This window comes from Bos indicus, chromosome 7 (genome assembly GCF_029378745.1).
Source record: "Bos indicus isolate NIAB-ARS_2022 breed Sahiwal x Tharparkar chromosome 7, NIAB-ARS_B.indTharparkar_mat_pri_1.0, whole genome shotgun sequence".
Taxonomy (NCBI): domain Eukaryota; kingdom Metazoa; phylum Chordata; class Mammalia; order Artiodactyla; family Bovidae; genus Bos; species Bos indicus.
Genome location: NC_091766.1, coordinates 13,322,377 through 13,394,465, shown reverse-complemented (window position 1 = coordinate 13,394,465; position 72,089 = coordinate 13,322,377). Strand labels below are relative to the sequence as shown.

General features: G+C 42.2%; 3 protein-coding genes and 1 pseudogene across 5 annotated transcripts; 2 read left to right on the top strand and 2 right to left on the bottom strand.

Moving 5' to 3' along the window:
• The first annotated feature begins 8,468 nt into the window (after positions 1 to 8,468).
• On the top strand, positions 8,469 to 9,407 carry LOC109561187 (olfactory receptor 7D2). The gene has a single exon (XM_019963583.2). It carries the CDS (start codon positions 8,469 to 8,471, stop codon positions 9,405 to 9,407), a length of 939 nt encoding a protein of 312 aa, XP_019819142.2.
• A 12,544-nt stretch (positions 9,408 to 21,951) lies between these two features.
• LOC109561558 (olfactory receptor 7D4-like) lies at positions 21,952 to 22,890 on the top strand. The gene has a single exon (XM_019964096.2). The coding sequence runs from the start codon at positions 21,952 to 21,954 to the stop codon at positions 22,888 to 22,890; it is 939 nt and encodes a 312-aa protein (XP_019819655.2).
• Positions 22,891 to 34,206: 11,316 nt separating this feature from the next.
• Positions 34,207 to 48,312, bottom strand: ZNF317 (zinc finger protein 317). 3 transcript variants are annotated; one of them, XM_070792761.1, is made up of 8 exons: positions 48,130 to 48,312; positions 42,046 to 42,283; positions 40,392 to 40,511; positions 39,630 to 39,772; positions 39,074 to 39,200; positions 38,527 to 38,622; positions 37,959 to 38,041; positions 34,207 to 37,452 (listed from the first exon to the last, which is right to left on the bottom strand). In XM_070792761.1, exons 2-8 carry the CDS (start codon positions 42,071 to 42,073, stop codon positions 36,133 to 36,135), a joined length of 1,917 nt encoding a protein of 638 aa, XP_070648862.1. In that variant the 5' UTR covers positions 42,074 to 42,283; positions 48,130 to 48,312; the 3' UTR covers positions 34,207 to 36,132. The 3 variants fall into 3 exon arrangements, with proteins under 3 accessions (XP_070648862.1, XP_019819652.2, XP_019819653.2); XM_019964093.2 differs by lacking the exon at positions 42,046 to 42,283; XM_019964094.2 differs by lacking the exons at positions 40,392 to 40,511; positions 42,046 to 42,283.
• Positions 48,313 to 59,733: 11,421 nt separating this feature from the next.
• LOC109560916 (olfactory receptor 7A10-like) lies at positions 59,734 to 60,676 on the bottom strand (annotated as a pseudogene).
• Positions 60,677 to 72,089: the final 11,413 nt, after the last annotated feature.

Genomic DNA, 72,089 nt, shown 5'->3' with positions numbered 1-72,089 from the left:
CATAATGTTTCATTTGAAGTGATTTTGTCCTTAGGGATACAACATTAGCTAGAAGAAAGGAAGTCCTGGCCTTTGGAAACAATAACCCTTTTAGGTTATTCAAAACTACCAATGCATTTGATTAAAAGCATTACTTGTCACACTTCTTGGGAGCACCTACCACCACCTGACAGGTGTTTTCTGGCTGGTTATTTCACTCACTAGTAGTGAAGGCCTACACACTCCATGAATGATCTTTTCATGCAATAATGTAACATTATAATGTCTTTACATGAATATAAAGTACAAGTTACAGTGATACCATGTACACTGCAGTTGGTAATTACACTGAAATTATTATTTTAATTATAGTACAATTATTTTTCTAGTTTAGAAAATAAGTATGGGACTTCCCTGGTGGCCCAGTGGTTAAGAATTTGCCTGCTTAAAAAAATAAAAAATAAAATAAAATAATTTTTTAAAGTAAAAAAAAAATTTGCCTGATAATGTGGGTGGTACTAGTTCAATCTCCAGTCCAGGAAGGTCCCACATGCCTTGGGGCAACAAAGCCTGTATGCCACAACCACTGAAGCCCACGTGCCCTAGAGTCCATGTTCTGCAACAAGAGAAGCCACCTCATTGAGAAGCCTGAGCACGACTGAAACTAGAGAGTGGCCTGCTCACCAAAGTAACAAAGACCCAGCAGAACCAAAAACAAAATAAATAAATTTTAAAACAAAACAAAAAAATACAGAGTGATGGCAAAGATATTTTTGAATCTTGCCATAATGGAATTGCTGCTGTCTAAGACTATTTACTGAAAGGAATGAAGAGATTCCCTACACAATATTGACATCTTGCATTTCTAGTTCCAGTGGCTCTTGGGTTATACCATTGAGTTTACATATCTTTGTCAAGTGATATATATTGGGTTGGCCAATACGTTCATTCATGTTCTTCCATTAAAATCTTACAAAATAAAGATCCTAAAACCCAATACATAGTAGAAAACTGATAATTTTATGATGTTATTCTTGGTGATGGGAGGTTACTTTAACCCATGAAACTTGTGATAACACCACATCCTTGATTTCACTGTTCTAGTTCTGTTATCAACTAATTAAAGATGACTGATTACTTAAAACTAAGAATAATTTATAAAATAAATGATTCATTCATTTAGAAATATATCAGATATCATTTTCATTAAATGACACAGTACCAATTTAATTTGCTACAGCCTAGTGAAGCATTTCTTTTGCCATCTAAATATTTTCTCATGTCTGAAATGGAAAAAAAAAAAAAAAAAAACACCATAGAAACAATTGTCTCTTTCTTTCCCTTCACCAACAAAATTCTTGGCAGAATGTTTTAAACTCACAGGGTCAAATTCCTCATTGCCACATCACTCCCAAGCTCTGCAAATAGACCCCTCCCCAGCACTCTACCAAAATTGCTCTTTCCACTGTTTCCATGTCACTAAATCTACAGGCTATCATTCAGCCTTTGTTCCTCGACCTCATAGCATCATTTAACACAGTTGATGACCCTCTCTTGAAACAAGACTCTTGTCTACATAACAAATATCCAGTGTCATGAGGAATTCACTGAGACAGATGTGTCTCTTTTCTTCTGTATTACTTTGTGACCCTAAGTGGTGTATCTGCAGGGAGATGAGTCTTTACATCAGAGACACATTCCTGAGGGGTAACTTCTTTACCTCGAAGCCAAATCAAAAATGATGAAAGCTTTTCCAGGAAGGAAGAGGGTGGTAATGGGAGAGAGATCCATCTAGCCCCAAAGCTGCCTTCCTAGAGCACACACCATTCTGTTCTGCCATTTCCTCTCCACCCAAAGGGAGCTGAATAACTTGAAGAGCAGAGCACCAAAGGAACAATTTATTTAATGATGAGTGGTGAGAATTCTTCCCCCTGGGGCTGGAGAAACTGTAAATACCTCCCTACCAGCCTCACCCTAGTTCAGTGATGCCCGACCAGGAGGAGACCACACGGGTAACTCCCACAGTCATGGCTTTGTGATAGGTTCCATCTCCCTGGGAGAATCTGTCTTCAGCATCCAAGAGACAGAGGTGAAGAGGCTGCACAAGCATTTTGTTGAGCAATCCCAGCCAAGAAGATCTTGCTGTATGAGTGAGTGCTGTGTATAAAAAGGAGAATCAAAACAGTGATGGTTCCCAGAAGGAGGTAACATAATAGATAATAACCCAAGATGGTTTCCTGTTAAATTTCTAGAATTTATTTTCCTAGCTATTTATGTCTTATTTTATTCCATTACAATTGTTTTCTGTCTGCCTCAGCCCCTCTAAAAACTAGTGACTTTCTCAGTATCAAGAATTGCCACTCTCTCAGATGTAATAAGTGTTTTCAATCCACCTGCTAATACCTTTCTTATTCTTCTCTAGTACAGTACCTCTCAGGCTTCCCTGATAGCTCAGTTGGTAAAGAATCTGCCTGCAATGCAGAAGACCCCGGTTTGACCCCTGGGTCGGGAAGATCTGCTGGAGAAGGGATAGGCTACCTATTCCAGTATTCTTGGGCTTCCCTTGTGGCTTAAAGTGAAGTTGCTCAGTCGTGTCTGACTCTTTGCAACCCCATGGACTGTAGCCCACGGCTCCTCCATCCATGGAATTTTCCAGGCAAGAGTACTGGAGTGGGTTGTCATTTCCTTCTCCAGGGCATCTTCCTGACCCCGGGATCAAAGCCAGGTCTCCTGCATTGCAGGCAGACACTTTACCATCTGAGCCACCAGGGAAGCCCTTGTGGCTTAGCTGGTAAAAAATCCACCTACAATGCAGGAGACCTAGGTTCAATCCCTGGGTTCTATCCCTGGGTTACAAAGATCCCCTGGAGAAGGGAAAGGCTACCCACTCCAGAATTCTGGCCTGGAGAATTCCATGACCGTATAGTCCATGGGGTTGTGACTTTCACTCACAGTAGTTCTGAAAGTGGGGCTCCTAGAGGAGCAGAATATCCCCAGGAATATGACAGAAATGCACTCTCAGATCCTGCTCAATCATAACGACAGGAACTCATGGGAAGGGACCCAACAGTCCATTTTAACAAGGCCTCCAGGTGATTCTGATGTAGGCTCTCATTGAAGAATCTCTGCTTCAGCAAATATCTGCTTCTCTACCTCACCCCCATGGTCACTTGCTTTCTACTAGGTTGTGTACACTCTTTAGGGCTTCCCAGGTAGCTCAGTGGTAAAGAATCCCAATGCAGGAGACACAGGAGACCTACATTCACTCTCTGGGTTGGGAAGATCCCCTGGAGAAGGGAATGGTAACCCACTCCAGTATTCTTGCCTGGGAAATTCCATGGGCAGAGGAGCCTGGTGGGTTACTGTCCAAGGGGTCACAAAGAGTCGGACACGACTGAGCGACTAAACAGCAGCAGCAGCATACACTCTTTGGTTCAACAAATATGCATCAAACCCCCTTTCTGTGCCAGGTGTGCCTATATGTCACTGCAATTATGAACAGTCCCTCTTTTTCTCTTATCTTTTGTAATGATTATTTGAAAATCCAAGAAAGCTGATGACACTGATTAGTTCAAATTCTATTTAAATTGACCTTCTTTGGTGTCTCATATCATATCAGCAACTGATAGTGACCAATTTTGTTTTCATTTCCTAATATTAAACCTTGTTTACTTTTTTATGGTGTTTCTTTTGAATTAATAGAAACAATGTTAAATAGTTATAACAGCTGGCACAGTTTCCCCTTTCTGCATTTTATTGGTTGGTTTTGGTTTTTTTAAGTTTTAATGATGACTCTCAGACTTCCATGGTGGCCCAAACAGTAAAGAATCTGCCTGCAATACAAGAGACCCAGTTTCGATCCCTGGGTCAGGAAGATCCTCTGGAGAAGGGATGGCAACTCACTCCAGTATTCCTGCCTGGAGAATTCCAAGGACAGAGGAGCTTGGCTGGCTATGATCCATGGGGTCGCAAAGAGTCAGACGTGACTGAGCGACTAACACTTTCACTTTCTTTCACACTCGGTTAACATAGCTGTACTTTATCATCTGTGGGCAGTACTCTTCTGTTCTTAGGTGACTGAAGTTTTGCTCTGTTCCCTTCCCATCAACGACTTAAATTTTGTTAAATGAAACTTGGTTTGAAACTTATCATTATTTTGTGCATTGATCTATTGACATAAATATGTTGTTATCTGACTTACTAATATTAAATATTTTTTGCACTTGTCAGATTGATATTAATTCATAATGGGCTATGTTGGATTTTTTCAGATTAATTTTTAATGTATTTATTTTAATTGGAGGATAATTACAATATTGTTGTGGTTTTATCAGATAACTTCATACTACTCCTTTTTTTAATTTAAATTTATTTACTTTAACTGGAGACCAATCACTTTACAATATTGTATTTGTTTTGCCATACATCAACATGAATCTGCCACAGGTGTACACATGCTCCCCATCCTGAACCCCCCTCGGACCTCCCTCCCCATACCATCCCTCTGGGCCGTCCCAGTGCACCAGCCCCAAGCAACCAGTATCCTGCATCGAACCTGGACTGGCGATTCATTTCTTATATGATATTATACATGTTTCAATGCCATTCTCCCAAATCATCCCACCCTCTCCCTCTCTCACAGAGTCCAAAAGACTGTTCTATACATCAGTGTCTCTTTTGCTGTCTCCCATACAGGGTTATTGTTACCATCTTTCTAAATTCCATATATATGTGTTAGCATACTGTATTGGTGTTTTTCCTTCTGGCTTACTTCACTCTGTATAATAGGCTCCAGTTTCATCCACCTCATTAGAACTGATTCAAATGTATTCTTTTTAATGGCTGAGTAATACTCCATTGTGTATATGTACCACAGCTTTCTTATCCATTCGTCTGCTGATGGACATCAAGATTGCTTCCATGTCCTGGCTATTATAAACAGTGCTGCGATGAACATTGGGGTACACGTGTCTCTTTCAATTCTGGTTTCTTCAGTGTATGCCCAGAAGTGGGATTGCTGGGTCATATGGCAGTTCTTGGAGAAGGCAATGGCACCCCACTCCAGTACTCTTGCCTGGAAAATCCATGGACAGAGGAGCCTGGTAGACTGCAGTCCATGGGGTCGCTAAGAGTCGGACACGACTGAGCGACTTCACTTTCACTTTTCTCTTTCATATATTGGAGAAGGAAATGGCAACCCATTCCAGTATTCTTGCCTGGAGAATCCCAGGGATGGCAGAGCCTGGTGGGCTGCCGTCTATGGGGTCACACAGAGTCAGACACGACTGAAGTGACTTAGCATTAGCATGGAAGTTCTATTTCCAGTTTTTTAAGGAATCTCCACACTGTTCTCCATAGTGGCTGTACTAGTTTGCATTCCCACCAACAGTGTAAGAGGGTTCCCTTTTCTCCACACCCTCTCCAGCATTTATTGCTTGTAGGCTTTTGGATCACAGCCATTCTGACTGGCATGAAATGGTACCTCATTGTGGTTTTGATTTGCATTTCTCTGATAATGAGTGATGTTGAGCATCTTTTCATGTGTTTGTTAGCCATCTGTATGTCTTCTTTGGAGAAATGTCTAGTTCTTTGGCCCATTTTTTGATTGGGTCATTTATTTTTCTGGAATTGAGCTGTAGGATTTGCTTATATATTTTTGAGATTAGTTGTTTGTCAGTTGCTTCATTTGCTATTATTTTCTCCCATTCTGAAGGCCGTCTTTTCACCTTGCTTATAGTTTCCTTTGTTGTGCAGAAGCTTTTAAGTTTAATTAGGTCCCATTTGTTTATTTTTGCTTTTATTTCCAATATTCTGGGAGGTGGGTCATAGAGGATCCTGCTGTGATGTATGTCGGAGAGTGTTTTGCCTATGTTCTCCTCTAGGAGTTTTATAGTTTCTGGTCTTACGTTGAGATCTTTAATCCATTTTGAGTTTATTTTTGTGTATGGTGTTAGAAAGTGTTCTAGTTTCATTCTTTTATAAGTGGTTGACCAGTTTTCCCAGCACCACTTGTTAAAGAGACTGTCTTTTCTCCATTGCATATTCTTGCCTCCTTTGTCAAAGGTAAGGTGTCCACTACTCCTTTCTTACCTTGGTGCAGCTACAGTCAGTGTGAGGTTAACTTGTAGATTTCCCATTTCTGTTACATTTAATGATATCTGTTTTCAACCTTCATTCAGCTTTCCATATTCTTTGATAACACAGCCCTGGGGATACAGAGGTGAGTAATGTGTTATCTGAACTTGCGTGATTTATGATTCAGTAAGAGGGACAGCTCAATTAATTCCATAAGTAAATGCAAAAACATAACTATGATTTGTTTAGTGGAGAAAAGTAGAAAGGGTTCTAAAGGCATGGATTAGTGAACTGCAGTTGGTGGGCAGGGAGGGTTCATCTTAGAGATGAGGACAGGAGTCACCACAAGATGACCAAAGCAGGGAGGAGGATCTCATCAGAGAGGGCAGCACTTCCACAGGCATGGTTGGGGGAAGAATCCTAGCGTTTTTAGGACTCCTAAAGGCAAACATGTTGGGGGCTTTGAGAGTGAAAGGCTGGTATGATGCTAAATAAGACTGGGAGGTTGGGAGGAGCAACGTGTACAGGAAAACCTGGAAAGAGTGTTAAAAGAAAGAAAAACTGCAGACCTTCTCCCTTCTGGATACTGCAAAACTGTCTCCCTTCTGGACATTGAGGAGAAGATCCTGGGATGAAAGCACCTTCCAGAGATGTGTTTGCTTCTGCTTGGGACCTAGGGTACTGTTCATCGGAGACCATTTTAGACTAAGTTCCTCAGGCTGAGGTTTCTAGGACAGTGTGACTGTGGGCTCCAAAATCTGTGAGTGGTGACCCCAGCTGCAGTGTTCTTTGAAAAGTGAAAGTGTTAGTTGCTCAGTTGTGTCTGACTGTTTTCAACCCCTTGGACTATAGCCTGACAGGCTCCTCTGTCCATGGAATTCTCCAGGCAAGAATACTGGAGTGGGTTGCCATTCCATTCCCTTCTCTAGGGGATCTTCCCCACCCAGAGATTGAAGCCTAGTCTCCTGCATTGCAGGCAGATTCTTTACCATCTGAGCTACCAGGGAATCTAACTCTTTTCTGACAGCATCTCACAAAGGGTTTTCTTCTTGTTTTTCTGCCCTGTACTACTGGGCATAATGTGAAGGGGATACTTTTTAACTTTTGATTTTAACCTCATTTCAGATTTACAGAAAGGTTAAAAGAACAAATAGTTCTTATGTATATCTTCTATTAGATCTCCCCAATTTTAACACTTTAACATCTTTACTTTTTTTAATCCACTTTTCCTTCTTCCTTTTGTAAGTGTGTGTGTGTGTGCCTGTGTCTCTTGGTGAAAATTTTCAGAACCACTTAAGAGAAAATAGAACTGTACATATGGGATCTCTTTATCTCTAAGTCTTCAAAATTCACTAGAAACAAGGGCATTGCCTCACACAGCCATAGTCCAATTATCAAAATAATAAAATTAAAATTTATATACTATTATTAAATTTACAGAACTCATGTCTATGTTGACAGTTATCCTGATAATTCCATCTGCAGCAAAAGAACATCTATGATTACATTCAGCTGACATGTCTTTTTAATCTCCTTTAATCCAGAACAATTGCTAGAATTTATTTGAATTTGTTGGCATTTACATTTTTGAAAGGGGCAGGTCAGGCATGGTGTAAAATGTCCTTCGACTTGAGTTTGTCTGATGTTCCCTAGTCTTTATATTTTTATTTCTGGTTGTGCTGGGTCTTTGCTGTTATGTGCAGGCTTTTCTGTTATGGTGAGCTGGGGCTACTCTCTAGTTGCAGTGCATGGGCTTCTCCTTGCAGTGGCTTCTCTTGTTGCAGAGCATGGGCTCTAGGATACCCAGGTCTCAGTAGTTGCAGCTCCTGGGCTCTAGAGCACAGGCTCAGTAGTTGCGGTGCTGGAGCTTAGTTGCTCTGTGGTATGTGGGATCTTCCCAGACCAGGAATCAAACCCATGTCTCCTGTGTTGGCAGGTGGATTCTTTACCACTGAGCCACAGGGCAGCCCTGATGCTCCCTAGTCTTTAGACTGAAGTCCTGCACTTTTGGCAGGATCCCAAATGTGCAGGATTTCAATCCCACAGAAGCAACATTATTTCCATCATGTTGATTTGTCCCCATTGTGAAGATCCATAACCATCTGACAGGGTTGTTATAAAACAGATCCTTCAGATAAGTGGTCAGGAACGCCAGATTCCATTTTATAGGATTCTATTTTCATTTTGTTGTCATAAAATGGATACTTAATACAAGAAATTAGGATAAGCTATAAGATAAAAACAGGTTTTCACTTTTGAGTGAACAAAGCTCCAATGCTTAGACAAAATGGCAAACTTCATAAACATTAAAACTTGAGTGAAAGGCATGATCAATATTTCTAATATGTGGAGGACGCCGGTTTGCTGCTAATTCCTGCTGCTCTTGTCTCTTCCTTCATAGATATATCAGCTACATGGAAGCAGGAAACAGAACAGGAGTTTCAGAGTTTATTCTCCTTGGGTTCTCTGAGGACCCAGAACTGCAGCCCCTCATATTTGGGCTGTTCCTGTCCATGTACTTGGTCACTGTGCTTGGCAACCTGCTCATCATCTTGGCCATCATTTTTGACTCCCACCTCCACACCCCCATGTACTTCTTCCTCTCAAACCTGTCCTTGGTTGACATCTGTTTCAGCACCAGCATAGTCCCCAAGATGCTACTGAGCATCCATACAGATAACAAAGCCATCTCCTACATGGACTGCCTCACTCAGGTGTATTTTTCCATGCTTTTTCCTATCCTGGACACTCTGCTCCTGACTTCCATGGCCTATGACCGATTTGTGGCCATCTGTCACCCCCTGCAGTACACGGTCATCATGAACCCACACCTCTGTGGTTGGCTGGTTTTTATTACCTGGCTCATTGGTGTCCTGACATCCCTCCTTCACATTTGTCTGATGAAGCACCTGACCTTCTGTAGAGATCCTGAAATTCCACATTTCTTCTGTGAACTGACACATATTCTTGAATTGGCCTGCTCTGATACCTTCCTGAACTGGACTTTGATATATTTTATGACTGGTGTTCTGGGTGTTTTCCCCCTCATTGGGATTCTTTTCTCCTACTCACGAATTGCTGCATCCATAAGGAAGATGTCCTCATCTGGGGGAAAGCAAAAAGCATTTTCCACCTGTGGGTCTCACCTCTCAGTCGTTTCTTTATTTTATGGGACAGGTGTGGGGGTCCATTTCACTTCTGCAGTGACTCACTCCCCCCAGAAAGTCTCAGTGGCCTCCGTGATGTACAGCGTGGTGACCCCCATGTTGAACCCCTTCATCTACAGCCTGAGGAACAAGGATGTGAAGGGAGCCCTCAGAAGGCTCCTCAACAGAACAACCTCTTGTTTGTGATAATTCCAATGGCTTCAGGACTAAGAGGTTCTCTGTGGGTTGTTGTTGTTCAGTCATCAAGTCCTATCTGACTCTGCGACCTCATGAACTGCAGCACACCAGGCTTCCCTGTCCTCCACTATCTCCCAGAGTTTGCTCAAACTCATGTCCATTGAGTCGGTGATGACATTCTCACTCTTGGAACTTCCCTGGTGGACCGGTGGTTAAGAATCCACCTTGCAATGCAGGGGACATGGGTTTAATTTCTGGCCCAGGAACTAAGATCCCACAAGCCATGGGGCAACTCAGCCCATGCATCATTACTACTTTCAAGCCCAGATGCCCTAGAGCCTGTGCTCCAAAACAAAAGAAGCCTGAGCACTGCAACTAGAGAGTAGCCTGCACTTGCTGCAACTAGAGAAAAGCTCACGTGCAGCAAAAAAGACCCAGCACAGCCAACAAAAAAGGAAAGAATTACTCTTGCATGTCTCAAATCATCTTGTTTTTTTCACCCAATCTTGTAAGATCTGTGATTTTTTTTTTTCCTCTCCTAGTTTTTTGTTTTGTTTTGTTTGCTTGTTTGTTTTTTTGCTGTGTCTCATGGCTTGCAGGATCTTAGTTCCCTGACCAGGGATTGAACCTGAGCCATGGCAGTGAAAATGATGAGTCCCAACCACTGGACCACCAGGGAATTCCCTCTTCCAGGTTTTAACCCACATTCAAACAATCTCCCAGTAATTTCTGCCCCATCTGCTATCCAAAAAATTATGTCTTTGGTCTTCTTACTTCCACACTGGTGAGTTCAAAACTTCAATTTGAAATTTACTATAGCTTTGTTATCTCCAATGTTGGCATAGCATGTTTAAACTCCTGATTGTTCACTTTATTTCTATGTGTTTCACTGTGGATTTGTATTGTGTATATGTTTGTACCACCATCAGTGTTTTTTAAATTGGATAAAGTATGATTGAATACATATGAAAATATAATTGATGTTTGAGTGCTTATTTTATGGTAAGCCTATGCTAACTGCTCTCTGTTATCTCATGTAATCTTTCCAATAGGAATGAATCTATTCCCATTTTAAAGGTGAGACAGTTTAGATTCTAACAGCCAACAAAACACACACACACACACACACACACACATAAAACGGGATATACACAAACACCAAACAGTTGTACCAACTAGATGACATGCAAGACACAGACACTACAATACAACCGTTACAATACTATGAAAGTGAAATGGAATCTCAACAAGAAAATAGTTGTGTGTGTGGGTGTGTGTGTGTGTCTTGTTGTTGTTCAGTTACCCAGTCATGTCTGACTTCTTGTGACCCCATGGATTGCAGCATGCCAGGCTTCCCTGTCCTTCACTGTCTCCCAGAATTTGCTCATTGACTCCATTGAGTCAATGATACCATCCAACTATCTCATTCTCTGTCAACCCTTTCTCTTCCTGCCTTCAATCTTTCCCAGAATCAGGGTCTTTTCCAATGAATTGGCTCTTTGCATCTGGTGGCCAAAGTATTGAAGCTTCAGTCCTTCCAATGAATATCCATGGTATGTACATTACACATTTTCTTTGTCCATTCATATGTTTATGGACAGTTGGGTTCTTTCCATCTTTTGGCTACTCTGAATAATGCTGCTATGAACATGGGTTTACCACCTACAGAAGTTTTAAACCTTTTTTAAAACAGATCTACATTTATAACTTTAGTCAGCTATAAAATGACCAGGATTCTTGCACACAAAATAAACAAAAACATCTTCCCATCCATGATAAACTCAATTTTTGTCAACTGAACAACTCTTCCCATGTTCTCTGCCTGTGATCACAGCAATTCCTCTTTAGTTGATGCATCAGGTGCCATCCACTGCTCCCCACTGTGGTCTCCCAGGAACCCCCAAAGGGAAAGCAGAGTGAGCAGGCAATCTCTTCCTGGAGTGTCCAGGAAGTGAAATGTCTAGTTGACAGAGGGAGAATACCATTCAGTTGCCCTGTGTTTGGAGTCAGACGGCCTGATTTAAACTTGGCTTCACACCTTTCTACTTCATGACTTGTACAAATTACATAAAAATTCATAGCTCCTTCTCTTTTCTATAAAATAATAATAAAGCAGAAAAATAGGATCATAATATCACTTATACATGGAATCTTTAAAAAATGAAGTTATTTTCAGAGCAGAGATAAAGTCACAGAACAAACTTATGGATATCAAGGGGAGAAAGGATAAGATGAATTGGGAGACTGGTATTGCTACATATACACTACTGATACTCTGTTTAAAATAGAGAACCTACTGCAAAGCACAGGGAACTCTACTCAGTGCTCTGTGGACCCAAATGAGAAAAAAATCTAAAAGAGTGGATATATGTATATGTATAGTTGAATCACTTTGCTGCACAGCAGAAATCAACACAACATTGTAAATAACTATACTCCAAGAAAAAGTTTAACAATAACAATAACAGAGCATGCACCTAGATTTTGAGGGTGATTATGCAGATGAAATGAAACAAGCTATATAAGCTCTGACTTGGGACATAGGATGCCCTCCACAAAGGTTCATAACACAGTTGCTGTCCTCCTTGTCTTCATTCTAATTATCACATTCACCATCTTTTTGGAACACTTAGAGGACACTTGAGAGGCACCCACTTGCTGCTCATAGCTGAGACACCTATGGGAGCTCAAATAGGTGTGAGAGAAAAGCAGAACTCTGAGGGAGACTCCTTGGACCCCTGTCAAAACAAAGAACACAACTGCAGTTCTCAGAGCAGAAATCTTGCATATTGTTACCATAGCATCTGTCTGTCCCAGCTGTCCTGTTTGTCTTCATGAGGAGGAAATACTGCTCCCAGCTGTCCTTCCCATTCACCCCATGGACCTCCAGACTCACACAAATCCAATGGACCTCTTTAAAGATGCATTGTGGACTTCCCTCATGGTCCAATGGTTAAGAATCCATCTGCCAATGCAGGGGACACGGGTTCAATACTTGTCTGGGAAGATTCCACGTGCCAAGGGCCAACTAAGGCCATGCACCACACTACTCAGCTCACGTGCTGCAGCTACTGAAGCCTGTGTGTCATAGAGCCTGTGATCTACAATAAGAGGATCCCCTGAAATGAGAAGCCCGCACACTGCGACTAGACAGTAGCCTCTGCTCACTGCAACTAGAGACATCCGCACACAGCAACAAAGACACAGTACAGCCAAAAACAAAATAATAATTAAAAAGGTGCATTGTTTCCCACCATGAAAACCTGATATCAGACCTAGAAGGAAGAGAAAGGTTACTATGGGGTGACAGGTTGGTCAGCTGGCACTTCCATCTTTTTCTGTAGGTGGTTGGCATTTTCCTGTGACCTAGGCATTTCATACTGTTCAAGGGGTTCTCTAGGCAAGAACACTGGAGTGGGTTGCCATTTCCTCCTCTGTTACTGAAGGTGAAGCTCCAATACTTTGGCCAGATGATGTGAGGAGTCGACTCATGGGAACAGACCCTGATGCAAAAAATTAAAGGCAAAAGGAGAAGAAGGCAGCAGAGCATGAGATGGTTGGACAGTGTCACTGACTCAATGGACATGAATTTGAGCAAATTCTGATAATGGAGGACAGTGGAGCCTGGCGTGCTACAGTCCCTGGAGTCACAAAAGAATTGGGCCTGACTGAGCAATTAAACAACAACAAGGCATTTCATAATCTTGGAAAATTTTTTGTGCTCCCTTTGAGATGATCAGGTGAGAATTAAACTAACTGAAAATATATAAGACAGATAGACTGATCAGAATAAAAACCTCCTAAAGAGTAATGGTAATTGTTGCCATCGCTCCCCCAGATGGTCTCCATGTCTCTTCATTGGTCTCCCTAATTCCAGTCTGGCCCACCTACAGCCCAATCTCTACACAGCAGCCAGAGAAAATTTAGAAATCAAAAAAGAACATCACATCACATCATTTTTGCTACAAAGCATTGCAGTGTCTTCCTATCTCTCTAAGATTAAAACCCTAACTTCTGAAATGGGTCTATAAAGCTCTGAATGACCACAGCCCTAACATTTGGCCACACCCATCTCATATATTTTCCATGTTGGCTTCTGAAACACTGGCCTGTGACAAAAATATCAAGCCAGTTGCTGTCTCAGGGTTTTTGCACATGTGCTTTCCTCTCCCGAGAGTGCCAAGTATGCTTTTTCCTCCTTGCCTTTTGCCTGGCTCCAGGTCTTTTATGAATATTTCCATCTTAGCTCCAAATGTCACCTCCTCTGAGAAGCCTCAGGCTCACTCTAGCCCATAGCCCTACTTCATTAATATTTTAAATCATATACATCATTATCTATTTATGTAATTACATCATTATCTATATATATTATTTTCTATTTACCTGTTTATTTATCCTTTGTCTCCTTGGATAACCTCAATGGATTGTACAAGCACAAGGAAATCCCATGAGGCTTACTCTGACTTGTTTATCACATTATCAAAAATGGAAGGTGCTCCAGGGAACCCCTCTCAGTGCCATGTGGCAGCCTGCCTAGGAGGGCAGTTTGGAGGAGGATGGATACGTGTTTATCTATGGCTGAATCCCTTCACTGTCCACTTGAAAGTATCACCACATTGTTAATCGGGTATACTCCAATATAAAATAAAAAGTTTTTTAAAAAGGAAGGGGCTTTAAAAGGGTTTATAAGTTGAATGAACAGGGGACATCTGCTAGGCCGACTACAAAGCAGACCACAGGGCTCTGTGAAGGTCCTGACATCCCATCACTCAGTGACCCCTGACTTCTGACTTCACTCTCCAGACACACAGTATCAAGTTGCCTCATGCCTGTTTGGGCCTGGGAATGGTCAAGGTCATTGTCCTGTTACTACAGTGACCCTTGAAAGCTTGTCCTCCTGTCCACTGCTTTTTTTTTTTTACTTTTTGGCTGCACCCAAATAGTTGTGAAAAGAAGAGAAGCGAAAAGCAAAGGAGAAAAGGAAAGATATTCCCATTTGAATGCAGAGTTCCAAAGAATAACAAGGAGAGATAAGAAAGCCTTCCTCGAGGAAAACAACAGAATGGGAAAAACTAGAGATCTCTTCAAGAAAATTAGAGATACCAAGGGAATATTTCACGCAAAGATGGGCTCGATAAAGGACAGAAATGGTATGGACCTAACAGAAGCAGAAGATATTAAGAAGAGGTGGCAAGAATACACAGAAGAACTGTATAAAAAAGATCTTCATGACCCAGATAATCACGAAGGTGTGATCACTGACCTAGAGCCAGACATCCTGGAATGTGAAGTCAAGTGGGCCTTAGAAAGCATCACTATGAACAAAGCTAGTGGAGGTGATGGAATTCCAGTTGAGCTATTCCAAATCCTGAAAGATGATGCTGTGAAAGTGCTGCACTCAATATGCCAGCAAATTTGGAAAACTCAGCAGTGGCCACAGGACTGGAAAAGGGCAGTTTTCATTCCAATCCCAAAGAAAGGCAGTGCCAAAGAATGCTCAAACTACTGCACAATTGCACTCATCTCACATGCTAGTAAGGTAATGCTCAAAATTCTCCAAGCCAGGCTTCAGCAATATGTGAACCATGAGCTTCCAGATATTGAAGCTGGATTTAGAAAAGGCAGAGGAACCGGAGATCAAATTGCCAACATCTGCTGGATCATGGAAAAAGCAAGAGAGTTCCAGAAAAGCATCTATTTCTGCTTTATTGACTATGCCAAAGCCTTTGACTGTGTGCATCACAGTAAACTGTGGAAAATTCTGAAAGAGATGGGAATACCAGGCCACCTGACCTGCCTCTTGAGAAACCTATATACAGGTCAGGAAGCAACAGTTAGAAGTGGACATGGAACAACAGACTGGTTCCAAATAGGAAAAGGAGTACATCAAGGCTGTATATTGTCACCCTGCTTATTTAACTTCTATGCAGAGTACATCATGAGAAACGCTGGGCTGGAGGAAGCACAAGCTGGAATCAAGACTGCTGGGATAAACATCAATAACCTCAGATATGCAGATTACACCACCCTTATGGCAGAAACTGAAGAACTAAAAAGCCTCTTGATGAAAGTGAAAGAGGAGAGTGAAAAAGTTGGCTTAAAGCTCAACTTTCAGAAAAGTAAGATCATGGCATCTGGTCCCATCACTTCATGGGAAATAGATGGGGAAACTGTTGAAACAATGTCAGACTTTATTTTTCTGGGCTCCAAAATCACTGCAGATGGTGATTGCAGCAATGAAATTAAAAGACGCTTACTCCTTGGAAGGGAAATTATGACCAACCTAGACAGCATATTAGAAAGCAGAGATGTGACTTTGCCAACAAATGTCTGAAAGGTCTGTGGTTGAATCACGCGAAGACACCGGGATTCTTGGCCCCCAGAGGAGAAGAATTCAATCCGGGGCCAGAGACGAGGCTTGATTGCTCAGAGCTTTTGTGTAATAGAGTTTTATTTAAGTATAAAGGAGATAGAGAAAGCTTCTGACATAGGCATCAGAAGGGGGTAGAAAGAGTACCCGCTTGCTAGTGTTAACAATGAAGTTATATAATCCAAAGAATATCTGGAGGTTGTAAAGACCTCATCAGACCTACTCCCATAATTTACATTTTAAGATAACACTGTCTTCAGGCAAGATACATCCTTGTAAAGACCAGGTCTATTCCCATAATTAACATTTTAAGATAACGGAAGGTTGAATCCAAAGACTGTCCTTAGGCAGGATACATTATTGTTATATAATCCTAAGGAATGTAGAGAAAGAAAAAAAGTTTGTCCTTTCTTCCTCCTTGAGAATTCCAGACCCCTCTCTCCTTGGGGACCCCTAGACTCCCTATCAACCTGCCTAGGAAATGACTCTCTCAGGTCCATCTAGTCAAGGCTATGGTTTTTCCAGTGGTCATGTATGGATGTGAAAGTTGGACTGTGAAGAAAGCTGAGCACTGAAGAATTGATGCTTTTGAACTGTGGTGTTGGAGAAGACTCTTGAGAGTCCCTTGGACTGCAAGGAGATCCAACTAGTCCATTCTAAAGGAGATCAGTCCTGGGTGTTCTTTGGAAGGACTGATGCTAAAGCTGAAACTCCAGTACTTTGGCCACCTCATAGGAAGAGTTATATCATTAGAAAAGACTCTGATGCTGGGAGGGATTGGGGGCAGGAGGAGAAGGGGATGACAGAGGATGAAATGGCTGGATGGCATCACGGACTCAATGGACATGAGTTTGGGTGAACTCCGGGAGTTGGTGATCAACAGGGAAGCCTGGCATGCTGCAATTCATGGGGTCATAAAGAGTAGGACACGACTGAGCGACTGAACTGAAATGAACTGAACTAAATCTTAGTTGCAGCACATGGGATCTTTGATCTTTGTTGAAGCATGAGGAATCTGTAGCTGCAACATGCAAACTCTCAGTTGCAGCTCATGAGATCTTTTAGTTGGTCATGTGAACTCAGTTTGCAGCATGTGGGCTCTAGCTCCCTGACCAGAGATTGAATCCAGGCACCCCGCATTGGGAGCATGGAGTCTTAGCCATTGGACCACCAGGGAAATCCCTCTACTGGTTTCATATCTGTTCCAAAGCGTGGTCCTCAGGTGTCCCCAGGATCTTGAAGAAGACTTCACCCAAGATGTTTCTTAATCTTTAGACTTGTAATTGAACTGGAGGTGGAGTAAGATGCTCCCTAAGGGAAGCTGGGTACCCTAGAGGCCACACCCGAAGAGAAAAACTGCTTCAGGAAGAAAAGGGGCTAATGAGGGCTGAGGTATGGGGTTGTAGGACTTGGGGATGAGGGGATAGCAGACCCCACATGTGGCTCCAGCTCTGCTCCCAGTGGGTGGATGTGGCAGAGCAGGTCACTGCCCGGACCCTCAAGGGAGGAACTATCCAGAAACAGACCACAAAAGCAGCCACTCATGCAGTAGGAAGTGAGGAGATACAGCCCCACGTAATCCTCCTGTACTCTTCTCTTCTGGCTCACCTATCCCACGGCAGGAAGAAACACCCTGTGCCATGCCAGGTATCAGTCTAGCCCTGAGTCCCAGACTCAGCTCTTTGTCTCTGATCTCTGTCCTTGTTTGTCCTCCACTGAGAGAAGCAAAGATCATAGAGCCCAGACCTTTAGACATTGCACTTATGTTGCTCAAAGACAGCTGTGGTAAAGAGGTAAGAAGGAGCCAAATATTTTCCTTGCACATTTTCCTGGCACACAGGTAGGTATGTACGGGGAAGAGGTGTTAGTCGCTCAGCTGTGTCTCTTTGCGACCCCATGGACTGTAGCCCACCAGCCTCATCTGTCTATGCGATTCTCCAGGCAAGAATACTGGAGTGGGTTGCCATTCCCTTCTCCAGGGGATCTTCCCCACCCAGGGATCAAACCCAGGTCTCCTGCATTGCAGGCAGATTTTTTTTTTCCCCCGACTGAGACACCAGGGGAAGAAAAGCCCACCAAAATCAAGGAAAAGTCCCTGGTGCTGGACAGAGCTCTCCAAGCCCCACTACAATCTGTGTTCTCTTACCTCTATTTCTAGGTCAACTCTAAGTGTCCTTCAGTTTTGGCCCACCCCCTCATAACCCACTCTATGTGTGTATGTGTTAGTCCTTTGCTTGTGTTCAACTCTTTTCAACCCCATGAGTCAACCATAGACTGCCAGGCTCCTCTTTCCATGGAATTCCCCAGGCAAGAATACTGGAGTGGGCAGCCATTCCCTTCTCCAGGGGATCTTCCCAAACCAGGATTGTACCCGGGTCTCTTGCACAGCAGGTTGATTCTTTGCCATCTGAACCACCAGGGAAGCCTACTCTGTACCCACCTGAATAATTTTCCACCATTTTTTCCTTCAAAAGGACATTTTTACATCTACAGAGCTTCTTCTCTATGCCTAACACTGAGCTGGGTACTGCACATAAAGAGGTAACTATAATGTGTTGCTCTCCAGGTAGGATGTAAAAACCCAGAAATGAACACATGGATGCAGTGTGATAGCTTGCTTCAGGTGTGGTCCAGTTTCAACAAGGTACAGAGAAGGTCCAAAGAGAGTATGCCCGTTGCTGCCTGGCAATGCCAATGAAGATTTCAGGACAGAGTATGGAAGGGGGGATACGACTTTTCCAGGTGAGAGGGGACTCCCAATGAGAGGGGTAAAGGTCCAAAGCTATGAAATTGTACAGGATGTTCCTAGAATTATAAAATGTTGAGTAATTGAGTATCTAATATCAAAGCATTATTTTCCAATAAATAAAAGTATGACTCTCATATATAGTGTTGCTCATGCTCACTTGCTCAGTCACGTCAAACTCTTTGTGACCCCATGGACTGCAGCCCACCAGGGTCCTCTGTCCCTGGAATTCTGGGGGCAAGAATACTGGAGTTGATAGCCAGGCTCTTCTCCAGAGGATCTTCCAGGTCCAGGGATCGAACCCAGATCTCCTGCATTGGCAGGCAGATTCTTTAATCACTACCAGGGAAGCCCAATATTATCTATATTACAAACTAAATTCTCACGTTGGCTAATAACTGTTTCATGACTGTCTAGTCTGTCCCACTGATATTTCTGTATTCATGTCATCTCACTGTTTTAAAAGTTGCCTGTCCTCATTCATCTTCTTTCACAAACTTTCTTGGATTTCAACTAAGTTCCTTACATTTGACCAGTTAATACTCCTACTAATCACTTTCTTTGCATGGCTGGATCATCAGAGTCTTAATCAGAATAATGACCTCAGAGGAGTCAAGTTCAGTTCAGTCGCTCAGTCGTGTCCGACTCTTTGCGACCCCATGAATCACAGCATGCCAGGCCTCCCTGTCCATCACCAACTCCCGGAGTTCACTCAGACTCACGTCCATCGAGTCAGTGATGCCATCCAGCCATCTCATCCTCTGTCATCCCCTTCTCCTCCTGCCCCCAATCCCTCCCAGCATCAGAGTCTTTTCCAATGAGTCAACTCTTCGCATGAGGTGGCCAAAGTACTGGAGTTTCAGCTTTAGCATCATTCCTTCCAAAGAACACCCAGGGCTGATCTCCTTTAGAATGGACTGGTTGGATCTCCTTGCAGTCCAAGGGACTCTCAAGAGTCTTCTCCAACACCACAGTTCAAAAGCATCAATTCTTCAGTGCTCGGCTTTCTTCACAGTCCAACTCTCGCATCCATACATGACCACTGGAAAAACCATAGCCTTGACTAGACAGACCTTTGTTGGCAAAGTAATGTCTCTGCTTTTCAATATGCTATCTAGGTTGGTCATAACTTTTCTTCCAAGGCAGTAACATTTCCGTAACACTCAATGCTACAGAATAGCAGAGCCCATGTCTCTTACCTTTCATACTTGGCTCTAATCCAGTGCCTGGCATACAGTAGACACTCGAATAACTGAAATCAATGAAAGATGAGGAGACTTAGAGAATCATTTAAATGTCTGCAAACATCTAAAGTTATCATGGCAAAGAGAAATTATTTTCAGAGAGGGGAATTAAAACCATGTAATTTATAAAGACACATTTCAGCTCAAAGGAAGGAAAGTGAAAGTGAAAGTGAATTCACTCAGTCGTGTCCGACTCTTTGCAGCCCGACTCTTTGCAGCCCCGTGGACTGTAGCCTACCAGGCTCCTCCATCCATGGGATTTTCCAGGCAAGAATACTGGAGTGGGGTGCCATTTCCTTCTCCAGGGGATCTTCCCAACCCAGGGATCGAACCCAGGTCTCCCACATTATAAGCAGACGCTTTACCATCTGAGCCACCAGGGAAGTCTCCTTGGTTCAGGAAGGAACGTTTGCTTAAATGCATATAAAATTGAGGACAATTGTTCTCAGTTTAGAAATTCCCTCCTGTGGCAGAGGTGCAACATTCAAAGAGAAACCAAGGCTTTTTTTTTTTTTTTTTAATTTTAAGGAACACAATAAAAGACAGAAGGCTCTCATTCTCTTTATTTTCAATTGAAAAAAGTTCATGATAAATAGTCTCTTTGTTCTTAGTCAAAAGATTTTATGAGAGGGAATTGCCTCTACTCTACCCTGACAATTTCTGTTATGCATTCAACAAATATTTATAGAGCATCTATTATATCCCAGATGGCCCAGTGGGGAAAGAATCCACCTGCAATGCAGGAGACGCAGACAGAGTTTGACCCTTGGGCTGAAAAGATCCCCTGGAGGAGGGCATGGCAATCCACTCCAATATTCTTGCCTGGAGAATCCCATGGAAGAGGAGCCTGGTGGGCTTCAGTCCATAAGGTCGAAAAGAGTCAGACACGACTGAAGCTACTAAGCACACACACACATTATATACCAAGTACTATACTAAGTGCTTAGGTTGTGAAATGGCAATGGAACAGAAAAGGCATAGTCCTCTCAACCTGAAAAAATGTAAAGAACTAGAACACAAACCTGCTGGGAACAATTATGGTGGGGCTCTGATTTTGCCTTTGGAATTAGGGTGCATTATGCTACATTGATCATTATGACAATAATAGAGGGATCAATTGGGATAGTAATAGAGAAGCTACTATATGATAATGGAGGAATTATCTATAAAGCTTTTTCATGGTATCCTTTTCCAAGTCAAACTTGAGACAGAGAATGGTCTGCTTAAAGATCCTGTTTCAAGCAAACGGCATGAGGATAAGAAAATATCATTTAATTTTGTAACTCCCAATGATCTCCTCTCCACCTTTCCCTGGGACTTGAAGAGACCACAACTGCAAGGCAGGAAAGAGATGGTCACGAGGCTGGTACTTTCACAGGAATTAGGGAGCAAAGGAACAGTCATGAGTCAGGGAAGATGAAAGAAAGCCCTGCATGGTGTACAACATTCATGTTTTTAAATATATATTTATTTATTTATTTATTTATTTATTTATTGGCTGTATTTGGTCTTAGTTGTGGCACACTGGATCTTTTGTTGCAACACCTGGGCTCTTGTGGCACATGGGCTCTATAGTCCATGCTCCATGCCATATGGGACCTTAGTTCCCCGACCTGGGATCAAACCTGCATCCCCCATATTGGAAGGCAGACTCTTAACCACTGGACCACCAGTGAATTCATATAACATTCATTTTTTTTAAATTTATTAATTTATTCTTGGCTACACTGGGTCTTTGCTGCCACATGCAGGCTTTCTGTAGTTGCAGCAGGCTGAGGTTCCTCTCTAGTTGCAGTGTGTAGGTTTCTCCTTGCAGTGACTTCTCTTGTTGCAGAGCAGGGGCTCTAGTGTACATGGGCTTCAGTAGTTGTGGCTCAAGGACCTAGTTGCTCCATGGCATGTGGAATCCTCCTGGACCAGGGATCGAACCCATGTCCCCCTGGATTGGCAGGCAGATTCTAAACCACTGGACCCCCAGGGAAGTCCTGGAATGTTCAATTTTTAAAGAGATGTTCCAAGGAGTAGAGGTCAAAAAAAAGGAAGGTATTATTGAGATCTTGGTTAACTAAAGAAAACTCATAGATAAGACATAAGACTTGAATGAATGAGTTTCAAGTATATGCCACATTCCTGTTTTGTCATTGTTTGAACACTATTCTTGCCTCTTTCCATAAGGCAATTTCCGTAACTTATATGGAAACAGAGAATCAGACAGTTATTTCAAAATTCATCCTTCTGGGGCTCTCGGATGATGCGGACCTTCAGCCCCTCCTCATTGGACTGTTCCTGTCCATGTACCTGGTCTGTGTTACAGGGAACCTGCTCATCATCCTGGCCATCATCTCTGAGTCCAACCTCCACACCCCCATGTACTTCTTCCTCTCCAACCTGTCCTTCACTGACATCTGTTTCACCTCCACCATAGTCCCCAAGATGTTAGTAAATATCCAGAAGCAGAACAAAGGCATCACGTATGAAGGATGCCTTACCCAGATGTATTTTTTCATGACCTTTGCTGGGCTAGATAATTTGCTACTGACAGTGATGGCCTATGACCGGTTCGTGGCCATCTGTCACCCGCTGCACTACACAGTCATCATGAACCCTCGCCTTTGTGGTCTCCTGCTTCTGCTTTCTTGGCTGATCTGCCTGACATATTCTTTGTTGCAAAGTTTGATGGTTTTGAGGGTATCTTTCTGCAAAGAGACAGAAATCCCCCACTTCTTCTGTGAACTTGCTCAAATTCTCAAGCTTGCCTGCTCTGACACCCTTGTCAATGACATTGTGCTGTATTTTGTAACTGGCTTGCTGGGTATTATTCCCCTGACTGGGATCCTTTTCTCTTATTCTAGAATTATCTTCTCCATAATGGGCATGTCATCTTCTGGGGGGAAGTATAAAGCCTTTTCCACCTGTGGGTCTCACCTCTCAGTTGTCTCCTTGTTCTATGGCGCAGGCCTTGGGGTCTACCTCACTTCAGGAACAGCCCACCCCTCCAGAAAGGGTTCAGTAGCCTCGGTGATGTACACAATAGTCACCCCCATGCTGAACCCCTTCATCTACAGTCTGAGGAACAGGGACATGAAGGGGGCTCTAAGGAGACTTTTCACTAGAGGAACATACTCTCAGTGAGATAATGGAAGTTAAGGGCAGGCAACGGAGATCCCAAGTGCTGATAACTGGTGTCCATGAAGGTGTAATCTGAAGACATAGAAAATGAACACTACTGATGATATACTAGAAAATATTTCTGAGCCAAAGACAAAGTTGAAGCAGCACACTAAAATGCTCGCCATCTACCAAGGAAAAAGAATGACCAGTCAATAACTAAACTTCTCATGGAAACAAATCATTCCAAGGATTGATTCCTATAAGCATCAAGGGAGGAAAAAGCAAGCCAAGAAATGCAGATGGGGAGAGGACAAGAATGACCACAAAAACTGACACATTGGCTCACCTTTAAACCCTCTCAGTTATGTTCAAACTTCTAGCACTGTGCCTACTGGACTATGCTTTTCCCTAGTCTAGGTCTGAAAACCATTGTTTGGACTGTCTCATACCAACCTCCCTCACCCTGTAAGATTTTACCCTTATTGAGTCATGCTTTGGTGTTGGCCATTGCCCTATACTCGGGACTTTAATGAGAAACTTCTTTAGGAAACTCAGTGCAGTTTCTACTTTCAGAAAAAGGAAACTCTGGTCTCTGTTGACCCATTTGATCTAAAATAAAGGTCCAAAGCATTCTCCTCACTGTCTTCCTTTGCTGGTCCACACTTCCCTGAATTGTCACATGCTAGGCTTCAAATAGAAACTGTCAGCTCTTCAGAGAGCCCAAACCTGACCACCATCCTACTGTTCATTCATTTCCATAGCACTTACAGTATTTTGAGGTGGGGCAGATCACAGAGGTCAAGAGGGCTCTGGATTAATCTCTCTTCATCATTCACTAAGGGCACAATCTCATGCATGTTACTTAACCTCTTTGTGTCTCTGTGCACCATATTTCCTTCAGAGTTCCAATGGAGATTAAACATTATACATAAGATAATTCAGAACAGTGTCTGGCATTAAGTATCAGAAGATCCATGAGGGCCATCTAGGTCCATGCTCACCATGGTGAAGGTACAAAGGGATCCATTATCACCAGACCAGGTGGAAAAGCTGTAGAGGGTTGATCAGGCTATGGGTTTAGAAGAAGCTGAGTGAATTCTCAGAGCTGACTCACAGCACTGAGGACATCATGTAGGAGCAGCAGCCTGTCCAAGGCTCAGTCATGCTGAAGATCAGATGTGCAGAGTCCAGGAGAGAACTTCCCTGGATCTAGAGACTAAGAATTGGACCAGGACTCCCTGCAACAGTTAACTGGGAAGGCAGAGCATCCTTTATACAGTTCAGCCCCAAGGGGAGATTCTCTTGAAATGAGGGTAAAACATTAAAACCTGCCTTGGGTTGACCTGAGGAATGTTGAACCCTCTTGGTGAATACCTGATTTGGATCCTGGCAGACTCCAATGGTTGAATTATAACTTTCTCACTTACTCTTGGACAGAGGAGCCTGGCAGGCTATACGGTCCATTGGGTCACAAAAGTTGGACATAACTAAAGCAATTTAGTACTGTTTATAAGTAGTCTCAGATTCTTCATTGGTATTAAATAATTGCTAGGGTGATTATAGAAAATTAACATCAAATGCACACATTTGCAAAAAGCAGTGGCTACCATATTTATGAACATGTTTATTTATGCCCCCATCTTGTACCAAAAGAGGTACACCTATTGGCAGGATCCTGGACTCCAGAAAGGTCTGCACAGCTGCATTCTTCTCCAGCAGGGGTCTGAGGCTGAGATACAAACTGATTGCTACTGGTGGGAAAAAAAAAAAAAAAAAAATCACTTTATTCAATAGAACGTTTTAGCTTCCAATCATTCTATGGAACCCCTGGCCCTGGTGACCTGGAGAATTAGAATAAGATGAAGCCAAGATAGGACCATCCTAATAAGCCTGAACAGTATGATTGCCCTCCATCTTTCAATTAGTTACAAGTGCAGAGACATTTACTATATCACAGGGATTTTCAACCTGGCTACTGTTAAAATTTGGGGCCAGATAATTCTTGGGACAGAGGGTGAGGGAGGAGCAGAGGCACCGCCCTATACATTGTAGGGTGCTTAGCAGCATTCGTGGCCTTATACACTAGACACCAGTAGCTTCCCCAACTCTCACATCCCATTCAAAAAAGATTTTAAAAAAATTATCTCCAGACATTGCCAAATATCCCTTAAGAACAAAATCACTCCTGAATGAAAATCAGTGATTTACCATGACTCAGACAACTGATGAAAGGAAAATGAAGAGAAAAAAATAAAGTGACCTAAGATATCTAGATGACACCACCCTTATGGCACAAAGTGAAGAGGAACTCAAAAGCCTCTTGATGAAAGTGAGAGTGAAAAAGTTGGCTTAAAGCTCAACATTCAGAAAACTAAGATCATGACATCTGGTCCCATCACTTCATGGGAAATAGATGGGGAAACAGTGGAAACAGTGCCACACTTTATTTTGGGGGGCTCCAAAATCACTACACATGGTGACTGCATCCATGAAATTAAAAGATGCTTACTCCTTGGAAGAAAAGTTATGACCAACCTAGATAGCATATTCAAAAGCAGAGACATTACTTTGCCAACAAAGGTCTGTCTAGTCAAGGCTATGGTTTTTCCAGTGGTCACGTATGGATGTGAGAGTTGGACTGTGAAGAAAGCTGAGCACCGAAGAATCGATGCTTTTGGACTGTGGTGTTGGAAAAGACTCTTGAGAGTCCCTTGGACTGCAAGGAGATCCAAACAGTCCATTCTAAAAGAGATCAGCCCTGGGATTTCTTTGGAAGGAATGATGCTAAAGCTGAAACTCCAGTACTCTGGCCACCTGATGTGAAGAGTTGACTCATTGGAAAAGACTCTGATGCTGGGAGGGACTGGGGGCAGGAGGAGAAGGGGACTCCAGAGGATGAGATGGCTGGATGGCATCACTGACTCGATGGACGTGAGTCTGAGTGAACTCCAGGAGTTGGTGATGGACAGGGAGGCCTGGCATGCTGCGATTCACGGGGTCGCAGAGTCGGACACAACTGAGCAACTGAACTGAACTCAACTGAACTGAGACCCTGGTTTTCCAAAGGCCCCAAGTAGAACGGACCTAAGATACAAGCCTCTTCTTACAGGAAGAATGGGACCTTAGGTCTGGTACAGAAGTATTAATGGACATTTGTTGAACTGATGAACAAATTATAGTTCCAGAGGACATGAACCTTTTCTGTTCATTGGTTGCCTGGGAAATGATGGGGAAGCATTAAAAGGGACATGAGTAAATATTTGGGGGCATCACCATCTTGACTCTGTGATGGTTTCACAAGTGTATATATAGGTCAAAACTTATCTCAATATATATTTTAAGAATGTGCAGCTTTATACATGTCAATTTTTTAAAGACTTATTTTGGGTGCGCTGGGTCTTCATTGCTCCATGAGGGCTTTCTCTAGTTGCGGAAAGCAGGAGCTACTCTTCATTGTGATGCATGGACTTCTCATGCAGTGGCTTCTCTTTTTGCACAGCACAGGCTCCAGAATGCATGCTCAGTAGTTGTGGTGCATGGGCTTAGTTGCCCAGCAGCATGTGGGATCTTCCCAAACCAGGGATCGAACCCATGTCCCCTGCATTGCAAGGTGGATTCTTAGCCACTCAACCACCACCAGGAAAGCCCCTTCCTTATATGTCAATTACATCTATATAAAGTTATCCTCTCTCATTTGAAATCCTTGCACTATAACACTGGGCTTGTGGTGACTGCAAAAAAGGTACCATTTCTTCCCTTTCCTGTACCCACTTTCCTTCTTTGTAGCTCTGAAGATTCTTCCACCCTGGGCTCACCCACGTGACCAACACTGGGCAATGGGGTGCAGGCAAACATGACACATACAGGCACTTGAAAAGCACCTGCACAGTGGAGCTTGTGCTCTTCTAGAACCCTCCAGCATCATATGTACAAAGCCCCACCTCACAAGGGCCATCTAGACTGTTGGAGGATGAGACCAGAATGAGGAGCAAGGAACCCCCAAGCCAAACAAGCAGTCGACTGCAAGCACCTTAGTAAGCCCAGCTAAGCACAGTCCCAACTGTCAACCAACAGACCTGTAAACAAGTGGTGGTTGTTTTACACCACTGTGTTTCAGGTAGTTTATTATGCAGCAACTATGAACAGGCTCCCTTCAATTCCATTCTACCAAAAAGCATGCACAGGCTACTTTTCTAAACTGAATCTCACCAAATGTCAACATATTTCTATCAACCTCAATTAACATTGAAACTGAGATTCATAAAGTCCTGATGTATGTGTGTGTGTGTCATATAATGTCGCATGTTACACCTCTAGTTTTATCTTCTACTTCCAAGACTGTCCTTTTTTACATGTCAGAGAATGTGATGCATGATTTTCTTTGCTTTTGCACTCATGATTGACATGCTTACTCAAATCTGATCCTGAAAACTATAAATAAGCCTTCTAAGCTTAGCTTGTGTCATCTCTTCAATACAGCTCTCTTTGAACTCCAAAAGTTCAACATACCTCCTCGGGTCCTTGTTAATGGATTAACAGGCCATATTAGCCATCTTATTTATTGTTTACACGGTTCCAAATAGGAAAAGGAGTTCGTCAAGGCTGGATATTGTCACCCTGTTTATTTAACTTATATGCAGAGTACATCATGAGAAATGCTGGACTGGAAGAAATACAAGCTGGAATCAAGATTGCCGGGAGAAATATCAATAACCTCAGATATGCAGATGACACCACCCTTATGGCACAAAGTGAAGAGGAACTCAAAAGCCTCTTGATGAAAGTGAAAGTGGAGAGTGAAAAAGTTGGCTTAAAGCTCAACATTCAGAAAACGAAGATCATGGCATCTGGTCCCATCACTTCATGGCAAATAGATGGGGAAACAGTGGAAACAGTGTCAGACTTTATTTTTCTGGGCTCCAAAATCACTACAGATGGTGACTGCAGCCATGAAATTAAAAGACACTTACTCCTTGGAAGGAAAGTTATGATCAACCTAGATAGCATATTCAAAAGCAGAGACATTACTTTGCCAACAAAGGTCTGTCTAGTCAAGGCTATGGTTTTTCCAGTGGTCATGTATGGATGTGAGAGTTGGACTGTGAAGAAGGCTGAGCGCCGAAGAATTGATGCTTTTGAACTGTGGTGTTGGAAAAGACTCTTGAGAGTCCCTTGGACTGCAAGGAGATCCAACCAGTCCATTCTAAAGGAGATCAGCCCTGGGATTTCTTTGGAAGGAATGATGCTAAAGCTGAAACTCCAGTACTTTAGCCACCTCATGCAAAGAGCTGACTCATTGGAAAAGACTCTGATGCTGGGAGGGATTGGGGGCAAGGAGAAGGGGACGACAGAGGATGAGATGGCTGGATGGCATCACTGACTCGATGGACGTGAGTCTGAGTGAACTCTGGGAGTTGGTGATGGACAGGGAGGCCTGGCATGCCACGATTCATGGGGTCGCAAAGAGTCGGACACGACTGAGAGACTGATCTGATCTGATCTCTCCTCTTAGATCTTTACTCCTTTAGGGACAGCATCATGTCTCTCTTCCCAAAGCCTAATCCAGTATAAGGCCCTTAATCGATATTCACTGGTTCTTTAGAGAGGAAAAAATTCAGAGTGGGTTGGAGTTACCCAGACATCACACAAGATAGAGCTGGTTTTTGTAGGAGAAGTCCCAAGAACTCAGGCCATAATGAGACATGAAGACTGAGTAAGAATATAATTAGAAGTCCCCTCCAGAGAGACTGTGTAAGGTAGCAGGTCTGTCCCAAGAACTGGCAGAAAAGTGCAATGAGATGCAAGAGCTCTGGGGCACTTAGTTGCAGGTGGGAATTCAGTTTCCTTCTGTCCTGTTAACTGACATGATGTTGGAACTGGGCTGATGGAGTAGCTGTGTTGGATTCCCAGGGCTCCTAATTAAAGAAACAGTCTTACATTAGTCAATGCTGAGAAAAAGTACTCTTCTCCCCTTGGGCCTGGCCTCTAGGGTACATTTATTTTTTCCTCCAAATCTAGGCAAGAGCTTGTCAGTAATTGCTATTCCTTCACTAGTGAGCTGAGGAAAACTTTTGATCTGCAAAACACTCAGCACCTTCACTCACCGATGCACAATTACTGACACCAAGCACCCAAAGACCTGCATGGAGCACTGCAAGTAGAAAGGATGCAGGAAAGGAGAAATGACCATCGAATGTGATGGTCATTCGTGATGACCATTGAATCAAAAAATATTTTTAAATCATACGACCACTTACTGACCTCTATGCTAGATGAAATGAGCTATTCCCCAAAAATACAGATTACCAATGCTGACTCCATTCAGGTTAGAAAATTTAACACAGACTAACTTCCATAAAAGAAATAAACTTCCTAAGAAAATATACCACTAAAAAACAATTCACTCAGATGGTTCATAGGGAATTCTACCAAATTTTCCAAAAACCACATAGTCCTAATGCTGTACAAACTATTCCAGAGTACTGAAAAAGAGGAAAAAATTTCTAAGTCCTCTCATGAAGCAGCCATAATACTAAAACCCAAACCAGAAAGACAGTTCTAAGAAACCATGTATCAATTACTCATGAATACCAATGCAAAATTCTCAACAAAATACTAGCAAACAATCCAACAACACATTAAGAAAATAATATACCATGGCCAATGAAATTCATTCTCGGGACACAAAATTTATTGAGTGTTGAAAATTTATTAATATATTAATAAATCAGAGGAAGAGAATCACAATCCTCCTCACAGATGTTCAGAAAAGCTGACAAAATACAGTACACATCTATGATAAAATATTTAAGAACACAGAATACCTTCTCAATATAACAAAATATTGATCCTTGAAAAACATGAGTTTGAATTGCAGGAGTCCACTTACATATGGATTTTTTTTTTTTCAAAAAAATACGTATTACAGTACCACACAATCTGCAACTGAATCCTTGGATGTGGAATCTTGGATATGGAGGACCAAAAAAGTTATACACGGATTTTTTACTATGTGGAGTGTCAGTGTTCCTAACCCCCATGTTGTTCAAGGGTCAATTGTATACTTCATTCTAAAAGACATTTATCTTAATCAATGGAAAAACAGGGTATTACCCCTAGAACAATACAAAAATGCCCTCTATTATCATACTAGAGGTATTAGCCAATGCAACCACACAGGCAAAAAAAAATGAGAGGCTTAAGAACTGACAAACAGGGACTTCCCTGATGGTCCAGTGGGCAAGCCTCCATGTTTCCAATGCAGAGGGCCTGGGTTTGATCCTTGGCTGGGGAACTAGATCTCATATGCATGCTATAACCAAGAGTCTGCATGCTGAAACTAAGAGTTCAAAACCACAACTAAGAGCGCACAGCAAAAATAAATAAGTATTTTTTAAAAGACTGATAAACAAGCAAAGCTCACTCAATCTGTAGATGATACAGTAGTATGCCTGGAATATCCCAGAAAATAAATAATAAAATGAACTCAAAAAAATGAAAGAATTCAGTGAAGCAGCAAATTATAAAATCAAGATACAGTATTAGTAGCTCTCACATACAAAAGCTGTGAAGACATAATGGTTGAGAAATTTTAATTAACAATCTAAGATTAAATACTTAAGGAAAACCTAATGAGACTAGAATACTTGTAAAAGAAAATTTTTAAACGTTCCTGAAAAACACTAGACTTGAACAAATGGGAAAACATCCCTTGTTCTTGGATAAGACAACTTAACATTATAGAGATATTAATTCCCGACCAAGTTAACTTAAAAATTCAAGGCAATGCCAATAAAAATACCAACAAGCTAGTATTATGGAGATGGACAAGTTAACAGATAAGTACACATAACCTCCCCCAAACACACACACACAATACCTAGGAAGAGACTGAAAAAGACAAACCATGAGGAGAAACTAGTCCATCCAGATACCAAGACTCATTATAAAGCTTCTTTTTTATAATTTAAACACTGTGGCATGGTGTGTGAACAAACAGAACAGTAGAATAGAATTAAGCCTAAATTTAGACCCAGCGCCTATGGAATTCAGTATACGACAAAGGTGGAAAATTCCTGGGGTGAAGATATACTTTTAAAATCAATGATGTTGGGTTAATAAGGAAAAAATAAAACAATCCTACTTTATACTCTAACACAAAAAATCAGTTCCAAGATACAGATCTAAATGTATACACAAAAACAATAAAACTTACAGAAAAAAATGTGGAATATCTTCTTGCCCTCAGGGTAGGTAAACGTTTCTTACACAAGAGGAGGATGCCATAAAGATTAGATGACATTAAAATTAAGAACTTCTTTCATCAAAAGATAACAATTAAAACACTGAAGAGACAAGTCAGAATGGGGAAAATTACTTGCAAAACATCCAGCCATAAGGCCCACATCTGGAATATATAAATCAGTACCAAAAAGGCAGGCAAATTTGGTATCATCTGATCCAATTCCATAAAAGAGCCTGTTGAAAAATGTCTACAAACACTTTGGAAAACTGGCATCATTTGTGAAATATGCATCGCATATGACCCAGTGATATTAGTCCAGGATATAAACCCAACAGAAACTCACGCATTTATGCATTATCAGAAATATTAAAATATGCTCATAGCAGCATTATTTACAACAGCCTCAAACTGAGAAGTCAAATGTCCACCAACACAAACTGCTTAAATAAACTGGAATATTCAAACAATGGAACACAATAAAATGTACTACTATCTAGAGGAACTCAAAACAATATGGATCAGTTTCACAAAAATTTTGAGTAAATTAAGATAGATACTAAAGAACGTATACTGTTTGGCTCCATTTGTATAGGGTCCAAAAATAAAAATCCAAGCCATGTTGTCAGAGCCAGAATACCGGTCACTCGTGGGGAGTTAGGCAAGGTTTGTTATTTGGAGAGAAGGAGTTATCAGGAATGCTAAAACATGTAAAACATTTTTCTTGCCTGCTTACACGGATGAGTTCATGTGACAATTTATGGTACATGAGTTAAGGCTTCCCTGGTGGCTCAATGGCAAAAAAGCCTGTCTACCAATGTAGGAAACATGGGCTTGATCACTGGTTTAGAAAGATGCCCCGGAGAAAAAATGGCAACCCACTCCAGTATTCTTGCCTGGGAAATTGAAATCCCATGGGCAGAAGAGCCAGGCGGTTTACAGTCCCTTGGGGTGCAAAGAAGTCGGATATGACTTAGCAAGTAAACAACAAAGTACGAGTTAAACACTTTTCTGAAGTTCACCAATGCCTGTTTTAAATGATACCACACACAAAGCATTACACAGACACTTAGAAACACCTTTGGCATTAAGATAAACTGAACATGCACAGACCTTCAACCTAACAACTTCATACTCCTGGAATAACTCACCAACACTCCAGAAAGCGTGTTATACATTTTCTTAGAACAGCATTGTTCATAATCAGGGAAAGTGGAAACAGTCCAGGAACTGTACATCAGCTGTTGTGAAACAAATTGTGGGATGATAAGGAACCACTTATCCGAAGTGAAAATGAAACTACAGCCATATGCAATGTGACTCTCAAAATACCCTTGCTAGTTAGCCAAAAAGTTCATTTGGCTTTTTCCTGAGATCTTACAGAAAGACCCAAGTGAACTTTTCGGCCAACCCAATACTAATACTGTAATTTTATTTTCAAACTCTATAAACTTTTTATTTTGTATTGGGCTATAGGTGATTAACAACGTTGTGATAATTTCACATAAACAGTGAAGGGATTCAGCCATACATATACATGGATGCATTCTCCCCTGAACTCTCCTCCCATCCAAGCTGCCACATAACATTGAGCAGAGTTCCATGTGCTATACAGTAAGCCCTTGTTAGTTATCCATTTTAAATACAGCAACTGGACATCATTATACTTAACTTGAACTCAGCAATGAACTTCTAACAGATTTCTGTTTTTGTATCCTATCCCTCTACTCAGCCAACCAACCCAGAAGCCAATATGATTCTTTAAAACAGAGATGGAATAGTTGTTACCTCTCTATACAGAACCCTCCACTGACCTTCTACAGAGAATAAAAGGCAAAGTCTTTCCAGTCGACCTACAAGATGCCTCCGTGAAAAGGATCCCAATCCAGCTCTGACCTTACCACCTTCTGTGACTCCTAAGCTTGCCAGATTTCAGCCACACTGGCCCTAGCAAGCAAAATTCTTTTTTCATGACCTCTGAACTGCCTCGGGTGCTCTTGCGCACATTAGAACGTGGCACACACTTGCAGGGAATTTACATCTCTGCTCTATAATGTCCCCTTAAGCAACAGGTTTCCCTATCCATAAAATAGATTTAATGAACCCCCACATCCCTGTCATCATCACCGTGCTTAAATTTGGGGGCACTGAACTGACTGCCGATATACCACATATTTATTCATTTGTTTATCACGTGCCTTCATCCCATGTAGAATGTGATCACCATAAAGGCAAAAATCCTGATTCATCGCTACAGACTCAGGGCACAGAACAGGGCCTGACATAAGAATGAACTTGAAACACGGGCACAGGGACCTCCCTGGTGGTCCAGTGGGTAAGACTTGTGTTCCCAAAGCAGGGGGCCCAGGTTCCATCCCTGGAACTAGAGTCCACATGATGCAACTAAAGATCCTGTATGCCCAACTAAGACCTGGCACAGCCAGATAAATAAATATTTAAAACAAATAAACAACAAAAAAGGCATTACAACTTGTTAATGAGCTGACTTAAAACAAGCAACATTAAACTTCCTTGCCTCAGATTGCCCATATGCAAAAGGGTGTTATTGGCAGTAGCTATTTCTCAGGGCTTTTGTGAAAACCAATTCACTTACTTCAACACAAGTCAAGAAATAATACTTAAGCACATCAGAGACATGAAATACAATTTTATAAAAACAGGGGTACAGGATTTTTGTTATTTAGTCACTAAGTCATGTCTGACTCTTTTGCGATCCCATGGACTGTAGTCTGCCAGGCTCCTCTGTCCATAAGATTTCCCAGGCAAGAATAACGAAGTGGGTTGCCACTTAATCCTTCACGGGATCTTCCCAACCCAGGGATGGAACCCAGGTCTCCTGCATTGCAGGTGGATTCTTTACCACTAAGCCACCGGGGATGCCCTTAAGGATTTTTAAAAACCCAAATCCAACAATTATAAGCAGATTATACCAACATGTATAGCAGCAGCTACCCAACCCCACTAATGACTTGATGCATGGGTTACAGACAACATCCAATCTGGTACAGAAGAACATTCCCACCACCAATAAAACAATTATTAAATAGATTAAACAATGAAATATCCAAAGCAGCTTAAACCAATAACCAGTTTTATTTTTTCTCATGTAATAGTAAGTATGGAAATAACAAATCCAGGGCTAGTGCAGACACTCAAAGAGGCCACCAAGGAAGCCAAGATTATTGCGATTTTTCTGCAGTAAACTGCCCCACCCCTCTTGCTTAGCCTGTGGCTTGCATCCTCATGGTCATAAGATGGATCTTTAACACTAGGTACTGGATCTCTTCTCAAGGTGAGAAGGGAAATAAAGGGGGGGGGGGGGGGGGGGCGGAGCGCACACAGAAAATGTAGAGAGGAATCCAGGTAAGACTTTTTCAAGCGCTTTCTCCAGTCTGTATCATGGCATCTGCTTTTTTTGTCAATGGCCAGGCTGTGGACATGGACTCTACTAGTTGCAGGAAAACTTGGAAGAGATTTTCTAAAATAGCATACCTTACTAATCAGAACTTGGATCTTTCTGATATGAAAGAAAAAGATACTGAAGATGCAACTACAAGTTTAGGTTACCTGTGGCTGGACAGGAGGCCAAAAACATTTCAAAGGACCAATTTGATGATGACATCCTGCTCTGATCACAACTTATTTGAATTAGATATTTGTAACAAACAGGTACTAAAAATACCCACAAGTTACACAGCACATGACACTATTCTAAACAAACAAACAAAAAACCCACTGTTTAAAATAAGTTGTCCAAAAGGAAATAAACACATATCACAAATGAAATTATAGTAGAATTACTATGTACAAACCTTCTGTGATGAGGCATGAGGGTTATTTGCAAGAGCATAACATTAAAATTAAAGACTGAAAAATTAATGAGCTGGGGTCCATTTTCGTGATAGAAGACTGACTGATAAGTGCAATTCCACATGTACTGAGAAATCCTAATGGGGAAAGAATTCTGATACACACACGAGAAGGCTGTGGATGAAACTCCACAGAGGGATTGTCTGCAGTGTGGGTTCTCATGTGATTCCTAAAACAATTACACTGAGTATAGTTTTGAAGCTGTAAATAGGAATTTCTCATAATGTGAGTACCCACGTGTTTCACAAAAATATGAGGAACTGTTGGTTAAAATTTCTCAACCTTAGCAGTACTGACATTCTGGGGCACATACTTTCTCCCTCTTGAGGAAAGCCCCTGTGCATTGTAGGATATTTAGCAGCATCCTTGGTGTCTTCCAAAACATGCCAATGGCAACCCCCCCTCCACTTTTAAAGACCAACTACGTCTCTAGATTTGCCAAATGTCCCCCAGGGAGCAAAATTATCCCCACTGCTGTAGATAAAGAATTGGCTTTTTTTTTTTTTTTTTCTGTAAAGGGCCAGAGAGATGAGTATTTTAGGCTTTGTGGGCCAAAAGTGGTCTCCATCACATATTTTTCTTCTTTAAAAACACCACCACTATTCTAAACTTGCCAGCTGCATTAAAACAGACAGCTGGCTATAGCTTGCCAACCTGTTACTGGCTTCCCCGTGGTCCTTATTTCATAGATTTTCCTCTTTAGTGTGATTTCTCTCATAAAGGATACAATCAGACCAGGAAAGGTTTGTCCAGTCATGGAATTTACAGAGATCCTCCAGGATGAGCTTGTTCTTGTGCCCAGAGGTACAAGATGGTACTAAAGTCATTCTGACATTAAATACCAGGTTAGGGGTTCCCTCTCAAAGTTCTCCTGTTTGTTGAGAGCTACATGTACACTGACGGCTTCCTCACACCTCAGATATACGTTTTCTCAACCACCTTGAGTTCTCATAGTTCCAATGTAACATGGTAAAATCCAAGTCTTTCCATAGTTTTTATACAAACTGGATTTCTCCCAAGTTAACAATTTATACCCAGTGAGATGAGTTCCTCAAAGCTTCCTGCCTTTCTGACACCTGTCAGGTTCCCTGCCAATCTGAGTTCTCATGTTTTTCTTTAAAAAAGATGTGTCATTGGAGTCTTTTCCACACCGATGACACAAAGAGCTTCTCACCCCGGTGAGTTTTCACGTGGCTCCTGAGGGATGAATGGTCACTGAAGGCTTTCCCGCAGGCCAGGCACTCATAGGGCTTCTCCCCAGTGTGTATCCTTCTGTGCACATTGAGGTTTGAACCGATGCTGAAGGCCTTCCCACAGTGGTCGCACTCGTAGGGCTTCTCTCCTGTGTGACTTCTCATGTGTGTCTTGAGGGTCGACTGGTTTCTGAAGGCTTTCCCACACTGTCTGCATTCAACACGCTTCTTCACGAGATGAATGCTCATGTGCCTCCTCCGGGATAAATAGTCTCCAAAGACCTTCCCGCAGGCAGCACACTCATAGCGTCTCTCTTGGGTGTGGATCTTCCTATGCGCAGTTAGGTTGGAGCTCGCACTGAAGGCTTTCCCGCAGAGGTCACACCCATATGGCTTCTCTCCAGTATGGGAATTCATGTGCGTCTTGAGGATGGACTGGTTCCTGAATGCCTTCCCACACTGTCTGCACTCAACAGGCTTCTTTACAATATGAATTCTCATGTGTTTCCTCCGGGACAGGAGGTCCCCAAAAGATTTCCCACACTCTTTACACTCGTAGGTTTTCTCCACTGTGTGGTTCTTCTTGTGCAAGTTAAAGTTTGACTTCCACCGGAAGGCTTTTCCACATTGCGTGCACTCATAGGGCTTCTCCCCAGTATGATTCCTGACATGCTCTTTGAGGTGGGAGGGGTGCTGGAAAGCCTTGCCACAATCATGACACTCGTAGGGTCTCTCCCCAGTGTGTGTTCTCCTGTGGGCAATGAGGTGGCAGCTCCGGCCATAAGCCTTCCCACACTCGTCACACTTGTACGGCCGCTCCCCAGTGTGGACTCTCATGTGTATCTTCAGGGAGGAGAGGGTGCGGAAGGCATTCCCACACTGAGTGCAGTCGAAGGGCTTCTCTGTGAGATGAGTTCTTGAGTGACTCCTAAGGGCTGAGGGGTCATTAAAAGCCTTCCCACAGGCATTGCACTCATAGGGCTTCTCCCCAGTATGTATTCTCCTGTGCCGTGTGAGGGAAGCACTTGTGGTGAAGGCTTTCTGGCACTGATGACATTCATGCATCTTCCTCCCATTGTAAATGCTCACATGTTGGGTTACATGGGACCTGTTCCTGAAAGTCACCCCGCAGTCCCGGTGGTGGTACGGTCTCTTGCCAGTGTGCCTTCCCATCTGCTGAGTGAGATGAGCGCCTATGCTGAAGACGTCAAACAGGTTAGTGTACTCCGCAGACTCCTCTCCAAGCTGACTGTTTTCCTGTTGATGGAAAGGGAGCACTAAGGCATTCAGGAAATGACTAAGGCATTTCCCATGTTTGTTACATTCCTAAGACTATCCCCACATAAACTGATATAAGTAGAAGCATACTGTAATTACTAATGATGTCACAATCTGCAAAGCAGAAGTACTGCTCCTGCCCTGTATGGACTCCATCAAAAAAGGAAATAAATGAATGCCATGAATGTAACTTTCACAAAGCTTCTTGCATATATACTTTGTTAACTGTTTAAAACTAAATGAAGCCAACACTCAACATCTGAGATGTAGTTATAGAAATAATTACTCAATAGGACTTTAAGAAAAGTCTGGGGCCAAATTCAGGGTTTTCCCCAAACTGGTAATACTATCTCTATCACTGTTTGCTCTTCAGGGTGGCTGAGGGGTGTAGGGGACCTGCCTGGTTTTGAGAAGCTTTTCTAACTCAGGCTGACCCTGTCCTCTCCCAATATGGAAGAGTCGGAATTATTCCAAGGAAATCTTACCACTGTCACACCATTAGATGTTTCCTTCCCAAAAATATCTTCCATAAGAATTGACCATTTGGTTTTAGATGGCGTTGCCCAATCTGAAACAAATTGGGAAAATATCAACCTGCTGGTGAAGGAAAATGGTGGGATGACGGTGACAAAAACAGAGGTGGCTTTCTTTGCAGATACAAACCATAAAGAAGAGAAGGGAATGTAAGAGGGGAGAACACACATATGTAAAAAGGACTGAGAAATCTGGACGTGTGAGACATTTGGCAATGAAGGGGGTAGAAATGTAAGTTGACTCACTAAGAATTAACTCTTCAAATACTGACATTGATAATGATATTAAGAGTATGACCAGGAATGTTGAATAGGAAAGAATGGGACAAAGAGCCCACATGGCCACCTCAAATTTAAAGATGAAGGGACACGGAAACCAAAAGACTTTTAAGAGGATGGAGGTGCAGTGAAAGAGAAAGCGCATTTTCAACCTGGGTGAGGTTTCCCAATGAAACTCCATTCATCCCCATTGCTGGCAAGGGCAGATTCTCGGCAGCACTTCTGTCTGCCTGGTGCTTACCGGGACAAGGGCCTCGGTGAAGTTCCCGATCCTCTGTCCTCAGTTCCTCTTCTTGCTCCAAGTGGGAGATGAGGCTGGGTTTGCCCACCTGGCACCCTACTCACAGGGAAAGACATATGTTGAGGGCAGATCGTGCAGAGGACCACCCCTTCCAATAGTCTGGGGTCAGTGTTTTGGTCTTCAGTGTTCTGAGGATGGACAAGTCTGACTTAGGAGCAGCAAAACGGCGGTGCCACATTTCTAAGGAACACAGTGAAAGGCTTTCATAAAACACAAAATCCCAAATATTCCCACACTTTGCCCTTCAAAAGAATGAGGATTTCTTAACTCAGAAAACTATGCCCAAGCTCAGACACACATAACCTCCAAGGTCAATGCAGTGGACAGATCTCAATATCCAAAGGGAGATACCACTAGGGCAGGGACCAGGTCAACTTGTTCATAACTGTATTCTAAATCCCCACACAGTTCCTGAGCCACAGCAAGCTCTTGTAACAAGGACATTTGATTCATGAATGAACAAATGAAGAAATGACACCAGCCTTACCCACTGAAGCAAGGTTGCTGTAGTTCTCCAGCATCACATCTTTGTATAGTTTTCTCTGAGTAGAGTCCAGCAAGGGCCACTCCTTCTCAGTGAAGTCCACAGCAACATCCTGGAAAGTCACTGATTCCTGAAACACCACACACATTTGGGGTCAGTGAGAACCCAGCCAGTGAGAACTCATCTAGATGGCTGAGGACAAAGACTACGTGTGAGAGACTCTAAACACAGGATTTTCAATACAGGGCTCTGAGGTCTAAACATTTATTTTAGAAGACAGTCCTTAGATGTCTTCTCTTCCTTATAAGATAATTTCATCCTATCTCATTGCTTCAAATCCAACTCTGACATGGGATCAAACCTCCTTTCACTTCCAGCCTGGCCTGAGAGCTTTGAGCTGTATGATGAAAAAACAACCTGTTACATGTCATTTTCCCTAACATCCCTGATACCAACCTCACAACCTTCTCTGGCTCTGCCTCTTGCACTCTAATCAGGCATCCATCAGCCTAGATGAGACCCTCCCCCACCTTCAGGGGTCTTAAAGAGCTTGGTATACCTGGGATGGTTCAACACTGGTTGATGTATGAGGCTCCAGGCCATTGCATGCAAACAGGTCCACATCCTGGGGACAGGAATGGTCTTTTGAAGAAAGAGGAACTTCTGACTCATGGATATAGGCAGGCTCCTGACTGGGCATAGCTAGAGAAGAGAGAACCCATGAGGATTAAAGCCCACCTGACACTCGCAAATCAGGAAATGATCCCATACTAATTATGTGTGTAGGCAGTGCACATGCCCCAATCACAATCACACACACACACATACACAAGTTGTGTGACAAGCCAGAGCAACCCTGCTCCACTCAAGGATAGGAAAAAGAGTGGTGGGCCTACATAGCCATAAAGAAAATGACACACATCCTCAAAAAATAAAAAAGAAACTAATATACGTTCTCAAAAAAAAAAGAAAATTATATACATTCTCAATTTATGAGTGAAGAAATGAAAGCTCTAAGAGATGGAGCTATTACTTTGCTCAGATTTGTCAAAATAATAAATGGGTTATCAATTACCTGTAGCCTTCTTAACTCACCAACTACAAACACTCCCTGCCTCACCCAAACTCACAAAGACCCTGAATCAGACATAGTTGCCAGGGGAGCTCTCAGGACTTTGCCCCACCCACTTCAGTTCACACATCCTCTACCATTTTTGACCTGGCAGCCCTCCCACCAGCTATGCACATCCTTGCCCTCAGTGAGGTGGCAGGAGCCACAGAAGCTTGATTTCTGAGGGCATTCGACACCCAAAGAATTTACCACATGTGGGAGCCAGGCCGAGAGCTGCCATCTTGCGAGAATGACAGTAAATCTGCCTGAAGAACAGGGCCTTGGACCAGGAAGCTACTTTCTCTCTCATGGGTCTCCTGGAGCGGACATCTGTAGGAAATGAGAGAAAGACTACTAGGTGTAGCCAAAGGTTTTCTGTCTCTCCCACTCACATGACAATTCTGACTTTTGTTTTTCAGCATTTCCTCTTTTGGGCAGCAAGTTCTGTCACATCCTGGGCCTTAACCTTGCTTAGGTAAAACCTCCAGGCAACATGGTGGAGGTCCTGGACCCACCTCAACTAAGACTCAGAGTCAGTCTCTCAAGTAATGTGTCACCAATTGTTATTCAGTCGCTAAGCCATGTCCAACTCTTTGCGACTCCATGGACCATAGCCCACCAGGCTCCTCTGTCTATGAAATTTCCCAGGCAAGAATACTGGAGTGGTTGCTATTTCCTACTCCAGGGGACTGTCCCAACCCAGGGATCAAACCTGCATCTCCTGCTTGGCAAGCAGATTCTTTACCACTGAGCCACATGAGAAGTCCATGTTACCAATTACAATTATACTAAACTCTGTCACTCACTAAACACTTAAGCTCCAGATTTATTCAAGGCTCATCCTGGCTTATGATGGTTCAAGTAACCATGAGGAGGATCCGTCTAGGACCATGTGTTCTGATCTCCAATGCCTTTTGGCCCCATACACAACTGTGAGCTACAGCTCAGGGCTTTTCATCACTAGAATCAGGTTCACCTCACTAACAATGATTCAAAAATTTGCTCTCTGGACAACATCTCCTATGCAATGTACACCGTTAGACAAGAAGTGCCAGGAAGACAAAGATTTTTCACGTCTTTGTTTTGTTCACTGCTGCAGTGTCTTTTCCATGTGGCTCAGTGGGTAAAAGAACCCACCTGCCAATGCAGGAGACATAAGAGATGCAGATTCAATCCCTGAGTCAGGAAGATCCCCTGGAGAAGAAAATGGCAACCCGCTCTCCAGTATTTTGTCTGGAAAATCCAATGGACAGAGGAGCCTGGCGGGCTACAGTCTATGGGGTCACAAAGAGTTGGACGTCACTAAGCAACTGAGTACACAGTGTCTGGAACAGCACCTCAAATAATAAACAGGTTTAAAGTGAGTGAAAGAATGAATGGTGACAAATAAGCTGATCCACGTTTCTCTTCATATTGAGATGACATCCCTGGGCCTTGGGGTCTTGGGAAGATCACAAGGGATGGAACTTGGAGGGGAGGGGGATCCTGTTCAGATCCTATGAGATATATGTTGACACAGCCATGTGGCTTAGGCACGCCTTGGCCCTCACTGTTCACATCTGCAATATGGGGCAAGGTACACAAGTGGTTAAAGCCTGGATGGAGAATGCACTCACATCAATTTCAAATCTGTGGGATATTTTCAAAGTCTCATGGTAATGTAAACTATAGGCCAGAGCAAGGTTCTGGAGTATTTCTCATCTGAGCAATTATACCACTTGTTGAGCTAGAATTGGTGACCCTGGATACAGATCTCAGCATCACACGAGCACAGAGTTAAAGCCATCATGTATTCTACATGCTCACATGCATTTCTACCTCACCCTAATCTTACCACTGCTCCTCACAATTACAAAAGACCTACCTTCATCGTTTTTGAGTCCAAAACACATTCTATCCTTCACAATTGTTCTATTATGATTTCTCCTTTTGTGGCCATAATTCCTCCAATATTTGATTTAAAATCTCCATATTCAATTTTGTAATACAACCCAGAGATATTCAGAATTTGCAGGTGGAACTACTACAGAGAGAATAATCTTTCCGTTACTTTTATTGAGTGGTATTTCTGCCCCTGATAGAATTGCTTCTACCAGTCATTCCTGTAGGCCCAAAGAAACAATAGTTTTGAGAATATTGCAAGCCATTTTTTTTTACTCCAGAAATGTGTTACACTCATAAATTAACATCTCTATACTTCACTATCTGTAAGCTTTCAACTAATCAGATGAAATGTCCCAGGGGATAAAAGGACAGATTAATACTTCTGTTTCCAACAGGCAATCTACATATACTGGTTAAATCTTCCATTCAAAACTATTTTAAGTGCAATTCAAAATAAACACAGGTATTTTTTAAAATCATTCACACACTGGTAATAAATATGCAGAAATTTTAAAATGTGTAATTTCTAAAAGGACAATTACAATTGTTAAAATAAAGGCAAAATATTGAAATAAAGAGTTTCATCAGATTACACAGTCCCCCTCTTAAAAAAAAAAAAAAAAAAAAAAAAAACCATTTTCCAGAGTCTTACACAAAGTGTGGTCCTCAAGCCAGCTGCATAAACATCACCTAGAGAACTTTAATAATTCTACTTCCCAGTTCATATCCAAGCCCAATTAAATGAGAGTTTTGAAGCAGACTGATGAATCTATTTTATTAATAACAAGCATTATAGGTGACTTTTACACAGGCTTAAATTTAAAAACCACTTCTAGAGAATAAACATGAGGGCACACAGATAAAGAGATGATAAGCATAAAGAGCCATGGGAGACAGAGGAAAATGGCTGAACTGATTCTAAACAGAATTCTAAAAGGAGAAGGAAGGAGTCCAGGCAATTATTGCAAAACACAGTAGCTGTGAATTTCTCATTTCAAAAGACAAATATAAAGACACTGAAGATAAAAACAGATCACAGTTATATACAATTAAACTGAATCAGAGAACAAAAATGGCAAAAGAATATCTGAACAGCAGCCCGGGAGGAAAATCCTTTAAGGCAATGGTTCTTAAACTTCAAGTTGCATCTCAATCACCTGGAGAGCTTGTTAAAACTGGAAATGTATTTTAAAAAACTCACATTGCTAGGTCCTGCTGCTGCTGCTGCTAAGTCGCTTCAGTCGTGTCCAACTCTGTGCGACCCCACAGACGGCAGCCCGCCAGCCTGGGATTCTCCAGGCAAGAACACTGGAGTGGGTTGCCATGTCCTTCTCCAAAGCATGAAAGTGAAAAGTGAAAGTGAAGTCGCTCAGTCATGTCTGATTCTTTGCGACCCCATGGACTGCAGCATACCAGGTTCCTCCGTCCATGGGATTTTCCAGGCAAGAGTACTGAAGTGGGGTGCCATCGCCTTCTCCGTTGCTAGGCCCTAGCCCCAGTTTTTGACTCCGAAGATATGGGGTGTGAAATGCAAGAATATGCATTTATAACAAATTCCTGGTGATGATGATGCTGTTGGTCTGAAGAACACACTTTAAGAATCACTGCTTTAAAAAAGTAAAACAATAGGCTGACACATGACTTCTGGCCAGCAATAATGGGAGCCAGAAGATAGTGGAACATCTTCATGGCTCTGGAATATACTTTAAAAATCAAAATGTCCATTAAGATGGCAAAATAACATCATATTTGAATTGCCACTCACAGAAAAGAGAAATTCTAAAACAAATATTTTAGGGAGAAAGGAAAATTCAAGGAAGCAAAGACTGTTAAGAACTTACACCAAAGGGTCCAAGAACCAAAGAAAGAACACAACAAGGAAAATGTGTGGGTATAATGAAACTAAACATGACTATACACGATAATCTCTTTTGAGTTTAAAAAAAAGACAGAATTAGAATGCATAATCAGTGGCATGATCTGATGGTCCAGTGGCTAAAATTCTGCTCACAATGCAGGGGTACCAGGCTCAATCCCTGGTCAGGGAACTTGACCCTGCATGCCACAAAATAAAGATGAAGATTGAAGATCTTGTTTGCCACAACTAAGACCAGGTACAACCAAATAATTAAATAAATATTTTTTAAAAATAATAAAATAAAATGGATGATCACAAAACCGTGTAAACGAGGAGAGTGATAAGGTATCAAAAATCTGAATTTCATGAACAAACAAGGATAAGAATTCTCCAAGACAACTACTAAGATAATACACATAAATTCTATATATATATACACATATATATACACACATGATAAATTCAAAACATGCAGAGAAAAATGTGGAGTGAACAAAATTCTCAAATCAAAAGCTAGAGGACAGGGAAAGAAAAATCTATAAAAAAGCTGACCAAATGCTTCAACTACAGTAGAGAGATTCTCAAAATGGAGTAAAAACAATCCAGTTATATGGTGTTTGCAAGAACGTCTTAAAAATAAGGATATAGCAAGAATGGAAAGGTAAATTGGCTTTCCTTGTGGCTCAGCTGGTAAACAATCTGCATACAATGCAGGTAGACCTGGGTTCAATCCCTGGGTTGGGAAGATCCCCTAGAGAAGAGAAAGGCTACCCACTCCAGTATTCTGGCCTGGAAAATTCCATGGACTGTATAGTCCATGGGGTCACAAAGAGTCGGACATGACTGAATGACTTTCGCTTCACATACAAGGTAAATACTTTTTTAAAAATCTGGTTTAAATCTTTTAATACCAGAATGAATTAAAGCAAAAAGGCTAAGAGTAAAAACTGAGGAACTGCATAATGAAAAAAGGTATAACCCCTGAAAAAGATATATACTGTTTTAGCTATATACTATATATGTTTTAGCCTCAAAAATACAGGCAGAGGGTGGTAGGTCTTTAAGGAGAATGGACAAAGCCACTACCAGAGCTCTCAATAATACGTTCGAGCAGACAACTCAATAACTATATGCAGACTGCACAAGATGAAATAGTATTTCCTAACTATAAAATCCAACCACACATGGGGTACAATGTGTGTCTCAGAAAATGGCATCAAGCTGACTACAGTGTAAGTTAGCAAACAATAACCAAAAGATAACCGGAAAAAAAGTCACAGAAATTGAAACTAAAAGTCCTAAATAACTTTCATGTCAAAGAAGTTATAGAATTTGATAATACTTAGAACTGAAATACAATAGAATACTCACTTCAGTCCTTTACGATGTGCAGGTATCCAATGTAAGAAATTGTAAAGAAACATGCCAAGAAAGTAAAAGAAGAAAATTATGAAGAACACAAAATTATGAAATAGAAAACATGCATATTATAAAGTGGTTCAATCAAGCCAAAAGTTTTAAGAGAAAAACAGAATTGACACAATTCTGACAGGACTTATTTAAAATAAAGGAAAGAACATATAAATATGAGAATGAAAAACTGGTAACATTACATATGTATCAAGCATTAAAAACATAGTAAGAGATGACTTCATGGCAAACAGATGGGGAAACAATGGAAAGTGACAGACTTTATTTTGGGGGGGCTCCCAAATCACTGCAGATGATGACTGCAGTCATGAAATTAAAAGACACTTGCTCCTTGGAAGAAGAGCTACGACCAACCTAGACTGCATATTAAAAAGCAGAGACAAAGGTCTGTCTAGTCAAAGCTATGGTTTTTCCAGTAGTCATGTATGGATGTGAGAGTTGGACTATAAAGAAAGCTGAGCGCCAAAGAATTGATGCTTTTGAACTGTGGTGTTGGAAAAAACTCTTGAGAGTCCCTTGGACTGCAAGGAGATCCAAACAGGCCATCCTAAAGGAAATCAGTCCTGAATATTCATTGGAAGGACTGATGCTAAAGCTGAAACTCCAATCCTTTGGCCACCTGATGTGAAGAACCACTCACTGGAAAAGACCTTAATGCTGCGAAAGACTGAAGACAGGAGGAGAAGGGAACAACAGAGGATGAGATGGTGGGATGGCATCACTGACATGATGGACATGAATTTGAGTAGGCTCCGGGAGTTGGTGATGGACAGGGAAGCCTGGCATGCTGCAGTCCCTGGGGACACAAAGAGTCAGACACGACTGAGCGACTGAACTGAACTCAATTCAAGACCATATTTTAACAACTTTGATTATACAATTTAGCTTTAGATGAATGAATAAGTTCCTAAAGAAATTTTATTTACCACAATTAAATAGAGAACTTGGATGCCCTTTGACTTTTAGAGAACTGAAACAACAGCTTTAGAAAAAAAAAAAATCTCCAGACCCCAGTGGTTTTTCCTGGTACGATTCCCTTGTAAAGAAAAAGTGATTCTACTCTTAGGTAAAATATTCCAGAGTTTAGAAATAAAGAGAGAACACTCCCACCCCATTTTATGAGGCTGGCATAAACCTGAAACAGAAAAGGAAAATTACAAACCAATTTCACTCAAATGTAGATTGGTTTAATTCTGTAATTGGTTTAATACTATTACCAGGTAAATAAGATAATCATATTTTTCACTTATTCATTTAAAGCACAAACAGAACTAGAACCTACAGATGAGGAATAGTTTGAGATGACTGAAGTGCATCAACACATCAAAGTAGATGCTGGAAAAAAAAATCATTTGGTAAGAGTGATTTTCATGACAAAAAACTCTTAAGATTAGGAAAAAGGAGCTTCCTTCATCCAACTCTATTTTTTTAAAAAAAAAGCTTTCAGCTAACACTCAAGTTAATTCCCCTTAAGGTCAGAAAGAAAACAGGACTGCCTCAAGTTGGCTTTTCGACCTCCATTCAGTGCTACTGGAAGTCCAGCAAAGAAAGTAAATAATAAAAATAAATGTGTGATACGAAAGAAAAACATAAATATACATCAGTACTTTCCAAGGAATAAAACTAACAATAACAAAAACCATTATATCTTTCTTGCTGATACTCATAAAACTTGACTGAAAAGCATTATAGAAGATGTAACCAGTTAACTGTAAAACTCAATGGCATAATAATGTCAATGTTCTCAAAATTTATACACACGCACAGGTGTGTGTGTGTGTCTGTGTGTGTATGTATATGTGTGTGTGTGTGTGTGTGTGTGTGTGTATAACACAGTTTGCAAATAAAACCACAGTATATGGAGCTTTGTAGACTAAAATTTAAGTCACTATGTATCTAAAAAAGAATGGTAGGCGCATATCTCTGAAAATACTTGGGTGCATGTAATTCATAGTAAGTAATTATCAAAATTAGGAAATACATTTTTAAGAAAACATATAAGCAGTAAAATCCAGGGAAAAAATCATGGAGAAGGAGGTGGATACAGTTCAGAAGAATACAGGTTTCTGAGTTTTCATAATCTTATTTTTCTTGTCCTAGTTTGAGGAATCACTTCTTCTTTTAATTTTGTGTGTTTTCATACTTTGGGTGGGGGGGACATATATGTCTTATATTCTAATTTTAAAAATTATTCGAAGGGAAAATACAAAGCACCAAATAAAATGGCAAAACTCAATGCAAATATTAGTAATCACATTAAATATTAATGGACTAATTCTCAAGTTAAACAACAATGTCGAAGTGCATTTTTAAATCTAGTCATAGACTATTTTCACGACAGTCAACTAAAGTAAATAACAGAGAAATTTAAGTGTAAAAAAGCATTCAAGACAAATGTTAACTGAAAGAAAACCAGTGTGCTGCTATTAACATTAGACAAAAATGACCACAAAGCAAAAGGTAGGTAGTTTATCCTTGGGTCTCCAATTCCTGACTCACATATCCACCTCAATAACGTCCTGACCTCATCTGGAATGGACTTTTCTGTCCCCACCCCAAGATGTCAATTATTTTGGACCACATCACTGGTGCCTCACCCGGGTCCTAAACTTCGTCACCAGCACTTCATACCGCTTATCACAGTGTCTAAAACACATTCCTGCCTGGCTTCTCGGTCCCAGGTCCCGTCCCCTGTTAACTCCGCCGGCCTTCTGGGCCTCCCGGGTTCTCATGAAGGCCAAGAGTAAAGGGTTAAGTGAGGAAAGCAGGACTTACATCACCGACAGTAGAATCATGGGAAGCAAAGGTCACGGAAGCTGCGGCCGAAGGGATGACAAGTTAATACGGAAAGTCCGATCGGCCGCGGGGACCAAGAGCTTGTAAGACGCTACGGTGGACCACTCCTCTTCCCATGTGTATAGCAGCACTCTCCTCCCAAGAGTAATGGCTTCCGCTTCACTTCCGCCTTCTAAGTGTCGCGGGACTTCAAAACTGGACGCGAACAAGGAAGCACAGAGCGGAAAGGATTCTGGGAAATGTAGTTTTGGAATTAAAGCGGGCCTGAGCGGGTTGCCTAGATGTGATCTCCGAACCAGGCACATTTTCTCCAACTTATAATTGTTCAAGTCCCTCGGTAATCAGTTTTCAGGCCTCTTTTCGTCCTATGTCTATGTTAGCACTGAATCTTACCGTTTTAAGTAAACAGTGCTTTTAATGGATACATTAAAATGCTGCAAATCAAACTCCTGACTCCATCTTACCGATATCAAATAATAGCAACCCCATCTTTCCGTATTTCCATTATAAACTTGACAACAGGCTGGACTCTTCTCCTTCCAACAGGGAATGCTCAGTTCTACCTTGACCATCAGCCATGAATCTTACTGCTTTGCAAGAAATATTTTTCCTCTTTCTGAGTCAAGAAAGGTCACAGCAGCTCTTGAAACCGAGCAGGATCCATCTTATCTTCTGTTGCCCTCTTCTCCTGCCTTTAGTCTTTCCCAGAATCAGGGTCTTTTCCAATGATGGTTCTTCCAATCAGGTGGCCAGAGTTATTGGAGCTTCAGCTTCAGCGTCAGTCCTTCCATTAGTGTTCACGGTTGATTTCCTTTAGGATTGATAGATTTTATCTTCTTGCTGTCCAAGGGACTCAAAAGAGTCTTCTCCAGCACCACAGTTTGAGAGCATCAATTCTTTGGCCCTCAGCACTCACATCTGTGCAGCTTCCATGATGGTTCAGAGGGCAAAGAATCTGCCTGCAATGCAGGAGACCCAGGTTCAATACCCCAGTCAGAAAGACACTCTGGGGAAGGAAATGGGAACCCACTCTGGAACTTGGCTGGAGAAGCACATGGACAGAGGAGTCTGGTGGGCTACAGTCCATGGGGTCACAGAGAGTCAGACAGGACTGAGGAACTAACACTTTCACTCCCATTTTCTCACATCCTTACATGACTAGTGGAAAAACAAATTTGACTATACGGACCTTTGTTGACAAAGTGATGGCTCTACTTTTTAATATGCCCTCTAGGTTGTAGGCAAGAATCCCTTAGAAGAAATTGAGGAGAAACAAGAGTCCAAAATGCAGTACTTGGATGCAATCTCAAAAATGACTGAATGATATCTGTTCGTTTCCAAGGCAAACCATTTAATATCACAGTAATCCAAGTCTATGCCCCCAACCAGTAATACTGAAGAAGCTGAAGTTGAATGATTCTATGAAGACCTACAAGATCTCCTAGAACTAACACCCAAAAGAGATGTCCTTTTCATTATATGGGCCTGGGATGCAAAAGTAAGAAGTCAAGAAACACCTGGAGTAACAGGTAAATTTGGCCTTGGAGTACAGAATGAAACAGGGCAAAGGCTAATAGAGTTTTGCCAAGAGAATGCACTGGTCATAGCAAATACCCTCTTCCAACAACACAAGAGAAGACTCTACACATGGACGTCACCAGATGGTCAATACTGAAATCAAATTGAGTATATTCTTTGCAGTCAAAGATGGAGAAGCTCTATACAGACAGCAAAAACAAGACCAGGAACTGACTGTGGTTCAGATCATGAACTCCTTATTACCAAATTCAGACTGACATTGAAGAGAGTGGGGAAAACCACCAGACCATGCAGGTACGACCTAAATCAAATCCTTTACAATTATACAGTGGAAATAAGAAACAGATTCAAGGGACTAGATCTGATAGACAGTTCAGTTCAGTCACTCAGTCGTGTCCAACTCTTTGTGACCCCATGGAATGCAGCACAGCAGGCCTTCCTGTCCATCACCAACACCCAGAGTTCACCCAAACTCATGTCCATTGAGTCGATGATGCCATCTAACCATCTCATCCTCTATCCACCCCTTTTCTTCCTGCCTTCAATCTTTCCCAACATCAGGGTCTTTTCAAATGAGTCAGCTCTTCACATCAGGTGGCCAAAATGTTGGAGACAGAGTACCTGATAAACTATGGATGGAGGTTCATAACATTGTACAGGAAACAGGGATCAAGACCATCCCCAAGAAAAAGAAATGCAAAAAAGCAAAATGGCTGTCTGAGGAGGCCTTACAAATAGCTGAAAAAAGAAGAGAAGTGAAAAACAAAGGATAAAAGGAAAGATATACCCATTTGAATGCAGAATTCCAAAGAATAGCAAGGAGAGATAAGAAAGCCTACCTCAGTGATCAATGCAAAGAAATAGAGGAAAACAATAGAATGGGAAAGACTAGAGATCTCTTCAAGAAAATTAGAGATACCAAGGGAACATTTCATGCAAAGATGGGCTCAATAAAGGACAGAAATGGTATGGACCTACCAGAAGCAGAAGATATTAAGAAGAGGTGGCAAGAATACACAGAAGAAATATATAAAAAAGATCTTCACAACCCAGATAGTCATGATGGTATGATCACTCACCTAGAACCAGACATTCTGGAGCATGAAGTCAAGTGGGCCTTAGGAAGCATTACTAGGAACAAGGCGATGGAATTCCAATTGAGCTATTTCAAATCTTGAAAGATGATGCTGTGAAAGTGCTTCACTCAATATGCCAGCAAATTTGGAAAACTCAGCAGTGGCCACAGGACTGGAAAAAGTCAGTTTTCATTCCAATCTCAAAGAAAAGCAATGCCACAGAATGCTCAAACTACTGAACAATTGCACTCATCTCACACACTAGCAAAGTAATGCTCAAAATTCTCCAAGTCAGGCTTCACAGCACATGAACCATGAAATTCCAGATCTTCAAGCTGGATTTAGAAAAGGCAGAGGAACTAGAGATCAAATTGCCAACATCTGCTGGATCATCAAAAAAGCAAGAGAATTAAAAAAAAAAGTCTTATTTCACTGACTGCACCAAAGCCTTTGACTGTGTGAATCACAACAACAGACTATGGAAAATTCTTCAAGAGATGGGAACACCAGACCACCTTACCTGCCTCCTGAGAAACCTGTATGCAGGTCAAGAAGCAACAGTTAGAACCAGACATGGAACAACAGACTGGTTACAAATTTGCAAAGGCTATGTATTGTCACCCTGTTTATTTAACTTATATGCAGAGTACATCATGCAAAATGCCAGACTGGATAAAGCACAAGCTGGAATCAAGATATCAGGGAGAAATATCAATAAGTTCAGATATGCAGATGACACCACCCTTATGGCAGAAAGCAAAGAGGAACTAAAGAGCCACTTGATGAAAGTCAAAGAGGAGAGTGAAAAAAGTGGTTTAAAACTCAACATTCAAAAAATGAAGGTCATGGCACCTGGTACCATCACTTCATGGCATATAGATGGGGAAACAATGGAAACAGTGACAGACTTATTTTGGGAGGCTCCAAAATGAAGATTGTGACTGCAGCCATGAAATTAAGACACTTGCTCCTTTAAAGAACAGCTATGACAAGCCTTAGTTCAGTCATTCAGTCATGTCCGATTCTGTGACCCCATGGACTGCAGCACGCCAGGCCTCCTATCCATCACCAACTCCCGGAGCTTACAGAAACTCATGTCTATTGAGTTCGTGATGCCATCCAACCATCTCATCCTCTGTCGTCCCCTTCTCTTCCTGCCCTCAATCTTTCCCAGCATCAGGGTCTTTTCAAATAAGTCAGCTCTTCACCTCAGGTGGCCAAAGTATTGGAGTTTCAGCTTTAGCATCAGTCCTTCCAATGAATATTCAGGATTGATTTCCTTTAGGATTGACTGATTGGATCTCCTTGCAATCCAAGGGACTCTCAAGAGTCTTCTCCAACACCACAGTTCAAAAGCATCAATTCTTTGGTGCTCAGTTTTCTTTATAGTCCAACTCTCACATCCTTCCACACATAACTACTGGAAAAACCATAGCCTTGACTAGACGGACCTTTGTTGGCAAAGTAATGTCTCTGCTTTTGAATATGCTGTCTAGGTTGATCATAACTTTCCTTCCAAGGAGTAAGCGTCATTTAATTTCATGGCTGCAGTCACCATCTGCAGTGATTTTGGAGCCCCCAAAAATAAAGTCTGACACTGTTTCCACTGTTTCCCCATCTATTTCCCATGCAGTGATGGGACCGGATGCCATGATCTTCATTTTCTGAATGTTGAGCTTTATACCAACTTTTTCACTCTTCTGTTTCACTTTCATCAAGAGGCTTTTTAGTTCCTCTTCACTTTCTGCCATAAAGGCAGTGTCACCTGCATATCTGAGGTTATTGATATTTCTCCCGGCAATCTTGATTCCAGCTTGTGCTTCATCCAGCGTTTCTCTAAATGTACTCTGCACATAAGTTAAATAAGCAGGGTGACAATATACAGCCTTGACCGTACTCCTTTTCCTATTTGGAACCAGTCTGTTGTTCCATGTCCAGTTCTAACTGTTGCTTCCTGACAATCCTAGACAGCATATTAAAAAGCAGTGACATTACTTTGCCAAAAAAGGTCCATCTAGTCAAAGCTATGGTTTTTCCAGTAGTCATTTATGGATGTGAGATTTGGAGCTTAAAGGCTGAGCACCAAAGAATTGACGCTTTTTTTTTTTTTTTTTTAACTTTACAATATTGTATTAGTTTTGCCAAATATCGAAATGAATCCGCCACAGGTATACCTGTGGTTTTGCAGAAGATTCTTGAGAGTCCCTTGGATTGCAAGGAATCCAACCAGTCAATCCTAAAAGAAATCAATCCTGAATATTCATTGGAAGGACTGATGCTGAAACTCCAATACTTTGGCCACCTGATGCGAAGAGCTGACTCATTGGAAAAGATCCTGATGCTGGGAAAGATTGAAGGCGGGAAGAGAAGGGGTCGACAGAGGATGACATGTTTGGATGGCATCATCGACTCAATGGACATGAGTTTGAGTAAGGTCCAGGAGTTGATGATAGACAGGGAAGCCTGGCGTGTTGCAGTCAGTGGAGTCACAAAAAGTCGGGCACGACTGAGCGACTGAACTGAACTGGAGACTTTTGTTAAATGGCACAACTGGTTTTGGGTGGAGTGCTACTGGCATCTAGTGGTGTCATCTGGGGGTGCAGCTAAACTTCTCAAAATGCACAGGATAATCTCCCAGAAAAGACTTTATCTGGTGCCAAACGTGAATAGAATGACGATTGGAGGCAGAGTCAGGGTGTGGCAATAGGGTAATGGTAAAATAGCAGCACACCTTTTGAGAATAAGTCTGACTAATTGGTTATACATTGCAAGTTCCCGCAAAGCCATCCTTGATTTGCTCAATTTGCTAGAGTAGCTCGCAGAACTCAAGAAAATAAGTTATTAGATCACTGCTTTATTATAAAGGATACTAAAGAATACGAATGTACTATCAGATAGATATATACACAGGTCAGGGTCCAGAGGGTCTTTAGCACAGGAAATTCTGTTCTCTGAGAGTTTAGGGAGCTCCACTGTCCGAGCACATAGATGAGTTCTTTCGTTCCAACCTGGAAGCTCCCTGAACCCCAACCTATTAGGTTTGAGGCAAGAAATAAATGGACTCCAGTTGGACATTTAAAATTAGCCAGCCTCCTCTTTAACCTCAGATATGCAGATGAAACCACCCTTATGTAAGAAAGCAAAGAGGAACTAAAGAGCCTCTTGATGAAGGTCAAAGAAGAGAGTGAAAAAGCTGGCTTAAAACTCAACGTTCAAAAAATGAAGGTCATGGCATCCAGTCCCAACACTTCATGGCAAATAGATAGGGAAACAATGGAAACAATGACAGACTATTTTGGGGGGCTCCAAAATCACTGCAGATGGTAACTGCAGCCATGAAATTAAAAGACACTTGCTCCTTGGAAAAAAAGGTATGACAAACCCAGACAGCATATTAAAAAGCAGAGACATTACTTTGCCAACAAAGCGCTGTATAGTCACAGCTATGCTTTTTCTAGTAGTCATGTACGGATGTGAGAGTTGGACCATGAAGAAGGCTGAACACTAAAAAATTAATGCTTTTGAACTGTGGTGTTGGAGAAGACTCTTGAGAGTCCCTTGGACTGCAAGGAGATCCAATCAGTCAATCCTAAAAGAAATCAATCCTGAATATTCATTTGAAGGACTGATGCTGAGTAAGTTCCAATACTCTGGCCACCTGATGCAAAGAACTGACTCATTAGAAAAGACCCTAATGCTGAGAAGGATTGGAGGCAGGAGGAGAAGGGAATAACAGAGGACAAGATGGTTGGATGGCTTCACCAACTCAATGGATATGAGTTTGAGCAAGCTCCGGGAGACAGTGAAGGACAGGGAAGCCTGGTGTGCTGCAGTCCATGGGGTTGCAAAGTCGGACAGGACTGAGCAACTGAACAACAAGCCTCCACTTTGCATTTCCTGAGGCAAGAGATAGGTGGGCTCCAGTTGAGGAATTTACAAACAGCCCCCTGATTGATCTAAAAAATGCAAGTAACAATGGAAACAGGGTAAATAGCCATTTTTTTTCTCTCGTAAACACCTCAAGGGAATAACCATGACAAGGACAAAGAGAAGCAAAAACCCTGTCTGAGTAAAGGATAAGGGAGACACTGCTGCTACTGCTAAGTCACTTCAGTCGTGTCTGACTCTGTGCGACCCCATAGACAGAAGCCCCGTCCCTGGGATTCTCCCGCCAAGAACACTGGAGTGGGTTGCCATTTCCTTCTCCAGTATGTGAAAGTGAAAAGTGAAAGTGAAGTCACTCAGTCGTGTCCGACTCTTAGTGACCCCACGGACTGCAGCCTACCAGGCTCCTCTGTCCATGGGATTTTCCAGGCAAGAGTACTGGAGTGGGGTGTCATTGCCTTCTCCCAAGGGAGACACTACACATGGCAAAAAGTCTCCTTGGACTCAAAAGTCAAAGGGTAATTCCAGGCAATAATGAGTCTTGCTCCTCCCAGAAGGCTTCACTTGTGGAATTTCCCTGTTAGTCCCATGGTTAAGACTCTGTGCTTCCAATGCAGAGGGACAAAAGGGTTCCACCCTGGTCAGGGAACTAAGATTCCACGTGGTACAGCATGACAGCATCTTCTCAGCATTTTCCAGCAGCACAGGTAAAATTTGCTATTATCACTCACTTTTATATGTTAATATTTGAGCCATGCATATAAATGCCTAGTTTACTATAAGATACCATTGTGTGTGTGCTCAGTTGCTCAGTCACGTCCAACCCTTTGTGATCCCGTGGACTGTAACCTGCCAGGCTCCTCTGTCCATGGGATTCTCCAGGCAAGAATATTGGAGTGAGTTGCCATTTCTTCCTCCAGGGGATCTTCCCAATCCAGGGATCAAACCTGTGTCTCTATGTCTCCTGCATTGGCAGGCGGTTCTTTACCTCTAAGGCAACCTGGCAAACCCACACGCTACAGGGTGTGGCCAAAACAACAAAAAACAACAAAAGCAAAACTTTATCAACCCCTTCTTAGAGTAATTTATATTTATATGCATTTAATAGTTTAGTATTTTTACACATTTAATAAAATACATAGAATTATAGAGGAAACAAATTATATTAAAATATTAAGGAAAGCAAAAAAATGTATTTTATACTTGAAAGTTGCTAAGAAAGTAAATCATAAATGTTCTTACTACAAAAAAATGTGGTAATTATGTGGTATGGTAGAGATGATGGCTAATACTATGAATGTAACCGTTTTGCAAGATATGAGCATTTTGCAAATTAGTACCTTGTACACATTAAACTTACACAAAAAAAGAAAATGCTGCATGTATACTAGAAGAAAGGGCTCCAGAGTGTGGTGAGTCAGACACTGGTGCTGGTTTCACCCTTGAGGTGGTCTACAAGGGAAGCTGAGGGACCAGTGTGAGCTTTAAGTGCTGCAGGATCAGGGGTGAACAGTGAGGGTAAGGATCTCCTTTTAGGCTAGCACCCCAAAGGAATGTCTCTGGGGAATAGGGAGGAACTGAAAGCAAACCAGTGTGGGCTACAGCCAGGTTGCTCACCACCTGGGAGATGCCAGAAAAACCTTGGGTAACTATGGTGCATTACTATCTCAGATAGTGAAGACTCTGCCTGCAATATAGTAGACCCAGGTTCAAACCCCACGTCAGGAAGATCCCTTGGAGAAGTGAAGTGAAAGTCACTCTGTCGTGTCCGACTCTTTGCAACCCCATGGACTGTAGTCCATGGAATTCTCCAAGCCAGAATACTGGAGTGGGTAGCCTTTTCCTTCTCCAAGAGATCTTCCCAACCCAGGGATTGAATCCAGGTCTCTCGCATTGCAGGCGGATTCTTTACCAGCTGAGCCGCTAGGGAAGCCCAGGAAATGCCAAAGGGAGGAATAATAACATCAACCAGATAAGGAAAAGCAATTGGAGAATCTTGGGGTGGCTGGGGATACGAGGCCTCAAGGAAGCCCATGCCTTCCATGGAAACTGTCCCTAGACCAGCCATGACTTTGATCCATTGTGCATCCATCTATTTTGACCATGTGTGAGTAGGAGTCTTGTTCTCTCCAACCACTGCTAAAGGCATTCATTCTGTTGATTTCACATTTTGACCCTGCCACTGCTTCAACTGCTGGGATTTCAAGTATCAAGCCTGTTCAAAGCAAGAATGTATGAGTCACTTGGAATAAGATGCACTAGAAGAGGAGAGAACTGGTACCTGTTCAAGCACACTACACAGAATACAGGGGCGATAGGCAATGCCTGGACTATGACATGCATGTGTGTGTGCTAAGTCACTTCAGTTGTCTGACTCTTTGTGACCCCATGGACTGTAGCCCATCAGGCTCTTCTGTTCTTATGATTTCCCAGGCAAGAAAACAGGAGTGGGTTGTCATTTCCTTCTCCATATTGTGGAATATTTTGAACACAAAGAGGGCAGGACCCTAATATAATAAACATCCATGTCCCACCTTTCTGGGCTTCCCAGGTGGCGCTAATGGTAAACAGACCAGCTGCTCATGCAGGAGACATAAGAGACCTGAGTTTGATCCTTGGGTTGGGAAGATCCCCTGGAGGAGGACATAGCAACCCACCCCAGTATTCTGGCCTGGAGAATTCACCTTTCTGAATTAACTTCTGGACTGGCAATTAATACTAATACTAATTAATACCAATACTAATTTGTGTAAACTTTTAAATTTATCATTCTTGCTAGAGATTGCTTTATTAGTATTTTTTCAAGAAACCAAATTTCAGTTTTTTTCTCTCTACTACTCCACTTCTTCAAAATTAATTTAATTTGTTCTTTTGTGATCATTGTTTCCTGCTTTATTCTTTGAGTTTGCTACATTTATTCTTACTATGTTTATTAAATAAAATTTCAAGCTTTAACACACTTTTTAAGGCTACAATTTTTTCTCTAAAATTTTTTCTCTTGGAGAAGGGAATGGCAACCCACTCCAAGATTCTTGCCTGGAGAATTCCATGGACAAAAGAGCCTGGTGGTCTATAGTCCATGGGGCTGCAAAGAGTCAGACACTACTGAGCAACTAACTTTCACTTTCACTTTTCACTATCAGACAAAGTAGATTTTAATGCAATAATACACCCAGGGATAACAAAGGCAGCTTCATAAAGATAAAAGACTGAATGCACAGGAAAGATATAACAATTCTGAATTTGTACTCAGTATCTAATGATTGAACTATGAGCAAAAATAATCAAATTCAATGTGTCGGGTGGGTGGGGTGATTTGGTTCAAGAAGGAGGGGATACATGTATACTCATATCTGCCTCTGGGAGATAGTAAAGGACAGGGAATCCTGGGGCACTGCAGTCCATGGGGTTGCAAAGCATCAGACACCACTTAGCAACTGAATAACAACAAATAGCTGATTGACCTAATGGGTGGGCATATACAGAAAATGTACTTGATCACTGCCAAAATGATCTTTAAGCACAAACAGATCATCTACTGCAGATGGTGACTGCAACCATGAAATTAAATGACACTTACTCCTTGGAAGGAAAGTTATGACCAACCTAAATAGCATATTCAAAAGCAGAGACATTACTTTGCCAACAAAGGTTCGTCTAATCAAGGCTATGGTTTTTCCTGTGGTCATGTATGGATGTGAGAGTTGGACTGTGAAGAAAGCTGAGCACCAAAGAATTGATGCTTTTGAACTGTGGTGTTGGAGAAGACTCTTGAGTGTCCCTTGGACTGCAAGGAGATACAACCAGTCCATTCTGAAGGAGATCAGCCCTGGAATTTCTTTGGAAGGAATGATGCTAAAGCTGAAACTCCAGTACTCTGGCCACCTCATGCGAAGAGTTGACTCATTGGAAAAGACTCTGATGCTGGCTGGGATTGGGGGCAGGAGGAGAAGGGGAAGACAGAGGATGAGATGGCTGGATGGCATCATCGACTCAATGGACATGAGTCTGAGTGAACTCCGGGAGTTGGTGATGGACAGGGAGGCCTGGCGTGCTGCGATTCATGGGGTCACAAAGAATTGGACACGACTGAGTGACTGAACTGAACTGAACTGAACTGACTTGATGATTGATACAACAAGGAGACAAAAAAGTCAGATTTCAACATGATTGACCTAATGGGTGGGCATATACAGAAAATGCACTTGATCACTGCTGAAATAATCTTTAAGCACAAACAGATCATCTACTAAGTTTGAGCACAAGTGCTGCATTCCACACTTAAATTTCAAAGAATTTAAATTGTGCAGAGTATGTTCTCTAGCCACAATGCAATGATACTAAAAGCCACTAACAAAGGGATAAAAATAGATCCTCCACATATTTGGAAACGAAGAAACGCATTTCTATATAACTTATGGATGAAAAAAAAACTCTCAATTCACTTTATTCTAATCAATGTATCTGTATAAATGAGGAAAATGAAGATGACTCAAAAGGAAGAGGATGAAATGAGAATTGGCTTATCAATGTATAATGCTAAAGCAAATGCGTGTTCACAAGTATACAAACACATGAACTGCACACCTGATAATAATGATTTTTTTCCTCCAGCTTTATGGAGATTAATTGACTTCTGTTGGCACCTGATAATTACACATTTGATTTTACTAGTGCTTAATCTAGATAAATTTCTGTACACATATATTTCCTGTTTCACTATTAAGTATGTAATATTTTGCCTATTTTATAGATATCAAACTGAACTCAGTTAAGTTGCTTGATAAATGACAGGTAGTAAAACACAAGATAGAAGGATTTTTTGGGGAGTGTGCATTTCAGCAAACTGGGAGATCTTAGTTCCCTGATCAGGGATCAAACCCATTCCCCTTGAAGTGGAAGCATGGAGTCCTAACCACTGGACTGCTAGGGAATTCCCAGGATAGTAGGATTTAATGCAAAGATACGTGACTTGAAAACTTTACTAGAATTAAATTTTGAAAGAAACAGAAATTCTGGCATACCCAATATTTCATTCCCTTTGACTCATTCTAGAAGCCCACACCAAAAGTTGATGACAGAATCATGAAAAAGAAAACGTTCTGGAGATGAATTTCCTCAAGGCTACCTTTATGTCTCTGTTCCTTAGGTTGTAGATGAAGGGGTTCATCATTGGAATAATCACAGTGTACATCACACTTCCCTCTTCCTGGGGGAGAGAGAGTAGCTGCAGAACTACGGTAGATCCCAACACAGGTCTCATAATTTAAGAAAATGACAGAGAGGTGAGATCCACAGGTGGAAAAAGCTTTATACCTCCCACCAATGGATGGGATTCCCTGGATGAAGGAGACAATCTGCATGTAAGAGGAAACTACGCCTGAGAGAGGACCAACATGTAACAGCTTAGTCACCAGATACACCAGGATGTCCTTGATAAGAGTATCAGAACAGGCAAGTTTGAGGATCTGAGCAAGTTCATAGAAGTGGGAGATTTTCAAGTCTGTGCAGAAGGACAGCTGCAACACCATCAGACTGTGGATCAGGGCATTCAGAATGCTAACGAACAAAGAGAGAAGCAGCCGCAGACCACAGAGACAGGGGTTCATGATGATCACATAATACAGTGGGTGGCAGATGGCCATGATGGTCAGGAGTAAATTGTCCGTACAAATGAAAACCATGAAAAATACATCTGAGTGAGGCAGCCTGCATAGGTGATGGCTTTGTTCTCTGTCTGGATGCTCGACAGCATCTTGGGGACTATAGTGGAGATGAAAGAGATGTCAGCAAAGGACGTGGGAGAGGAAGAAGTACATGGGAGTGTGGAAGTGGAGGTCAGAGCTGACGGCCAGGATGATGAGCAGATTCCCGAGCATGGTGACCAGGTACATGGACAGGAAGAGCCCACACAGGAGGGGCTGCAGGTCTGCATTATCAGAGAGGCCCAGGAGGAGGAATTCTGAGACGTCTGTCTGGTTTTCTGATTCTATGTTGTTGATAAGTGTACTGGAAAATATAGACATGAGTTACTATGAAGTGGATACACAGACATCATTTGTTTGAGAGAAATTTTCTTCTATGCCTTAAATTCTAAAAATATTTAGGGACTTCCCTGGTGGCCCAGGAATTAAGACTCCATGCTTCCACTGCAAGGGGCACAGGTTCGACCCCTGGTCGGGGAACTAGGAACCTGCATGCCGGGTGAGGCAGCCAAAAAAAATTTTTTTAATGTAAATAATTCTTCACTTCAAGTTCCTCTACTCATTTCCTCCTTCTCCAAGTAATTTTTGAATAACTTCTAAATACTGTACATTTTTTTCCAATACTACAATAAAAAAATGAAAACAAGTGCTATTGTTTTTTTCTAGGAACCATCATGGGCTTCTCAGGTGGTGCTAGTGGTAAAGAACCCGCTTACCAATGCAGGAAATGTCAGAGATGTGGGTGTGATCCCTGGGTCGGGAAGATCCCCTGGAGGAGGGCATGGCAACCTACTCCAGTATTCTTGCCTAGTGAATCTCATAGACTAAGGAGCCTGGCAAGCTACAGTCCATAGGGACACAAAGAGTCGGACACGACTGAAGCAACTTAGCACACATGCATGCATCATGCCTCCAGCACTTTATTTTCTTAGTATTAATTTATTTATTTTATTTATTTGGCTGCACCTGGTCTTAGTTGCAGCACTTGGGATCTTTAGCTGTGACATGCAAACTCTTAGTTGAAGTATGTGGGATCTAGTTGCCAGACTAGGAATCGAACCTGGGCCCCCTGCATTAGGAGCACAGAGTTTTAGTCACTGCACCACCAGGGAAATCCCAAGGCATTTTAAAATCTATGATTAAATTCTAGTCAGTTCTTTATACACATCAAGCCTGGTTAAGAAGTGAAAATGAAAGTGGCTCAGTCATGTCTGACTCTTTGAGACCCCATGGACTATACAGTCCATGGAATTCTCCAGGCCAGAATACTGGAGTGGGTAGCCTATCCCTTCTCCAGAGGATCTTCTTGACCCAGAATTGAACCAGGGTCTCCCCCAGTTCTGCATAGCAGGCAGATTCTTTACCAGCTGAGCTAACAGGGAAGCTCTCAAGCCTAGTTGGATGACTTTATTTTCTCAGAGGATTTTTAACTCTGTGGTTAACCTTATACTGAGCCTGCTCAGATTTGCAAATCTCAGGTATTGCTGGAAATTATAAGCTCAGATTCTCTTCTATCTCAAGGTAAAAAATAATATCATTATCCATTCCTTTAAATATTCTAACACTATTGCACTGTGGGGAACAATCTGCAAGCTATTTTGCTAGGTTAAAAAAACAGTATGATTACTAGTGTGCAGACAAGAGTTGAGGAAGTAACATAGATGTCTATCTGTGCATAAAATTTCTCTTCAAGAATCCATACAAAATTAGTGCAATGTTAGCCTCAAAAAGAGGACTTTACTGCTAAGAAATAGGAATAAAAGGGACATTTTTCACTGTTTTTGGTACCTTTTGAATTTTGAGCCACATAAACGAATCTCTTCAAAAAATTACCTTTCTTTTTGCTTGATTTTCCTTGACCAAGATTTCTCAAAGGCCTAATGATATTTTCTAACTCTTGGTATCATAAATCTGAAACCATTGTGGTTATTCTCTAATATTTGGTAATTTTCCTTTCTTTTAGAGGAAGGTACTATGATTTATCTTTTTCATTATAAAAATGATTTGTACCTCCCCAACAAATGTGATTCCTGGTGGCTCAGCAGTAAAGAATCTGCCTACCAACACAGGAGATCTAAGTTCGATCCCTTGGGTCAGGGAGATCCCTGGGAAAAGGAATGGCAACCCACCCCAGTATTCTTGCCTGGGAAATCCCATAGAGCCTTGTGGGCTACAGTCCATGGGGTCGCAGAGTCAGACGTGACTCAGCAACCAAAGAACAACAACCTAACAAAATGAAAGGTTTCGATTCATAAATTTAAAAAAGAAGAAGGGTAGTTGTCAGGGGATGGGAGGATGGCAGTATGGGGGGGAGGTGTTTAGTGTTTCAAGGGGACCAAGAATCACTTTTTTTTTTTTAATTTATTTTATTTTAACTTTACAATATTGTATTGGTTTTGCCATATATCAAAATGAATCCGCCACAGGTATACATGTGTTTCCCACTTTTGAAAGATGAAAACTGTTCTGGAGATGAACGGTGGTAATGGTTACACAAAAATGGAATTGAAAAAAAAAAAATTAAAAAAAAAATGGAATTGAACTCAATGCCACTGAACTGCATACTTAAAATAGTTAAAAGGGTACATTTTATTTTCTATATTTTGTCACTATTAGAAAATAAATGAATTTATAAGAAGTACTGAAGAAACTCTTTCTGTTTTGCTTACTCATGCGCTTGTCCTCTATGCTTTGAGAAATCAGCCAGCTGCCCCCTCATTTCTTGAACTTCATGGATGTTCTTAGGAACACAGCCCGACCCCCACTTCTGTTTCAGGCTTCTCCCTCAGTCAGGGAATTCTGCAGATCAGGGAATATTTAACACCATTCATGGAGACTCAGATCTTACCTCCTCCTGTTCTTGGTAGAATCACATCAGAGTCAATAGCACAGGTCTCCTCCTTCCCTTCCTGAAATAAAGGGATGCATTGGAGCAATCTGAAATTCTCAGAAAATATTAGGAAGTATTGATTTCCTTCAAATAGCAAATTGGTCCATAAAATTTCAGGGCAAGAGAATGGGCTCAGCAGAGCCAGGAGCAATGGCAAACCTGGTGCCAAGGGACTTGGGAATAGGCCAGAAAAATCGAGAGGCCCATTAGACAGTGACTCTCAGTCTTGACCATGTGTCAGAGTCACCTGGAGGGTTTCTTAAAACAGAGATTGCTGGGTGCCACCCCAGTTTCAGCATCTCTAGGTGAAGTCCAAGAAACTGCATTTCAAAGAATTCCCCAGGTAATGCTGATACAACTGGTAGAACCTGCTACATAATTTTCAGGTCCCAGCGCAAAATGAAAATTTGGAACCCCAAGTTGTGAAAATGTCAAGACAGTGATAGCAGAGCATTCAACCAAGAGCAGGGTCCTCTGTGGCCCTTCTCATTGCACACCCACAAACCCAGCTCTGGCTGCTGGTCACATTATTTAAGGGATACATTATTTTTCTAATATTTATTTATTTCTATGTATTTCTTTGGGATTCCCTGGTGGCTCAGATGTAAAGAATCTGCCTGCAGTGTAAGAGACCTGGGCTCAGACCCTGGGTGGGGAAGATCCCCTGGAGAAGGAAATGGCAACCCACTCCAGTCTTCTTGCCTGGAGAATCCCATGGACAGAGGAGCCTGGTGGGATACAGTCCATAGGTTTGCAAAAGAGTCAGACACAACTGAGCGACTAATACAAACATACACATTTATTTATTTATTTGGCTGCACCAGGTCTTAGTGTGAGATCTTTAATTGGAGCTTGTGGGACCTAGTTCCCTGACCAGGGATTGAACCTGGGCCCCCTGCATTGGGAGCATGAAGTCTTAGCCACTGGATCAGCAGGGAAGTCCCGACACATTTCTTTTTCTTTTTTTATTATTTAATTTTTGGCACAGCATGCAAGATCTTAGCTCCCTGACTAGGGATTGAACCTGAGGCCCCTGAAGTGGAGGCATAGAGTCTTAACTCCTGGACCACCAGGGCAGTCCTAGGGATACATTTTGAGAACCATTGGTTTAGATTTCCTGCTTAATTAACCCAAGACCACATCCAAATGAGAATAATACTGATAATGATAATAATAATAATGTTTTCCCTTTCCTCTAGAAATTACAAGGGTTTCCGTATCTCCAGGATGGCCCTATAGAAGACTACAGGGGGTGAGTTTCTCCCCAGGAGGTAGATGTTGAAGACAAATAGATGTTTGAAAATTTCAAGGAGACAGTCATGTGTGCAGTTTCCAGATAAGACACATTCTCTAAGAAGTAACAAGGTATCTTCCTATCCGGTCTTGTAAGTGTAAGATTGTACTGATATGGGACAGGGGGCAAATTTACAGTTTTGTGTTTTGTTTTGTTTTGTTTTTTCTGGCCCTTGGAGTGTTATCTCCAAAGTTCCTCATTAGCCAAATTGCTCTCTCATCACTTAAGTCCTGCAGCAGGAAGAAGAAAACTACTGGCTTGCTAAGTCTCTGAGTGGGGATAAGCATGTGATCTTTCTTCTACCTCTTTTGGGTATCAAAGTTCACAGCCCAGGTTGGTCCAGATGCCCAACAGCAGAGATAGTCGTGCCCAACAGCAGAGATAGTCGTCCTTTACCAAATATCACTCCCTTATCAAGGAAGCAGTCTCCCAAAATGAGCCATTCCCGTTCATCTTCATGGTTGTTGCTAATACTCCTGTTGACTTGGAAGTGACTCTTAATTGGCTCTTTTGTTAAACTCAGCAAAGTTGTTTTTGTGTGTGTGTGCGCGATGTATTTTGTAAAGTGTGTGTGTGTTCAGTTGCTCAGTCGTGTCCGACTCTTTTTGACCCCACGGGTTGTAGCCCGCCAGGCTTCTCTGTCCATGGGATTTTCCAGGCAAGAACACTGGAGTGGGTTGCCATTTCCTTCTCCAGGGAATCTTCCTGACTCAGGGATCAAACCTGTATGTCCTAGATTTCCTGCATTAGCAGGTGAATTTTTTCACCACTGAGCCACCTGTGAAAGTGAAAGTCACTCAGTCGTGTCCAACTCTTTGTGACCCCATGGACTTTAGTCCATGGAATTCTCCAGGCCAGAATACTGGAGTGGGTAGCCTTTCCCTTCTCCAGGGGATCTTCCCAACTCAAGGATCGAACCCAGGTCTTCTGTATTGCAGGCAGATTCTTTACTAGCTGAGCCACCAGGGAAGCCCAAGAATACTGGAGTGAGTAGCCTATCCCTTCTCTAGCAGATCTTCCTGACCCAAGAGTCAAACTGGGGTCTCCTGCATTGCAGGCGGATTCTTTACCAACTGAGCTATCAAGGAATATTTTATAATATATGTTAAAATATTTGGCTTGGCCAAAAAGTTCATTCAAGGGACTTCCCTGGTGGACTAGTGGCTAAGACTCAGAGCTCCCAATGCAAGGGGTCCAAGTTCCATCCACGGTCAGGAACTAGATCACACATGACATGACTAAGACTCAATGCAGTCAAATAAATTTTAAAAATATATATATACACACACACACACACACACACACACATATTTTAAAGTTCATTTGGGTTTTTCCATAACATCTTACAGAAAAACCCAAATGAACTTTTTGGCCAAGCAAAACATACAGTTTTTAACATACTGTCTGCATCCTGTTTTGGAAACACTAATAAGTACATCTCTACAGTTTCTAGATTTTTGCATCAGGAGTACCTGCTCAGGTGACTTCCTCCAACACCCCTGTCAGGGCCAGGGTTCTTGATTTGGGGTTCTACTCATTGGTGACACTCACCTATGACTGTACTGAGATCCAAGACTCTTGATTATTTTGATGATGAAAGGCCATTTTGCCCTGAAAAATGCAATTACAAGAGAACAATTTTTACTGAGCATAACTTAACACAGTGCCAGACTCTAATAGGAGCTGATAATGTATTACTGATGTGAGTCAAGAAACTGTTCCAACCCATAAATTAGGTGCCATAATGAGAAGGCAATGGCACCCCACTCCAGTACTCTTGCCTGGAAACTCCCATGGATGGAGGAGCCTGGTAGGCTGCAGTCCATGGGGTCACTAAGAGTCGGACACGACTGATCGACTTCACTTTCACTTTTCACTTTCATGCATTGGAGAAGGAAATGGCAACCCACTCCAGTGTTCTTGCCTGGAGAATCCCAGGGACAGAGGAGCCTGGTAGGATGCTCTCTATGGGGTCACACAGAGTCGGACACGACTGAAGCAACTTAGCAGCAGCAGCAGCAGCAATGATTTATAACCACAAAAGAGGTGAGATGGTCTTCCCTGGTGGCTCAGACGGTAAAGAATCTGTCTGCAGTGTAGGAGACCTGGGTTCGATCTCTGGGTTGGGATGATCCCCTGGAGAAGGCAATGGCTACCCACACCAGTATTCTTGCCTCGGAAATCCCATGGACAGAGGAGCCTGGCAGGTTACAGTCCATGGGGTGGCAAAAAGTCGAACACAAGTGAGCGACTAACACTTTCACATACAGCCAGTGATTAGAGGCAATGGTTTGCTGGGAAGTCAGTAAAAGACCTGATTTGTACCACTGATGAATTTCCGGCGCGGACCGGGGGTGGGGGTGGGGGTGGGGGTGGGGGGGCCGGGGGCGGGGTAGGTGGAGGCCATGGTGGAGTATTGGAGCATGTAGTGATCTTAGTTCCCCCACCAGGGATGGAACTCATGCCCTCTGCATTGGGAGCACAGACACCTAACCACTGGACCAGCAGGGAAATCCCAACCTTGGTCAATTTCAAAGGTGTTAATTCTCACAGGATAAATTCGAGCTACCAGTCCCGGAAGGCAGAGTTGGAAAGAGCTATGTGATCCACTCTGAGGGATGGACTTCACTACTGAGGATTCCTTCATCTTCAAACTCCAAGCTTATTCATGCCTCAAGGCTTTTGTATCAGCATTTCTGGTATTTCTCTCTTTTGAAATGTCTTCTCCCAGATCTTCCCACAGGTGGCTTTTGTAATTCAGATTGTCAAGTTAAAAAAAAAGCCACTACTTCAAATGTTAGTGATTACTAAATGCCTTTACTAAAGCAGACAACTGCAACAGGAAGAAATGCTTAGTTAACCTAAAATGTCTCAGGGAAGGAGTGGAGCAACAAAGCTTTAATTTGCAGACGCCTAGGCTTCCCTGCGGAGAGGGCGATGGCAACCCATTGCAGTACTCTTGCCTGGAAAATCCTATGGAGGAGCCTGGTAGGCTGCAGTCCATGGGTCGCTAGGAGTCCAACACGACTGAGCGACTTCACTTTCACTTTTCACTTTCATGCATTGGAGAGGGAAATGGCACCCCACTCCAGTGTTCTTGCCTGGAGAATCCCAGGGACAGAGGAGCCTGGTGGGCTGCGGTCTATGGGGTCACACAGAGTCGGACACGACTGAAGCGACTTAGCAGCAGCAGCAGCAGGCTTCCCTGGCGATGCGGAGAGCTGACTCATTTGAAAAGACCCTGATGCTGGGAAAGATTGAGGGCAGGAGGAGAAGGGGACGACAGAGGATGAGATGGTTGGATGGCATCACCGACTCAATGGGCATGGATTTGGGTGAACTCTGGGAGTTGGTGATGAACAGGGAGGCCTGGCCTGCTGCGGTTGATGGGGTCGCAAAGAGTCGGACATGACCGAGCCACTGAACTGAACTGAATTGAGGCTTCCCTGGTGGCTCAGATGGTAAAGAATCTGCCTGAAATGTAGGAGACCTGGGTTCAATCCCTGGGTCAGGAAGATCTCTTGGAGAAGGTAATGGCAGCCCACTCGAGTATTCTCGCCTGGAGAATCTCTTTACAGAGGAGCCTGGCGGGCTACAATCCATGAGGTTGCAAAGAGTCGAAAATAACAGCAACTAACACACAGGACTGGAGAGGGAAGGAGAGAGGGAGGGGCTCGTTGAAAACTAGTTTGTGGGCGGGGCTGGGTGGGGCTGGGAATGAGGGTAGGGCGGGGAGTGTAAGTGAAAGATGAAGTAGGGGAGTGTCTGGAAACTTAACAAACTGCTTTAAACAATTGCAATATAAATTTAGAAAAAAAGATTGCAATAACAGGAAAAGATGAGGCAGGAAACGTTTGTCATCAGGAACATTGAGGAGGGGTGGGATTGACAGTAGAGCAAACAAGTTACAGTACTGGCCGTGGTGGACTGGTGGTGGTGGTAGTGGGGATTTAGTAGCTAAGTCGCATCCGACTCTTGAGACGCCATAGACTGTAGCTCGCCAGGCTCCTCTGTCTATGGGATTTCCCAGGCAAGAATACTGGGATGGGTTGCCATTTCCTTCTCCAGAGTATCTTCCCCAACTCAGGGACTGAATCCAGGTCTCTCGCATAGTCTGAGTCACCAGCAAAGCCCTTTATCTGCATTATCACCCTCCAACAGAAAACAACTTGCTTTATTATTATTTTACACTTGAGGACAGGAACACATGACTTTAACATAATTTTTATCAGGCCCAGGGCTAGAGAGAGTAAAGTCAGATTTGAATGCATTAAGTGAAACTCCATTCACAAGACACCTAAACCATATTCTTTTCTGCCAAACCAACCTGCATTCAGGGAGCTGAATGTAGGAGAAAGGCAAACTCTCTATATGGGGCTTCCCTTGTAGCTCAGCTGGTAACAAATCTGCCTGCAATGCAGGAGACCTGGGTTCCATCCCTAGGTTGGGAAGATCCCCTGGAGAAGGAACTGCTACCCACTCTAGTATCCTGGTCGACTGGGCGACTTTCACTTTAAACTCTCTGTATGGAAGAATTGAGTGGAATTTCTCATAAATAAAGGTTCTCACTGTCTTAAGTCAATCCAGCCTAGGTTGTGTCAAGGTCTCCCCAGGAACTTCATCTTCCCAGAGTGTCCCTGTTCAACTTCTACGAGTCATTCAGGTATCCCATTACCATTTACTTTTCTTCTAGCATTCACTGTCTACAAAAGCCGTCTTACTTATTTGATTTTCCTGTGTGTATGTCGCGTTTGTTTGTGTTTTTTTTTTCTTTACATTCCTGGTATTCAGAATAGTGCATGGTATATAGTAATATTCAATAAACATTAATTCAATGAATGAAAATTATCCTGTAAAAATACACAATTTATATTTAAAATACGCAACAATTTAGACTTCCGTAGGCTGCGAACCATTCTATAGAATTTACTGAATGCAATCGACCCTGGGATCTGCGGATCCGCAATCGGTCGAATCTGCAGTTGCGGAATCCTCAGAATCAGAGTGGTTGGCGTTTGGTCGAATCTGCAATTGCGGAACCCGCAGTTCCGGAACCGCAGTTGCGGACCCCTGCAGATACGGAACTCGCTGAATCCGAGGGCAGGATGTAAATTACACCGTGTTCCAGGAGGGCCTCGAATATCCCTGGCTTTTGGTATGGGTGGAGTGGTGGTCTTGGAATTAGTCCTCCGCAGATACCCAGGGAAGGCTGAACTTGCATCTTTACTTGACAATTAAAAGGAATATTTAGGGTAAACAGGCTTTCCTTACCTCAGTTGGTAAAGAATCTGCCTGCTAGGCAGGAGGCCCGGGTTTGATTCCTGGGTTGAGAAGATACCCTGGAGAAGGAAATGGCAATCCATTCCAATATTCTTGCCTGGAGAATCCCACGGACAGAGGAGCCTGGTAGGCTACAATCTATGGGGTCGAAAGAGTCGGACTCACGACTTAGCGACTAAACTACCACCATTAGGGTAAACGGGGGCCTACTTTTTGGTTTAACAATAATCCAATATAAAGTTCACTGTGTAAACCTGGTCAAAGAGAACAAGGTGTGTCTTCTAATCCTTTAGCCCTTTTAGCTGTATAATAGATAAAGTTCGGTGACCTTGTGCATTTCTCCAGACAGAAAGCTTGCGGTAACTGAGAAGTACAGCCAGGCCCAAGCCCTTACCTCGCTGACCTGTGGATTTCTGTGTCTTTTGGTGAGTAATGAATAAGAACTTGCAGCACGGGCTCCCCACTACCCTTCACTTTGTAAGATAATTTCTAACCTGCAGAATATTTTTCTCTTGATGGTGGGCATCCGGGTGCGTTTGAGGTTGAGATATCTTGTGAAATGAAATTGTTCAGTTATTTATGTTGCATAAGCATCCGCTGAAAGAAGCGCACAATGTGAGAGTTGTGAGTTTTTAAGTTTTATTTGGGACAAAGTGAGGACTATAGCCTAGGAGACCGCCTCTCAGATATCTCTAAAGAACTACTCCCAAAAGGTAGGGGGGAGGTCAGCGTGATTTTGGTGAAGGGATATACCTGCCATCAAGCAACATTTTGGCAGAGGGTTGCTACTACTCATGAGGAGCAGATGTCTCTGTTAATTATTTTAGTCCTTTTTAGATAAAAAAAAATGCAAGGGGACTTCCCTTCTATTGCAGGGTGTGTGTGTTTGATCACTGGTCAGGGAACTAAGATCCCACATGCCACTGTGGTATGGCCAAAAAAAAAGATAATACAAGATATTGGGCTTATAAAATCTTCTCCTAAAGAATATCTAAAGTCCTGTTCTGCCAGTTTTTCCAGGAGCATGGAGCTCCTCGTTCCTGAACTCTGCTCTGAACTCCTTTCAGGGTGTGTTGAAGGTCAGCCACTGCAGTGACCAGTGACTTCATCCTTACAGAGGCAGATGGTAGTTTTTCAACCACATAGGTTTTGTTCACAGGGTGTCAGAATGGGCAATTTTATTACCTTTTAACCATAAGTTCTCCTGTTAAGGTCAGCTGTATGCTCCCGGGTGGCACAGTGGTAAAGAATCCGCCTGCCAAAAGAACGGAGGAGATGCGGGTTCAATCCCTGAGTCAAATAGTTCCCCTGGAGAAGGAAATGGCAACCCACTCCAGTATTCTTGCCTGGAAAATCCCATCAGAGGAGCCTGAAGGGCTGCAGACAGTCCAGGGGGGTCTCAAAGAGTCAGACACAACTGAGTGAGCATACACATTGTTCTTTTCAAGAGAGCTCAGCTCACATGACAGCCCCCAACACTCGAAAGTCAAGAGGTCCATGAAAAAGTGATGCAGATTTCACTAAGGTTCTACCTGGAATTGGAGTTCAGTTGACTCTATATGGAAGGAGTTTTGACCTAGTGTTGTGTTCATTAAGTATTTGTTATCCCCCAAAGGAGATAAAACATAATAAAGGCAAATTAGGCATCTGCTTTGGCTTTAAATACAAGGGATTTGGTTATAAAATAGCATTGCCTTACAGAATTTCTTTCTTTTTCTTTTTTTGTGACCATGCAGCGTTTGTGTGGAGTCTTAACCACTGGACCACCAGGAAAGCCCCTCTTATAGAATTTGATGCTTCCTTTACTTAAATAGAATTCACATTATTTAAACAACTCACAAGCTTCTTGTTATTATTTATTACATACATTTTAGTAATTCTTATCATTTAGTCACTAAATTTTAGTGTGATTGGAAGATACTTGCTTTGTTGTGTTGGTTTCTGCCACACAACTTGAATCAGTCTTAACTGTATGTATATCTCCTCCCTCTTGGGTCTTCCTCCCATTCCCCTCCCAACCCCACCCCTCTAGGTTATCGCAGAGTGTGAGGCTGGGCTTCCTGCATTTTTTTTTTATTTTAAAAACTTTTTATTATTCTATTACTTCTTTTCGGCTGCACTGGGTGGGTCTTCTTTGCTGCAAGTCGGCTACTCTCTAGTGGTCCATGGGCTTCTTGTTGCAGTGGCTTCTTTTGTGGAGCATGGGCTCTGGATTCAGTAGTTGTGGCCCATGGGTTTAGTTCCTCTGTGGCATGTGGAATCTTCCTGAA

Coding starts and splice junctions, on each gene's coding strand:
- LOC109561558 (XM_019964096.2), top strand. CDS start 21,952: ATGGAAACAGAGAATCAGACAGTTATTTCAAAATTCATCCTTCTGGGG.
- ZNF317 (XM_070792761.1), bottom strand. CDS start 42,073: ATGTGTTTTGGACTCAAAAACGATGAAG. Junction 39,773..40,391: donor CGGCCTGGCTCCCACATGTG/GTAAATTCTTTG, acceptor TCTCTTCTCTAG/CTATGCCCAGTCAGGAGCCT. Junction 38,042..38,526: donor TCACCGAGGCCCTTGTCCCG/GTAAGCACCAGG, acceptor AATTTGTTTCAG/ATTGGGCAACGCCATCTAAA.
- LOC109561187 (XM_019963583.2), top strand. CDS start 8,469: ATGGAAGCAGGAAACAGAACAGGAGTTTCAGAGTTTATTCTCCTTGGG.